The sequence below is a fragment of the Acipenser ruthenus genome, unplaced genomic scaffold (assembly GCF_902713425.1).
Source record: "Acipenser ruthenus unplaced genomic scaffold, fAciRut3.2 maternal haplotype, whole genome shotgun sequence".
Classification (NCBI taxonomy): Eukaryota; Metazoa; Chordata; class Actinopteri; order Acipenseriformes; family Acipenseridae; genus Acipenser; species Acipenser ruthenus.
Genome location: NW_026708273.1, coordinates 1 through 72,089, shown reverse-complemented (window position 1 = coordinate 72,089; position 72,089 = coordinate 1). Strand labels below are relative to the sequence as shown.

Here is a 72,089-nt window from a genome sequence, read left to right as displayed (position 1 = left end):
TAGGTAACCTATTTACCATGGTATCTCTCCCCTGGGTGCCTTTTGTTTTGCGCCGGCTGCTCTTGATCTCCGTGAACGCACCCGCTGTCTCCAAACCTTGCAGAGCAGCACATTGAAGCGCTTGAAAACACAGCACAACATTCCCTAATAACACTTGCAATGCATTATTATTCCTGAGTAACATCCGAAGAATCCGACCCTTCCTCACCAACTATGCTACCCAGCTCCTGGTCCAGGCCCTGGTACTCTCCCGCCTAGACTACTGCAACTCCCTCCTGGCTGGCCTCCCTGCGTCCGCCACCCGTCCGCTCCAGCTCATCCAGAACTCTGCTGCTCGCCTGGTGTTCTCTCTACCTCGCTTCGCCCACGCTACTCCACTACTCCGCTCGCTCCACTGGCTCCCGATCACCGCTCGCATCCAGTTCAAGACTCTTGTACTAGCCTACAGATGCCTTGATCAGACTGCACCCAGCTACCTCCAGACCCTCATCTCTCCCTACACCCCCACTCGACCTCTCCGCTCCGCCTGCACTAGAAGACTGGCTCTACCTCCGCTACGCTCCCCTGCCTGCCGAGCCCACTCCTTCTCCACCCTTGCTCCGCAATGGTGGAACGACCTTCCTACAGATGTCAGGACTGCCCAGTCCCTGACCACATTCCGGCGCCTCCTTAAGACTCACCTCTTCAAACAGCACCTGTAGAACTCCTCTGTTGTATCCTGGGACACTATCACCCTTCATTTAAATATGCTTTATTTTGCTCTTATCTGCCCCCTATTTTACTGCATTTAATCCTGTACCTCAGAATATTGTAATCTGCCAAGTGTTTAATCTGTAGTATTTTGTACTTAATCATATCCTGATGTAACTATCACTATTTAAACATATCCTGATGTAACTTTCACTATTATCTGCTGTATTATTGAATTGTGGTTTGTCACACTTGAGAATTATTGTATTTCTTGTTCTTATTGTATGACTTATATTGTAACACTTGAATGTATTTGTATTTGCTTGCGATTGTAAGTCGCCCTGGATAAGGGCGTCTGCTAAGAAATAAATAATAAATAATAATAATAATAATTATGACTTCAAAGGTATGGCTTTAGGTCTATGACATTATTATTTATTGATTTTATTTTGTTTTATTTCTTTGATCACCAACTGCCACGACAACACACTCGTTTTTTTATGCAGTACTCCTGACGAACTTCACCCATTGCCCGCATCGTACCGGCTCTTAAGGTAGCTTGTGTTGGAGCAGCAGGACAAGCTCACCATCCCGCCCGCTGCTTTCCTGCATTATTGCTCACCAAAACACAACGCACCCAGGGGAGAGATACCATGGTAATAGGTAACCTATTTACCATGGTATCCCTCCCCTGCGGCGGCTGCTCTTGATCTCCGGCTGCTCTTGATCTCCGTGAACGCACGCGCTGTCTCCAAACCTTGCAGAGCAGCACATTGAAGCGCTTGAAAACACAGCACAACATTCCATAATAACACTTGCAATGCATTATGACTTCAAAGGTATGACTTTAAGTCTATGACATTATTATTTATTGATTTTATTTTGTTTTTTTTTCTTTGATCACCAACTGCCACGACAACACACTCGTTTTTTTATGCAGTACTCCTGACGAACTTCACCCATTGCCCGCATCGTACCGGCTCTTAAGGTAGCTTGTGTTGGAGCAGCAGGACAAGCTCGCCATCCCGCCCGCTGCTTTCCTGCATTATTGCTCACCAAAACACAACGCACCCAGGGGAGACATACCATGGTAAATAGGTAACCTATTTACCATGGTATCCCTCCCCTGCGGCGGCTGCTCTTGATCTCCGGCTGCTCTTGATCTCCGTGAACGCACGCGCTGTCTCCAAACCTTGCAGAGCAGCACATTGAAGCGCTTGAAAACACAGCACAACATTCCCTAATAACACTTGCAATGCATTATGACTTCAAAGGTATGGCTTTAAGTCTATGACATTATTATTTATTGATTTTATTTTGTTTTATTTCTTTGATCACCAACTGCCACGACAACACACTCGTTTTTTTATGCAGTACTCCTGACGAACTTCACCCATTGCCCGCATCGTACCGGCTCTTAAGGTAGCTTGTGTTGGAGCAGCAGGACAAGCTCGCCATCCCGCCCGCTGCTTTCCTGCATTACTGCTAACCAAAACCGTTCGCCGAAACAAAAATAGGTAAATAGGTAACCTATTTACCATGGTATCTCTCCCCTGGGTGCCTTGTGTTTTGCGCCGGCTGCTCTTGATCTCCGTGAACGCACCCGCTGTCTCCAAACCTTGCAGAGCAGCACATTGAAGTGCTTGAAAACACAGCACAACATTCCCTAATAACACTTGCAATGCATTATGACTTCAAAGGTATGACTTTAAGTCTATGACATTATTATTTATTGATTTTATTTTGTTTTATTTCTTTGATCACCAACTGCCACGACAACACACTCGTTTTTTTATGCAGTACTCCTGACGAACTTCACCCATTGCCCGCATCGTACCGGCTTTTAAGGTAGCTTGTGTTGGAGCAGCAGGACAAGCTCGCCATCCCGCCCGCTGCTTTCCTGCATTACTGCTAACCAAAACCGTTCGCCGAAACAAAAATAGGTAAATAGGTAACCTATTTACCATGGTATCTCTCCCCTGGGTGCCTTGTGTTTTGCGCCGGCTGCTCTTGATCTCCGTGAACGCACCCGCTGTCTCCAAACCTTGCAGAGCAGCACATTGAAGTGCTTGAAAACACAGCACAACATTCCCTAATAACACTTGCAATGCATTATGACTTCAAAGGTATGACTTTAAGTCTATGACATTATTATTTATTGATTTTATTTTGTTTTATTTCTTTGATCACCAACTGCCACGACAACACACTCGTTTTTTTATGCAGTACTCCTGACGAACTTCACCCATTGCCCGCATCGTACCGGCTTTTAAGGTAGCTTGTGTTGGAGCAGCAGGACAAGCTCGCCATCCCGCCCGCTGCTTTCCTGCATTATTGCTCACCAAAACACAACGCACCCAGGGGAGAGATACCATGGTAAATAGGTAACCTATTTACCATGGTATCCCTCCCCTGCGGCGGCTGCTCTTGATCTCCGGCTGCTCTTGATCTCCGTGAACGCACGCGCTGTCTCCAAACCTTGCAGAGCAGCACATTGAAGCGCTTGAAAACACAGCACAACATTCCATAATAACACTTGCAATGCATTATGACTTCAAAGGTATGACTTTAAGTCTATGACATTATTATTTATTGATTTTATTTTGTTTTATTTCTTTGATCACCAACTGCCACGACAACACACTCGTTTTTTTATGCAGTACTCCTGACGAACTTCACCCATTGCCTGCATCGTACCGGCTCATAAGGTAGCTTGTGTTGGAGCAGCAGGACAAGCTCGCCATCCCGCCTGCTGCTTTCCTGCATTATTGCTCACCAAAACACAACGCACCCAGGGGAGAGATACCATGGTAAATAGGTAACCTATTTACCATGGTATCCCTCCCCTGCGGCGGCTGCTCTTGATCACCGGTTGCTCTTGATCTCCGTGAACGCACGCGCTGTCTCCAAGCATTGCAGAGCAGCACATTGAAGCGCTTGAAAACACAGCACAACATTCCCTAATAACACTTGCAATGCATTATGACTTCAAAGGTATGACTTTAAGTCTATGACATTATTATTTATTGATTTTATTTTGTTTTATTTCTTTGATCACCAACTGCCACGACAACACACTCGTTTTTTTATGCAGTACTCCTGACGAACTTCACCCATTGCCCGCATCGTACCGGCTCTTAAGGTAGCTTGTGTTGGAGCAGCAGGACAAGCTCGCCATCCCGCCCGCTGCTTTCCTGCATTATTGCTCACCAAAACCGTTCGCCGAAACAAAAATAGGTAAATAGGTAACCTATTTACCATGGTATCTCTCCCCTGAGTGCCTTGTGTTTTGCGCCGGCTGCTCTTGATCTCCGTGAACGCACCCGCTGTCTCCAAACCTTGCAGAGCAGCACATTGAAGCGCTTGAAAACACAGCACAACATTCCCTAATAACACTTGAAATGCATTATCCCTTCAAAGGTATGACTTTAAGTCTATGACATTATTATTTATTGATTTTATTTTGTTTTTTTTCTTTGATCACCAACTGCCATGACAACACACTCGTTTTTTATGCAGTACTCCTGACGAACTTCACCCATTTCCCGCATCGTACAGGCTCTTAAGGTAGCTTGTGATGGAGCAGCAGGAGAAGCTCGCCATCCCGCCCGCTGCTTTCCTGCATTATTGCTCACCAAAACACAACGCACCCAGGGGAGAGATACCATGGTAAATAGGTAACCTATTTACCATGGTATCCCTCCCCTGCGGCGGCTGCTCTTGATCTCCGGCTGCTCTTGATCTCCGTGAACGCACCCGCTGTCTCCAAACCTTGCAGAGCAGCACATTGAAGCGCTTGAAAACACAGCACAACATTCCCTAATAACACTTGCAATGCATTATGACTTCAAAGGTATGACTTTAGGTCTATGACATTATTATTTATTGATTTTATTTTGTTTTATTTCTTTGATCACCAACTGCCACGACAACACACTCGTTTTTTTATGCAGTACTCCTGACGAACTTCACCCATTGCCCGCATCGTACCGGCTCTTAAGGTAGCTTGTGTTGGAGCAGCAGGACAAGCTCGCCATCCCGCCCGCTGCTTTCCTGCATTACTGCTAACCAAAACCGTTCGCCGAAACAAAAATAGGTAAATAGGTAACCTATTTACCATGGTATCTCTCCCCTGGGTGCCTTGTGTTTTGCGCCGGCTGCTCTTGATCTCCGTGAACGCACCCGCTGTCTCCAAACCTTGCAGAGCAGCACATTGAAGCGCTTGAAAACACAGCACAACATTCCCTAATAACACTTGCAATGCATTATTATTCCTGAGTAACATCCGAAGAATCCGACCCTTCCTCACCAACTATGCTACCCAGCTCCTGGTCCAGGCCCTGGTACTCTCCCGCCTAGACTACTGCAACTCCCTCCTGGCTGGCCTCCCTGCGTCCGCCACCCGTCCGCTCCAGCTCATCCAGAACTCTGCTGCTCGCCTGGTGTTCTCTCTACCTCGCTTCGCCCACGCTACTCCACTACTCCGCTCGCTCCACTGGCTCCCGATCACCGCTCGCATCCAGTTCAAGACTCTTGTACTAGCCTACAGATGCCTTGATCAGACTGCACCCAGCTACCTCCAGACCCTCATCTCTCCCTACACCCCCACTCGACCTCTCCGCTCCGCCTGCACTAGAAGACTGGCTCTACCTCCGCTACGCTCCCCTGCCTGCCGAGCCCACTCCTTCTCCACCCTTGCTCCGCAATGGTGGAACGACCTTCCTACAGATGTCAGGACTGCCCAGTCCCTGACCACATTCCGGCGCCTCCTTAAGACTCACCTCTTCAAACAGCACCTGTAGAACTCCTCTGTTGTATCCTGGGACACTATCACCCTTCATTTAAATATGCTTTATTTTGCTCTTATCTGCCCCCTATTTTACTGCATTTAATCCTGTACCTCAGAATATTGTAATCTGCCAAGTGTTTAATCTGTAGTATTTTGTACTTAATCATATCCTGATGTAACTATCACTATTTAATCATATCCTGATGTAACTTTCACTATTATCTGCTGTATTATTGAATTGTGGTTTGTCACACTTGAGAATTATTGTATTTCTTGTTCTTATTGTATGACTTATATTGTAACACTTGAATGTATTTGTATTTGCTTGCGATTGTAAGTCGCCCTGGATAAGGGCGTCTGCTAAGAAATAAATAATAAATAATAATAATAATAATTATGACTTCAAAGGTATGGCTTTAGGTCTATGACATTATTATTTATTGATTTTATTTTGTTTTATTTCTTTGATCACCAACTGCCACGACAACACACTCGTTTTTTTATGCAGTACTCCTGACGAACTTCACCCATTGCCCGCATCGTACCGGCTCTTAAGGTAGCTTGTGTTGGAGCAGCAGGACAAGCTCACCATCCCGCCCGCTGCTTTCCTGCATTATTGCTCACCAAAACACAACGCACCCAGGGGAGAGATACCATGGTAATAGGTAACCTATTTACCATGGTATCCCTCCCCTGCGGCGGCTGCTCTTGATCTCCGGCTGCTCTTGATCTCCGTGAACGCACGCGCTGTCTCCAAACCTTGCAGAGCAGCACATTGAAGCGCTTGAAAACACAGCACAACATTCCATAATAACACTTGCAATGCATTATGACTTCAAAGGTATGACTTTAAGTCTATGACATTATTATTTATTGATTTTATTTTGTTTTTTTTTCTTTGATCACCAACTGCCACGACAACACACTCGTTTTTTTATGCAGTACTCCTGACGAACTTCACCCATTGCCCGCATCGTACCGGCTCTTAAGGTAGCTTGTGTTGGAGCAGCAGGACAAGCTCGCCATCCCGCCCGCTGCTTTCCTGCATTATTGCTCACCAAAACACAACGCACCCAGGGGAGACATACCATGGTAAATAGGTAACCTATTTACCATGGTATCCCTCCCCTGCGGCGGCTGCTCTTGATCTCCGGCTGCTCTTGATCTCCGTGAACGCACGCGCTGTCTCCAAACCTTGCAGAGCAGCACATTGAAGCGCTTGAAAACACAGCACAACATTCCCTAATAACACTTGCAATGCATTATGACTTCAAAGGTATGGCTTTAAGTCTATGACATTATTATTTATTGATTTTATTTTGTTTTATTTCTTTGATCACCAACTGCCACGACAACACACTCGTTTTTTTATGCAGTACTCCTGACGAACTTCACCCATTGCCCGCATCGTACCGGCTCTTAAGGTAGCTTGTGTTGGAGCAGCAGGACAAGCTCGCCATCCCGCCCGCTGCTTTCCTGCATTACTGCTAACCAAAACCGTTCGCCGAAACAAAAATAGGTAAATAGGTAACCTATTTACCATGGTATCTCTCCCCTGGGTGCCTTGTGTTTTGCGCCGGCTGCTCTTGATCTCCGTGAACGCACCCGCTGTCTCCAAACCTTGCAGAGCAGCACATTGAAGTGCTTGAAAACACAGCACAACATTCCCTAATAACACTTGCAATGCATTATGACTTCAAAGGTATGACTTTAAGTCTATGACATTATTATTTATTGATTTTATTTTGTTTTATTTCTTTGATCACCAACTGCCACGACAACACACTCGTTTTTTTATGCAGTACTCCTGACGAACTTCACCCATTGCCCGCATCGTACCGGCTTTTAAGGTAGCTTGTGTTGGAGCAGCAGGACAAGCTCGCCATCCCGCCCGCTGCTTTCCTGCATTACTGCTAACCAAAACCGTTCGCCGAAACAAAAATAGGTAAATAGGTAACCTATTTACCATGGTATCTCTCCCCTGGGTGCCTTGTGTTTTGCGCCGGCTGCTCTTGATCTCCGTGAACGCACCCGCTGTCTCCAAACCTTGCAGAGCAGCACATTGAAGTGCTTGAAAACACAGCACAACATTCCCTAATAACACTTGCAATGCATTATGACTTCAAAGGTATGACTTTAAGTCTATGACATTATTATTTATTGATTTTATTTTGTTTTATTTCTTTGATCACCAACTGCCACGACAACACACTCGTTTTTTTATGCAGTACTCCTGACGAACTTCACCCATTGCCCGCATCGTACCGGCTTTTAAGGTAGCTTGTGTTGGAGCAGCAGGACAAGCTCGCCATCCCGCCCGCTGCTTTCCTGCATTATTGCTCACCAAAACACAACGCACCCAGGGGAGAGATACCATGGTAAATAGGTAACCTATTTACCATGGTATCCCTCCCCTGCGGCGGCTGCTCTTGATCTCCGGCTGCTCTTGATCTCCGTGAACGCACGCGCTGTCTCCAAACCTTGCAGAGCAGCACATTGAAGCGCTTGAAAACACAGCACAACATTCCATAATAACACTTGCAATGCATTATGACTTCAAAGGTATGACTTTAAGTCTATGACATTATTATTTATTGATTTTATTTTGTTTTATTTCTTTGATCACCAACTGCCACGACAACACACTCGTTTTTTTATGCAGTACTCCTGACGAACTTCACCCATTGCCTGCATCGTACCGGCTCATAAGGTAGCTTGTGTTGGAGCAGCAGGACAAGCTCGCCATCCCGCCTGCTGCTTTCCTGCATTATTGCTCACCAAAACACAACGCACCCAGGGGAGAGATACCATGGTAAATAGGTAACCTATTTACCATGGTATCCCTCCCCTGCGGCGGCTGCTCTTGATCACCGGTTGCTCTTGATCTCCGTGAACGCACGCGCTGTCTCCAAGCATTGCAGAGCAGCACATTGAAGCGCTTGAAAACACAGCACAACATTCCCTAATAACACTTGCAATGCATTATGACTTCAAAGGTATGACTTTAAGTCTATGACATTATTATTTATTGATTTTATTTTGTTTTATTTCTTTGATCACCAACTGCCACGACAACACACTCGTTTTTTTATGCAGTACTCCTGACGAACTTCACCCATTGCCCGCATCGTACCGGCTCTTAAGGTAGCTTGTGTTGGAGCAGCAGGACAAGCTCGCCATCCCGCCCGCTGCTTTCCTGCATTATTGCTCACCAAAACCGTTCGCCGAAACAAAAATAGGTAAATAGGTAACCTATTTACCATGGTATCTCTCCCCTGAGTGCCTTGTGTTTTGCGCCGGCTGCTCTTGATCTCCGTGAACGCACCCGCTGTCTCCAAACCTTGCAGAGCAGCACATTGAAGCGCTTGAAAACACAGCACAACATTCCCTAATAACACTTGAAATGCATTATCCCTTCAAAGGTATGACTTTAAGTCTATGACATTATTATTTATTGATTTTATTTTGTTTTTTTTCTTTGATCACCAACTGCCATGACAACACACTCGTTTTTTATGCAGTACTCCTGACGAACTTCACCCATTTCCCGCATCGTACAGGCTCTTAAGGTAGCTTGTGATGGAGCAGCAGGAGAAGCTCGCCATCCCGCCCGCTGCTTTCCTGCATTATTGCTCACCAAAACACAACGCACCCAGGGGAGAGATACCATGGTAAATAGGTAACCTATTTACCATGGTATCCCTCCCCTGCGGCGGCTGCTCTTGATCTCCGGCTGCTCTTGATCTCCGTGAACGCACCCGCTGTCTCCAAACCTTGCAGAGCAGCACATTGAAGCGCTTGAAAACACAGCACAACATTCCCTAATAACACTTGCAATGCATTATGACTTCAAAGGTATGACTTTAAGTCTATGACATTATTATTTATTGATTTTATTTTGTTTTATTTCTTTGATCACCAACTGCCACGACAACACACTCGTTTTTTTATGCAGTACTCCTGACGAACTTCAACCATTGCCCGCATCGTACTGGCTTTTAAGGTAGCTTGTGTTGGAGCAGCAGGACAAGCTCGCCATCCCGCCCGCTGCTTTCCTGCATTATTGCTCACCAAAACACAACGCACCCAGGGGAGAGATACCATGGTAAATAGGTAACCTATTTACCATGGTATCCCTCCCCTGCAGCGGCTGCTCTTGATATCCGGCTGCTCTTGATCTCCGTGAACGCACCCGCTGTCTCCAAACCTTGCAGAGCAGCACATTGAAGCGCTTGAAAACACAGCACAACATTCCATAATAACACTTGCAATGCATTATGACTTCAAAGGTATGACTTTAAGTCTATGACATTATAATTTATTGATTTTATTTTGTTTTATTTCTTTGATCACCAACTGCCACGACAACACACTCGTTTTTTTATGCAGTACTCCTGACGAACTTCACCCATTGCCTGCATCGTACCGGCTCATAAGGTAGCTTGTGTTGGAGCAGCAGGACAAGCTCGCCATCCCGCCCGCTGCTTTCCTGCATTATTGCTCACCAAAACACAACGCACCCAGGGGAGAGATACCATGGTAAATAGGTAACCTATTTACCATGGTATCCCTCCCCTGCGGCGGCTGCTCTTGATCACCGGTTGCTCTTGATCTCCGTGAACGCACGCGCTGTCTCCAAGCCTTGCAGAGCAGCACATTGAAGCGCTTGAAAACACAGCACAACATACCCTAATAACACTTGCAATGCATTATCCCTTCAAAGGTATGACTTTAAGTCTATGACATTATTATTTATTGATTTTATTTAGTTTTTTTTCTTTGATCACCAACTGCCATGACAACACACTCGTTTTTTTATGCAGTACTCCTGACGAACTTCACCCATTTCCCGCATCGTACAGGCTCTTAAGGTAGCTTGTGATGGAGCAGCAGGAGAAACTCGCCATCCCGCACGCTGCTTTCCTGCATTATTGCTCACCAAAACACAACGCACCCAGGGGAGAGATACCATGGTAAATAGGTAACCTATTTACCATGGTATCCCTCCCCTGCGGCGGCTGCTCTTGATCTCCGGCTGCTCTTGATCTCCGTGAACGCACCCGCTGTCTCCAAACCTTGCAGAGCAGCACATTGAAGCGCTTGAAAACACAGCACAACATTCCCTAATAACACTTGCAATGCATTATGACTTCAAAGGTATGACTTTAAGTCTATGACATTATTATTTATTGATTTTATTTTGTTTTATTTCTTTGATCACCAACTGCCACGACAACACACTCGTTTTTTTATGCAGTACTCCTGACGAACTTCAACCATTGCCCGCATCGTACCGGCTTTTAAGGTAGCTTGTGTTGGAGCAGCAGGACAAGCTCGCCATCCCGCCCGCTGCTTTCCTGCATTATTGCTCACCAAAACACAACGCACCCAGGGGAGAGATACCATGGTAAATAGGTAACCTATTTACCATGGTATCCCTCCCCTGCGGCGGCTGCTCTTGATATCCGGCTGCTCTTGATCTCCGTGAACGCACCCGCTGTCTCCAAACCTTGCAGAGCAGCACATTGAAGCGCTTGAAAACACAGCACAACATTCCATAATAACACTTGCAATGCATTATGACTTCAAAGGTATGACTTTAAGTCTATGACATTATTATTTATTGATTTTATTTTGTTTTATTTCTTTGATCACCAACTGCCACGACAACACACTCGTTTTTTTATGCAGTACTCCTGACGAACTTCACCCATTGCCTGCATCGTACCGGCTCATAAGGTAGCTTGTGTTGGAGCAGCAGGACAAGCTCGCCATCCCGCCCGCTGCTTTCCTGCATTATTGCTCACCAAAACACAACGCACCCAGGGGAGAGATACCATGGTAAATAGGTAACCTATTTACCATTGTATCCCTCCCCTGCGGCGGCTGCTCTTGATCACCGGTTGCTCTTGATCTCCGTGAACGCACGCGCTGTCTCCAAGCCTTGCAGAGCAGCACATTGAAGCGCTTGAAAACACAGCACAACATTCCCTAATAACACTTGCAATGCATTATGACTTCAAAGGTATGACTTTAAGTCTATGACATTATTATTTATTGATTTTATTTTGTTTTATTTCTTTGATCACCAACTGCCACGACAACACACTCGTTTTTTTATGCAGTACTCCTGACGAACTTCACCCATTGCCCGCATCGTACCGGCTCTTAAGGTAGCTTGTGTTGGAGCAGCAGGACAAGCTCGCCATCCCGCCCGCTGCTTTCCTGCATTATTGCTCACCAAAACCGTTCGCCGAAACAAAAATAGGTAAATAGGTAACCTATTTATCATGGTATCTCTCCCCTGGGTGCCTTGTGTTTTGCGCCGGCTGCTCTTGATCTCCGTGAACGCACCCGCTGTCTCCAAACCTTGCAGAGCAGCACATTGAAGCCCTTGAAAACACAGCACAACATTCCCTAATAACACTTGCAATGCATTATGACTTCAAAGGTATGACTTTAAGTATATGACATTATTATTTATTGATTTTATTTTGTTTTATTTCTTTGATCACCAACTGCCACGACAACACACTCGTTTTTTTATGCAGTACTCCTGACGAACTTCACCCATTGCCCGCATCGTACCGGCTCTTAAGGTAGCTTGTGTTGGAGCAGCAGGACAAGCTCGCCATCCCGCCCGCTGCTTTCCTGCATTATTGCTCACCAAAACACAACGCACCCAGGGGAGAGATACCATGGTAAATAGGTAACCTATTTACCATTGTATCCCTCCCCTGCGGCGGCTGCTCTTGATCACCGGTTGCTCTTGATCTCCGTGAACGCACGCGCTGTCTCCAAGCCTTGCAGAGCAGCACATTGAAGCGCTTGAAAACACAGCACAACATTCCCTAATAACACTTGCAATGCATTATGACTTCAAAGGTATGACTTTAAGTCTATGACATTATTATTTATTGATTTTATTTTGTTTTATTTCTTTGATCACCAACTGCCACGACAACACACTCGTTTTTTTATGCAGTACTCCTGACGAACTTCACCCATTGCCCGCATCGTACCGGCTCTTAAGGTAGCTTGTGTTGGAGCAGCAGGACAAGCTCGCCATCCCGCCCGCTGCTTTCCTGCATTATTGCTCACCAAAACCGTTCGCCGAAACAAAAATAGGTAAATAGGTAACCTATTTATCATGGTATCTCTCCCCTGGGTGCCTTGTGTTTTGCGCCGGCTGCTCTTGATCTCCGTGAACGCACCCGCTGTCTCCAAACCTTGCAGAGCAGCACATTGAAGCGCTTGAAAACACAGCACAACATTCCCTAATAACACTTGAAATGCATTATCCCTTCAAAGGTATGACTTTAAGTCTATGACATTATTATTTATTGATTTTATTTTGTTTTATTTCCTTGATCACCAACTGCCACGACAACACACTCGTTTTTTTATGCAGTACTCCTGACGAACTTCACCCATTGCCCGCATCGTACCGGCTCTTAAGGTAGCTTGTGTTGGAGCAGCAGGACAAGCTCGCCATCCTGCCCGCTGCTTTCCTGCATTACTGCTCACCAAAACCGTTCGCCGAAACAAAAATAGGTAAATAGGTAACCTATTTACCATGGTATCTCTCCCCTGGGTGCCTTGTGTTTTGCGCCGGCTGCTCTTGATCTCCGTGAACGCACCCGCTGTCTCCAAACCTTGCAGAGCAGCACATTGAAGCCCTTGAAAACACAGCACAACATTCCCTAATAACACTTGCAATGCATTATGACTTCAAAGGTATGACTTTAAGTATATGACATTATTATTTATTGATTTTATTTTGTTTTATTTCTTTGATCACCAACTGCCACGACAACACACTCGTTTTTTTATGCAGTACTCCTGACGAACTTCACCCATTGCCCGCATCGTACCGGCTCTTAAGGTAGCTTGTGTTGGAGCAGCAGGACAAGCTCGCCATCCCGCCCGCTGCTTTCCTGCATTATTGCTCACCAAAACACAACGCACCCAGGGGAGAGATACCATGGTAAATAGGTAACCTATTTACCATGGTATCCCTCCCCTGCGGCGGCTGCTCTTGATCTCCGGCTGCTCTTGATCTCCGTGAACGCACCCGCTGTCTCCAAACCTTGCAGAGCAGAACATTGAAGCGCTTGAAAACACAGCACAACATTCCCTAATAACACTTGCAATGCATTATGACTTCAAAGGTATGGCTTTAGGTCTATGACATTATTATTTATTGATTTTATTTTGTTTTATTTCTTTGATCACCAACTGCCACGACAACACTCTCGTTTTTTTATGCAGTACTCCTGACGAACTTCACCCATTGCCCGCATCGTACCGGCTCTTAAGGTAGCTTGTGTTGGAGCAGCAGGACAAGCTCGCCATCCCGCCCGCTGCTTTCCTGCATTATTGCTCACCAAAACACAACGCATCCAGGGGAGAGATACCATGGTAAATAGGTAACATATTTACCATGGTATACCTGCCCTGCGGCGGCTGCTCTTGATCTCCGGCTGCTCTTGATCTCCGTGAACGCACCCGCTGTCTCCAAACCTTGCAGAGCAGCACATTGAAGCGCTTGAAAACACAGCACAACATTCCCTAATAACACTTGCAATGCATTATGACTTCAAAGGTATGACTTTAAGTATATGACATTATTATTTATTGATTTTATTTTGTTTTATTTCTTTGATCACCAACTGCCACGACAACACACTCGTTTTTTTATGCAGTACTCCTGACGAACTTCACCCATTGCCCGCATCGTACCGGCTCTTAAGGTAGCTTGTGTTGCAGCAGCAGGACAAGCTCGCCATCCCGACCGCTGCTTTCCTGCATTATTGCTCACCAAAACACAACGCACCCAGGGGAGAGATACCATGGTAAATAGGTAACCTATTTACCATCGTATCCCTCCCCTGCGGCGGCTGCTATTGATCTCCGGCTGCTCGTGATCTCCGTGAACGCACCCGCTGTCTCCAAACCTTGCAGAGCAGCACATTGAAGCGCTTGAAAACACAGCACAACATTCCCTAATAACACTTGCAATGCATTATGACTTCAAAGGTATGACTTTAAGTCTATGACATTATTATTTATTGATTTTATTTTGTTTTATTTCTTTGATCACCAACTGCCACGACAACACACTCGTTTTTTTATGCAGTATTCCTGACGAACTTCACCCATTGCCCGCATCGTACCGGCTCTTAAGGTAGCTTGTGATGGAGCAGCAGGACAAGCTCGCCATCCCGCCCGCTGCTTTCCTGCATTACTGCTCACCAAAACACAACGCACCCAGGGGAGAGATACCATGGTAAATAGGTAACCTATTTACCATGGTATCCCTCCCCTGCGGCAGCTGCTCTTGATCTCCGGCTGCTCTTGATCTCCGTGAACGCACGCGCTGTCTCCAAACCTTGCAGAGCAGCACATTGAAGCGCTTGAAAACACAGCACAACATTCCATAATAACACTTGCAATGCATCATGACTTCAAAGGTATGACTTTAAGTCTATGACATTATTATTTATTGATTTTATTTTGTTTTATTTCTTTGATCACCAACTGCCACGACAACACACTCGTTTTTTTTTGCAGTACTCCTGACGAACTTCACCCATTGCCCGCATCGTACCGGCTCTTAAGGTAGCTTGTGTTGGAGCAGCAGGACAAGCTCGCCATCCCTCCCGCTGCTTTCCTGCATTACTGCTCACCAAAACCTTTCGCCGAAACAAAAATAGGTAAATAGGTAACCTATTTACCATGGTATCTCTCCCCTGGGTGCCTTGTGTTTTGCGCCGACTGCTCTTGATCTCCGTGAACACACCCGCTGTCTCCAAACCTTGCAGAGCAGCACATTGAAGCGCTTGAAAACACAGCACAACATTCCCTAATAACACTTGTAATGCATTATGACTTCAAAGGTATGACTTTAAGTCTATGACATTATTATTTATTGATTTTATTTTGTTGTATTTCTTTGATCACCAACTGCCACGACAACACACTCGTTTTTTTATGCAGTACTACTGACGAACTTCACCCATTGCCCGCATCGTACCGGCTCTTAAGGTAGCTTGTGTTGGAGCAGCAGGACAAGCTCGCCATCCCGCCCGCTGCTTTCCTGCATTATTGCTCACCAAAACACAACGCACCCAGGGGAGAGATCCCTCCCCTGCGGCGGCTGCTCTTGATCTCCGGCTGCTCTTGATCTCCGTGAACGCACGCGCTGTCTCCAAACCTTGCAGAGCAGCACATTGAAGCGCTTGAAAACACAGCACAACATTCCCTAATAACACTTGCAATGCATTTTGACTTCAAAGGTATGACTTTAAGTCTATGACATTATTATTTATTGATTTTATTTTGTTTTATTTCTTTGATCACCAACTGCCACGACAACACACTCGTTTTTTTTATGCAGTACACTCTTAGAAAAAAGGGTACAATATAGAACCCTAAAAGGTTCTATCTGCTGGTATAGATTTGGAACCATTTTGAAGTGCTATATGGAACCTTTTAAAATGGTTCTTTGGAAGAACCCTGCATTAGAGGTTTAATAAAGAACCACCATGGTTCTTATATTAATGGTATAATACAGAACCATATTGGTTCCTCTGAAGAACCTTCTATTGAGGTTTAATATAGAACCATAAGAGTTACACTATTGAACCTTACAATTAACATTCTATGGAGGGTTGTTTGGTTCATCTGGGAAAAAACAAATGTATACCTTTAAGAGCTCTTCACATCCTTTAGAATCCCCCAACCTCAGAAGTGTAAGTGCTTTGATAAATCACTCAATTCAGGATGCCAACAATTTATTTATTAAACATTTATATAACAATTTATTGTTTTTACAGGTTAAACCATTAGAGCAGTTTCAGTTTCAGGTTTAGTTATATACAGTTTTACACAGTTTTATTCAACCTGTGTGTTTTTAATAATTAAACCATATTATTTACACAGTGAAAAAAAGGGTCTCGCAGCAAACTGGAAAATAAATCTATGCATCCCACAGATTTTCCTGAAACTTACACAAAATACATTTTCAAGAACATGTAATAGACCTTGAAAAAGCTGAGATAAAATGTATATTGAAACTGATGAACGTGGGTTTCTTTTTTCTTATTCATTTTTTGGTGGCACAAATTAGAAGAGCTACAGTACAGTATTTAGATCAGAGCTTATTATGAGTTTATGATATCTATAAATTAAGACTGAATGTTTATTAGTTTTTTGAGATCAAAACTTCTATTAAAAACAATTTACATTTGTTATAAACAATTAATTTTCTAATCAGCCATTTACATTTAAAATAAATACTTTTTTTGATATGTACAATTACATTTTTATATCAAACATTCTGTTTTTGTAATCAAATTAAATAGTTGACACAATAAATTCATTTAATTTCAGATTAAATGTTAAAATGGCATTCCATCAGATCAATATAATTATTCCCCAAGTAAAAGTGCAGTTATTTGACTGTACATCTTTAACACTGGCAAAGGTACTTTGTCAGAGGTACTCAGCTTCATGAAGTACCTTTCCATGAAAGTCAGAAAATTTTTTAGAGCTTTAGGATACTCAATGCCCAAGGAAAAATAAAGAGAAAAAATACATTCAACAGCAAGGGTGATATCTATTCCTGGATAATCACTGAGTATCTCAATTCCATCAACACAAACAGAGATGTCATCTGCTGCCAATGGGCTTGTTGTTCCCTTGAAAACGATAGTTGGCGTAGGTGATGGTGGTACCTGTATAGATTTTAAAATAATAATAATTAATAACTTCATTCAACAATAAATTATGTGAAATTGTACTTCAGCAGCATCTCACCATACCTACAAGCAGTGGCGGCTCGTGTGGTGGGGCTGCGGCTACTTTAAAGGGATTTCGTAATATTCCTCCCTTTAAAAACATTTAAACTGTCGGATCTCACTTAAAACAGCGAGGAACGTCTTAAACTCCTGTTAATTGCCTACAAGTCTCCCTCATAATTCATTAAGTACACATTTATGGCAAGCCAAATTAAGAGATACCTTTAAATATTTAACAGATATCTTTAAATATTTCAAAATATCCTTAAATCAGTTGAATATATCTTAAAATATTTTGAAATAATTAGAGATATCTTAACATATTTTAAGATATCTCAAAATGGTTTACAGATATCAGGAATTAATTTGGAGATATCTCAAACTCATTTTGAGATATCTCTAAATGATAATTTGACTTTGTATTTAACATTGAAAACATCAATTCAGTTAAGCTACATTTAGAAAGTAGAGCTCAATTAACTTACTTGGTCAACAACAAACAACAGATTTTCCCTCTCTCGAAACAAAGCTGGCAACAGCAACAATGCAGCATTCATTCTCAGTCCTAAAAAAACAAATAGGGTATCAGATCATATACAAAGTACAAAGCAAACGGAAGAATGTTGAGCAACCCTGGTCTGAGAGGTACAGGATCTTTGGCTTTGCATTCCACCAGTGCTCTCAGTTACATTCATGAATTCATTATTTGCTAAACTGCACAGATAAAGAATAGTTTAAATGATTTAAAGGTACCTAAAAAAACACACACAAGACTGTAGCTCTCCAGGACCAGGACTGACCACCACTGATACAAACGTTATTGTGGATTGGAGCAAAAAAATGTTAAGAACAGTATCAACAAAGTTTCTAAAAATCTGTTCATGCAGGTTTTTCGCATTGGTTTTTATGCCCCTGTGAGAGTTAAATACCAGCTATCTTCCCCATGAAATATTATGCTCTAAGTGTATGAAATGAAGTTGCATCATTTTCTGTTTAATAGTTATTTATAGATCCTATTCTGAGATAGGTCAAAACAATTTGATGTACAATAAATATTTCTTATACATTACCATTTTCCTGTGTCTTATCTGAAGCATCTTCAATGTAGGACATCACAGTAGTTAGAAGATGCCCACTAGAAAGTCTGAAAATAGGATCTACCATTCTGGATAGGCCACTCATTAGGTTCCGTTCCAAGTTTACTCCAAAACGTAGTTCTACTTCGTGCAACAGCTAAAATACAGATGCTAAAGTTATTATTATATTTATTTATTTATCATATGCCTTTATCCAAGGCGATATACACAGCTGTAAAAAAGAGTTGAATACTTACAAATAATGTAGTAGTTAAAAAAATCAATAAATAAAACAAAATCAAACTAAACTGAATGCGAGCAGAAAGAAGTTGCATGGGAAAAACCAGGAGCAGTGGAGTTTTGTAAAAGCTGGAGCAGGTGGATTGCTGATGCAGAAAGGTCACCTAGGAGGACTAATTAAAGTGATTATACATGCTTATAACTAAAAATATTAATTTCTGATCAATCACCATAGTAGAGTAAAAACTAGTACCTACCAGTTTAGGATGCTTTAGGAATGGAAACAGACCAAGGACTTCTTCAGTGGACTTCTTCTCCATCATTCTTTCCCGAGTGTGTACAGTACTATGCTCGTCTTCTCCTGGGAACTCCTCACTTTGCATCTGCAATATGTATCATAACGTTAAGTAATTCAATACTTATGATCAGGCATTTACTGCATGTATTCTCTGTGCTTTTCTTTACTCTGGAAAAATGCTAAAGATCAAGTACTCTCCATGAAAGCCAATTAGCTAATAAACTACACAATCGCATGTATGTACATATATAAAGTATGTAATTCTATTTCAATCTATTTCTGTCAATGCAGATCCAAGAGTTAGGCTTACAGATTCTCTTCTCTTTTCCATGAGCGGTTGCTGTTGCTCTGGTGCACGCTTCCTTCCTCGACCCACAGCACCAAACTTTTTTTTCATGTCTTCTACAGTCTCCACTGAAATAAGTGTCTTTCTCTCTTTTTTGAATTAATTTCTCAGTATTTCAAGTAGAGTAGCCTGAAACAATGATAGAAAGTTAAACCTATGTCCATTATCTGGCTATAAAAAATACATATCAACTAGTAAAAATATATTTAACGCTGCATAATTTTGACAAATTAATGTTTATTCGACTATTTCTTTTATGAATATAACTACCAAATGTATACTCACATATCCAGTTTGGCTGTCATCCCTTAGAAATCTGTACTTACAGCACAAAGTACTTAGCACAGTACTGTACATTATGTGGTCTGGATACCTAAATATACAGATTAGAAAATAATATAGGCAAATGAATTGTAAGTGAATTGTAAGAAAAATATATATTTGAGAAATAATGTCATGAAATACAGTTGCATTTTACAATTGCTTTAATTTACAAAAAAACATGCTGAAAAGCATTATCAAAATGAATTTAATAAAACTTTTTCTCTTGAATAAAATATTGCTGTTATGATAGATTTTAAAAAAAATAGTAATCCTTTTAAAAATGAATATGCTATTTTATGTTATGTAATTATTCTAAAATTGGTTGCCTATGTATCTAAAACAAACACCGAAATCTCAGTTCTTACAGCGTATATTTGCTGAGGTCATCAAACAGAGTCTGTATTAGAGCTGCACGAAGGGCAGATTTGTCTTTTGATTTGAAACCAATGTCCTTTCTATCAAGGGCCATCTGTACAACTGGAGGAAATATAGGCAATGTATAACATGCGGTCCAAACATGAACACTTGTTGAGGTTTGTGGCACTTCTCTGCATTCTACTGGTAGCACCTTCTCTGAAACAATATGCTCATTTGCTTTTGTTCTATGAAAATACAAAAAACAACAAAAAAAACAATATTTCATAATTTTAATCACCTGAAAATATCTAAAGACTTGATATTTAAACAGAGCCTTATAATATAACAGCCATATTAATTTTCTACACAGAAGTTTAAAACCATACATTCCCAGTCCTCATTTTCAGGAATTAAACTAGTGAAAATACCTCTCTCTCTCTCTCTCTCTCTCTCTCTCTCTCTCTCTCTCTCTCTCTCTCTCTCTCTGTGTTTCCATAAAAAAATGTACTCCCATAATATACATCTTTCTTACAATACAACATTACAATACAAAAAGCGTACTGGTAGTAGTAATTTATACTTTTCAAAGTGATTCCTGTATAGTATGTGGTATTTAAATGTAAATACTAAAACACAACAATAGACTAACATAATGTATAATATATTTGTCATTACATACCTTTTAAGGTTCTCGAGAGCCTTTAAAAATTTGACTTGGTCCTTCATAGTTCGGAAGATTTTTCCAATCATATGTTCTGTCAGACCTAAAAGAGTCTCACCATCTATTTCTTCACCTAATGAACAAAAAAACATAACATTAATCAGAAAAATAAGCACCAATGTTAACCTGCCATTGTAATTAATTTCACAGTTTTAAATGCAAGCAGTACCTTATACACAGTATGATGAGGTGCAATATATAAACATCCATCACTGTCTTCATAAGCATCGAGTGCATGGTAGTCAACTTCATTGCCAGCTGTTAATGTACACCACTCATGCAAAGCCTCTATTTTGAAGGCATGAAGGTGAGAATTAAATTCCAGACCAAAATACAGTTTCCCACACAAAATCCATGTACACCTAAACTGAATGATATGCAAGATTTTGAAAAAAATGGGTAAATCCTCATGGACTACATCGACAATGAAGTAATCCTTGACTTCGTATTTCACGTGATCCACAGTTAGTTTCTTTACTTTCAGTATGGTTTCATCAGCTTCAAGTTCACTGGCTTGAATATTGCATTTTTCAAGAATAATGTCTTTCAAAGATGTAGATGATAGCTGAACAACACAAGACCCTTCTTGCTCATATGACTGATGCAAAGCATCTGCACAACAAAAATCCCAACACTGTCTTTGTTGATGTCTTTTTGCTAAAGTAAAGCAGATGTTCCGGAAGTTGCACACATTTCTTGCAAGCCGCTTAAAGTACTGGTGCTTTCCTTCAAAACGTAAGCACCAAAGTGATCGAAGTGGTCCAAATTCAGCTAGCAATCTGGGGTAGTGTACCAAGTAATGCAATTTTGGTATAAAATTACCAGGATACAGTCTATTAAATTCACTGAGAAATTCTCCAATTAAAATCTGCAAATGTGAAAGTGATGACTTTTTCACAACAGGAGACATTACAAAGTCTACTATTTCACGAAACAGAAGGTAGTGCTGCCAGTGTTCATCTTCTGTTGGGACAAAATGGCCAATTAGAAATGGAAGAAATTTAAACATGCACCATTTTTGAATGGCAGTGCCAGGAAAAGTACCAGCATTTAAATGCTTTGATGACAATTTAACTGGCTTTCCTTTCTTGTCATTTTGTCCAAAGGAAAATAAATCAAGTTCAGTGTTAATGTTTTGAACAGAAACAATCTGTCTTGAATGCAACGTGAGCAAAAGTTGTCGTAAAAGTAATGGAATAACTCCTTCAAGGATATCATGCATAACATCTGGAGGGAAAGAAGTTGTAGTGTCAAAATACGGTAGCTGTTCAAACGTACATTCAGCAACAACTCCATACGCTATACTGGCAACTTCTGCATTAACCTCCCGTGAATGCAAATGTGATCTGTGAGCATCAGATGCTCGAATTATCAAATCATCCTCAGAGTACTTGTCTGAAATCTCTTCATGCAATATCATGCAAAATCTGCATATACGCCCACAGTTAAATGAACGTTTAAATCCTGCCAAAGCATGAGATGAAAGGTTGTCCCCTGATATTGTTACTACAGCTCCACAAAAATGTCTAGTTTCACCATTTACTGTTACTTGAATACCATCTGTGAACAACACTTTTAGGTCATTTATTAAAGGTTGTAGTATGTCACTATAACTGTATTTGGTCTGCAAAAGTTTGTATTTTACTAGAACACACAAATAAATGTGACTTAGTTGTGATCTGTATTTCACAGATGCATTTCCTAAAGTAAAATAGAAAGCACAAACTTTATGAATTGTTTTTTTGGAGCCCAAGGGGTTAACAACCTCAAATTCATCTGTATATAGGTGAATCCCAAGAAAGTGAGAATTTCGGGGAAATTGTTTCTGAAAAATGTCACTGTCACAGAAGTCACGTAAGTAATCGCCAGGTTTTGATTCAGTTTCTCTGTTTACACATTCCCAGATGTCTTCCTGTTTAAGAAGGTCCAAGATCGGTACATAATAAAAGGAAAATGTGATACAGGTTCAACAAGTCCTAGAGTTTCTTTGCAAAACTCAACCAATTTATAGTCTGTGGCAACAAAGTCTACTGCTTTGTTCAGGACATTTTCTTCAGCTAATAGTTTGCTAAGCTGTTCATAACCTGGCGTGGAGCAACCTCCACACCTCACCCTCTCTTAACTGGAGTCCCCCAAGGGTCAGTCTTGGGTCCTCTCCTGTTCTCTCTCTACACCCGCTCCCTGGGCCCCCTCATAGCATCCTATGGTTTCTCATACCATTTCTATGCTGATGATGCTCAGATTTTCCTCTCCTTCCCCACCTCTGACTCCACCATCTCCTCCCGTATCTCTACCTGTCTGTCTGCTATTTCCTCCTGGATGCACTCGCATCACCTCAAACTCAACCTCTCTAAAGCTGACCTCCTTTTCTTTCCCTCCTCCTCCCCCTCCTTTGATCTCTCTATCTCTGTTCCTCTGGAATCTACCACACTCTCTCCCTCTTCCTCAGCTAAGAACCTTGGAGTCACCCTGGACCCCTGCCTCTCTTATTCCCAGCACATCTCCACTCTGGCACGCACTTTCTTCCTGAGCAACATCCGAAGAATCCGACCCTTCCTCACAAACTATGCTACCCAGCTCCTGGTCCAGGCCCTGGTACTCTCCCGCCTAGACTACTGCAACTCCCTCCTGGCTGGCCTCCCTGCATCCGCCACCCGTCCACTCCAGCTCATCCAGAACTCTGCTGCCCGCCTGGTGTTCTCTCTGCCTCGCTTCGCCCACGCTACTCCACTACTCCGCTCGCTCCACTGGCTCCCGATCACCGCTCGCATCCAGTTCAAGACTCTTGTACTAGCCTACAGATGCCTTGATCAGACTGCACCCAGCTACCTCCAGACCCTCATCTCTCCCTACACCCCCACTCGACCTCTCCGCTCCGCCTGCACTAGAAGACTGGCTCTACCTCCGCTACGCTCCCCTGCCTCCCGAGCCCGCTCCTTCTCCACCCTTGCTCCGCAGTGGTGGAACGACCTTCCTACAGATGTCAGGACTGCCCAGTCCCTGACCACATTCCGGCGCCTCCTTAAGACTCACCTCTTCAAACAGCACCTGTAGAACTCCTCTGTTGTATCCTGGGACACTATCACCCTTCATTTAAATATGCTTTATTTTGCTCTTATCTGCCCCCCTATTTTACTGCATTTAATCCTGTACCTCAGAATATTGTAATCTGCCAAGTGTTTAATCTGTAGTATTTTGTACTTAATCATATCCTGATGTAACTATCACTATTTAATCATATCCTGATGTAACTTTCACTATTATCTGCTGTATTATTGAATTGTGGTTTGTCACACTTGAAAAAATTATTGTATTTCTTGTTCTTATTGTATGACTTGTATTGTAACACTTGAATGTATTTGTATTTGCTTGCGATTGTAAGTCGCCCTGGATAAGGGCGTCTGCTAAGAAATAAATAATAATAATAATAATAATAATTCTCTTCAACATTGAAGCCTGCTTCATTTAAACACTGTCTAATTAGTTGTGAATAATTTTCATGAAAATAATCTAGAATGAATTGTAAATTATGAACCAAGCTGTCCTGGACTACTTTAGGTAGTAAATGCTTTTCTTGGATTTTTAAAATAAATGTGGCAATATTTTTTGTTAGCTCAAACTGGAAGTCATGCACAGACACCTGACTGAAATTTTCACTACAGACAGAAAGCAAAGCAGTGTCAGAGTCTCTATTACTTTCTGGATCTGCATAATCATTGTTACAATCCAAGGATGTTGACTGCTGTCCTCTGATGTAATTTGTGTGATGTTTATAATTATGCTTTCTCAAAGAATTGACGGTTCCAAACTGTTTTCTGCAGTTTTCCACACTACATCTGATAGTGAAATGAGGAATGTGTTGGTGAGCAAGCTCTAAATGAGACAAATATTTTTCAACTGTGTACTTTATGACACTACAATAAGTACATTTGTAGACTGGCATATCAATTTTGCACCTGTAAATGTTGCCGTGAAGTTGCCCAGACCTAAGCCAGAAATCCACTCCACTACATTTTCAACAGTCCATTCCTCCACAGCTGACTTTTCCATATTGTGCTACCAGGCATTCACCTTTGAATCTGAAAAAAATGACAAGACCGTTTACATGAGTATTATGTTGGAAAGATACATCTTATAAGTTTTCAATTAAAAGTTTTTTCAAATTTGGAAATACAGTTTTATTGTAAGCTTACATTCTGTGTTATTATTAACTATGATCATTATGCAGTTTAATGGCTTTTTTGAGACCGATATAACCGATTTTCTATATTATTATTATTATTATTATTTATTTCTTAGCAGACGCCCTTATCCAGGGCGACTTACAATCGCAAGCAAATACAAATACATTCAAGTGTTACAATATAAGTCATACAATAAGAACAAGAAATACAATAATTCTCAAGTGTGACAAACCACAATTCAATAATACAGCAGATAATAGTGAAAGTTACATCAGGATATGATTAAATAGTGATAGTTACATCAGGATATGATTAAGTACAAAATACTACAGATTAAACACTTGGCAGATTACAATATTCTGAGGTACAGGATTAAATGCAGTAAAATAGGGGGCAGATAAGAGCAAAATAAAGCATATTTAAATGAAGGGTGATAGTGTCCCAGGATACAACAGAGGAGTTCTACAGGTGCTGTTTGAAGAGGTGAGTCTTAAGGAGGCGCCGGAATGTGGTCAGGGACTGGGCAGTCCTGACATCTGTAGGAAGGTCGTTCCACCACTGCGGAGCAAGGGTGGATAAGGAGCGGGCTCGGCAGGCAGGGGAGCGTAGCGGAGGTAGAGCCAGTCTTCTAGTGCAGGCGGAGCGGAGAGGTCGAGTGGGGGTGTAGGGAGAGATGAGGGTCTGGAGGTAGCTGGGTGCAGTCTGATCAAGGCATCTGTAGGCTAGTACAAGAGTCTTGAACTGGATGCGAGCGGTGATCGGGAGCCAGTGGAGCGAGCGGAGTAGTGGAGTAGCGTGGGCGAAGCGAGGTAGAGAGAACACCAGGCGAGCAGCAGAGTTCTGGATGAGCTGGAGCGGACGGGTGGCGGACGCAGGGAGGCCAGCCAGGAGGGAGTTGCAGTAGTCTAGGCGGGAGAGTACCAGGGCCTGGACCAGGAGCTGGGTAGCATAGTTGGTGAGGAAGGGTCGGATTCTTCGGATGTTGCTCATATGAGTTTTCAACTCTTAAGTCTAATAATAATACTGTAATTATTACTGCTGCTCTTCAGTTTGAGATTATATATATATATATATATATATATATATATATATATATATATATATATATATATATAAACTACTCATTGCTAATTGGTGTTGAACAAGGCTAGCCTACATACGACTCCTCCCCTTCAGTCGCTTCAAAATGTAAAACCCGGACTTAAAATATGTGAATTTTTTTTCTCTCAAAAAACATTAACATGACAAATATGAAATAAATAATAAAAATAGGTTTAGAATATACCCGCATCCACCACAGCGAGCCGTTAGCCTTTTTGAAAGTGAACGTTCTCCAGCTCTGAAACTGGAGCGGCCATTGTGCTCGAGCGCTCCGAAATTCAACGGTTTTAGGAACGGTTAGACTGCGCTCTGGCACAGATTGAGTTTACCAACGCATATATATATATATATATAATATTTTTTTAAAGAAACGGGCTAGTCCTAACTAATGAATGTCTTATATATATATATATATATATATATACATTACATCACTACCACAAATTAAGCCACACTCTACAGTACAGTATTTTAACGTTATTATTTTACAATATTACAAAGTAAATACAAGTAATGGGAAGCTATCGAAGATTGCTTCAGATTGTATGGGTGACAAATTAAACAGTGTAGCTTTAAAAATACATCATTAAAAAGTATATTTTCCCCCTAAAAAACACAGTAATTTGTGTGTGCCTCACTGACTTTGTAACAGAGGTTGAATCTTTAATCGTAGTCTACTTACAGTGAAGCCATTAAAGTTACTAAATGTATCTCAAATGTAATAGTTACATAATCTAGAATTCGGCGTTAATCAATAAAACATACGAACAATAGTAATAATAACAATTATGACACGACTATATTTGATCGGCTTTCGGAGCTGCGTCTTGAAAAAAAAAAGAAACTTCCAGAAGTATTTTTTTTTCTTCAATTCTGACTATTTGATTATCGTTTTCAGTCATTGGTAAAATTACCTCAAAATATAAAATTGACCCACATAATTAATAAAAGCAAAACCTTTTTTGTTTGCTCATGAATGTTTTACAGTTATCTTTTTTAAAAGTTTTCATCGATTAACCATTTCAAAAATCAAGTATAATATAAATTAACATTATTAGGATTATTAATAGACCTTACCCACCTCAACACTTGTCGCTGTGAGGAAAGGCATTCTGTGCTGTGAAGAAAATACCCGCCTCGAGCGGTGTGGGTTCCTTGGCAGCGATTGGTTGAGGAGGCACTCTCTGTTGCTGGGGCAGCTCCAAAGGGAAAGCTCACTGTTCGTGGACCTCTGTGGACTTTTTCTGCTTTAGTGACGTATCTATAGCTTGAAAGTCTCAAACAGATTCTCCTCAGCGATGTATGACAAATATTATGTAGTGTGATGCATGTAAATGTTACATATTAATTTGTTATATGTATATTTTTAATTAGCTAAAGATAATGTCGTTATCCAAGCCGTTACACGACTGGAATCAATAAAACGAATGTTATATTATTCAGTATGATTAAAGGGGCTTAAGAACCGTTAAACCTTAAAGAAAGAATAAGTGTGAATGAGTACAATGACACACTAACATATTGTTTAAATTTTTTTCTAAGAGTGTATACAATATTTTACTCTATGCATTCTTTTCTGTTGAGCACTCCTGACACCGTTGAAACGGTGAGTCTCAGGTCGCCTGCGGATACATAAATCCAATCATTGCGTCTGAACCTGGTGTGTAATCCCAAGGTAACTGCTCACTTTTAACACGATTTAAGACGTTAATTCACGTTTTAAGTAATACAGTGTCCCCTTCAAACATGTTAAAGGAGAGATTCGGAAATAACATTCAAAACTATGCGCGAGTAAAAACCATCCTAACACCAAACATCCCCCCCCCAAAAAAAGAAAAAAAAATAACAATTATATATATATATATATATATATATATATATAATTGCTTGCCCCGCTAGCTACGATATGGAGTCTTTCCATCAACCTCCGGTTGCTTCATTCCGGAGGTGCATGCAATTTATATTATATATATAATATATATATATATATATATATATATATATATATATATTATTGTTATTTTTTTTTCTTTTTTGGGGGGGGGGGGGGGGGGGGGGGTGTTAGGTGTTAGGATGGTTTTTACTCGCGCATAGTTTTGAATGTTATTTCCGAATCTCTCCTTTAACATGTTTGAAGGGGACACTGTATTACTTAAAACGTGAATTAACGTCTTAAATCGTGTTAAAAGTGAGCAGTTACCTTGGGATTACACACCAGGTTCAGACGCAATGATTGGCCAGTATACAATATTTTTCTCTATGTATTCTTTTCTGTTGAGCACTACTGACACCGTTGAAACGGTGAGTCTCAGGTCGCCTGCGGATACATAAATCCAATCATTGCGTCTGAACCTGGTGTGTAATCCCAAGGTAACTGCTCACTTTTAACACGATTTAAGACGTTAATTCACGTTTTAAGTAATACAGTGTCCCCTTCAAACTTTTTAAAGGAAAGATTCGGAAATAACATTCAAAACTATGCGCGAGTAAATACCATCCTAACTCCTAACATCCCCCCCCAAAAAAAGAAGAAAAAAAATAACAAATATATATATATATATAATTGCATGCCCCGGTTTCTACGATATGGAGGCTTTCCATCCACCTTCGGTTGCTTCATTCCGGAGGTGCATGCAATTTATATATATATATATATATATATATATATATATATATATATATATATATATATATATATATATATATATATATATATGCCCCGGTAGCTAAATGCTTAGTTACGGCTCTGGGCAAAACCAAAGCCCATGGCCAGTATACAATATTTTTCTCTATGCATTCTTTTCTGTTGAGCACTCCTGACACCGTTGAAACGGTGAGTCTTAGGTCGCCTGCGGATACATTAGTCCAATCAATGCGTCTGAACCTGGCGTGTGTAATCCCAAAGTAACTGCTCACTGTTGTAATTGTTTGCCACAAAGGTCAGTGGTGTGTGGGATTACGCAAGCACGGAAGACGTGACATTGCTAAAATTCCCAAAACACTATCAGCAAGGAACGAAGAAACAGGTTTGTAATAAGGAAGACCCTTTAAATAACCCCTCCCAAAGGAAATGCATATACAAAACCATCGTCAAAGAGGAGATAAAACAAGTCCATTGACCTAAACTGTCACCATAGCACGGGGAACAAGTTTAAACTGTCGTTGTGAAACATTGAGGAGCACAAAGTTCATACGAAGTTTCTAGTATTACGACAACACGAAGCTTCTAGTATTACGACAATGAAGAAGTCGTTTCTGTAAGTGAATGAGGTAAGAACCAAGAGAAGTGTTATTCATTTATAAGTGCTCTCTCAAGTTACGGGATTCAGAGGTTGTTTACTGAAGAAAAAAACGAAAGTTGAATATATTGAAGCTGCAGTTGATAGTAAATGTGTACTTGCAATGAAGAATGATCGTGGTTAAGACGTGAGCTGTTGTATTACTGTACATGAAGGGTGTGTGTTCTTGTTAGGAGTATGTATCGTAATTGCACAAGTGGAACTGTACTGTGTCTTGTAATTAGTGAAACTAAAACATTATTCCCAACACTCTGATACGTCTAACCACGGTCAGTTTACCAAATAAGTCTAGGAAATGCCAATTGTTTTCACAATATTTCAGTTTTAGATCTCAAATTCATTTTCTGAAGGAGTCTAATAATAGCTGGGATGAAAGCCTACTCCAGTAAAGTATTAGGGCAAGGGCGTTTATGCTGAAGTATCCAATGCGTACAGTTCACATTGTAAGGCAGCTTTAAACCCTTTTTTTGATAACAGGACAGTAGCCTGCTACACATTAATACGCCTTGTTCCTTGTCATTGGGCTTTGGTGTTTTTTCCTTATGGAGGCCACCTTCAGTCTTAACTACATCAGAACACTCCAATTGTCTATTGCTGATTCAAGATTTGGTTTATTTATTTAATAAAATGAACTGTGCTACTGCAGCATTTTACTCCAGTATTTTGCTGTAAACACTATACTTTAAAGTGGTAATTTGCTGTAAATGCATTTTTATTATACAGCAGTAAACTATAGTGGCCATACTTAGTACTGTAGTCTACTATAACCTCCTTGAATAATGCATACTTCAAAGTGGTTATAGAAATTTTCAGAATTTACTATAGCATACTTTCAAGGAGGTGTAATTGCCAGTAGTATTTACTACAGTGCCTGTATGTTATACAGTATTAAAAAAAAAAAGCATTTACAGCAAATGTGCTCATTAACAATAGAATCCTGTATTAAAATATGTGTTTTAAAAAAGTTGCAATAATTTAAAGTTGTGTGAAGTTTAGATTTTATTTTTCATAGAACATAATCCTGAATAAGGGACACTGCAATCACCACAGAGAGCATAGGGAAACTAGTACCTCTTCTGCAGACCTTCATAGCTGATAGCTTCTTTTTTTTGTACTAATTGTTACTCACATGGGACTGTAAGGATGTAACATTTTATTTACAAATTCGTCCCTCGCTGAAGCTGGTGTTTGTGAAAGTTTAACTAACTGACAAGGGGCAGGGAAAAGCCAATAAAGGGAATGAAAATTGATTATACCATACTACACCTCTTTTTAATAGCCAAAGACAAACCAGTTAACATCTTTTCTTTGAAATCTGGTGAGGACACATGGTGAGGACTGTAAAGATGGAGCAGGACTGTCAAGTCGGAAAACCCATGCCTCCAGCTGATCCCAATCTGACAAGCCCAGACAATCATCATGACCTCACTGCCAGTGCAAGAGAGGAAGTGGGAAGCACCAAGGAGAACGAGGGTGATTCCACACACACGGACCAGAGCAATGCCCAAGAGAAGCCAGTCATGAAAACTAAGATGGAACCCTCCTCCACAAAACTGTGTGGGTACCTGAACAAACTGGGGGGGCCCTTGATGGCCTGGAAAGCCCGCTGGTTTGTTTTCGAAGAGAAGAAGTGCCAGCTGTACTACTACAGAACGTCACAGGATGTCAATCCCTTGGGAAGCATTGACCTGGCTAACGCTACCTTTGACTATCCAGCTCAAGCTCAGGAAGGGACCTTTCAAATTCAAATCCCAGGACGGGTTGTTGTGCTGAAGGTATGTCTTTTTAAAATTAAAGCAATAGGAAATCCCCTAATCTGTGAAGGTACGTGAAGCAGTAACAAGCCAGCCAATAAAACTTAATCATATACATCTTGCACTTCAATTCGTTGAGTAGAACACACAAGTGCAGTTCTGAGTTGAAACAAACACAAGTTACAGCAAACATGTATTTTCATTAACAAAAAAAAAAAAAAAAACACTGTTTGTGCCTATACTGATGTCTTAATTAAGTTATTTTGTTAGATACAACCGCTTTGGTTGAGGATACACTAATCAGTTTGGACTTCCACTTACTGTCATTTTTTTTCAAATAACCTTAAAAAACGATGTATCATTTTAAAAAAGTGCCCTTGTGCAATACCAAGGGTTCCCTTATAAATCTAACCACAGTAAATTTAATGCAGGAATTTAGCATTTTTCCCATGGTTCTACAATGCATTTACTGTAGTTTACCATGGTATATTAATGTTCTTTACCATACCTCTGTGTTCCAGGGATGGAAATATGACTTCCATTGCATAGCAGTTTGATCCATTCCTGGTTTTACTTTGAGTTTAATATGACACATCGGAACTTGTTACTAATACACTGTGGCTAATCAGGCTAATTTTAACTGCAATGCAATAGGGGTTTGAATGTCTGTCATTTGGTGCAGGGTGTAAAATTAGCTTTTGAGCACTGGGAACCTGAAAGTTATATATATATATATATATATTGTGAACAATCTGTTCTGTATTTTTGTGTGGTAGCCAACTGGCAGCATGAGAGGTGACACCAAGGCACTTGGTAGGGTTGAAGAATAGGCATTTTTATTATTTTCTTAAACAAAAGTTCAAAGTCTCAACAGAACGTTTATGAAAATAAACAAAACAAAAGAAACCCTGCCCACTAATCTCACTTCTTCAACCCTCTCTACTGATTGCATGAGCTGTCCTCATTGCAAGGAAAAACATGTTGCTTTTGCATAGAGACCAGTCCAAGTTCCATCCCGACGCTGCTGGTAACAGTAAACCTGGTCTCGGAACAAAAGTCTTGCCAGGTAAGTGTCAATGGTTCACTTTCTTTATAATCCACAAGGGCTGTTGGGAAATGTAGTTTGTAATCCTTTTCCAGGGGAACAGGTAAGTCTTCCAAGTAATCGAACCCTTGGTCGCCCTCTGCTGGTGAACACTGACATTGACAGCCTGCTGCTTGGCTGGATCCTGACGAACTAAAACAAACAAATAAAACACAACTACCACCGTCCGTGTGGTTTGTTTCCTTCCTGGGATTAAGCAACCAGCCTCACTCAAATAAAACACAGTCCATGAAAAGAATGTAGTTGCTTAAAAGAACACGTAAACTAACAGTCCACAAAGCACAGGCTTTTATTAACTCAGCGCGTGCACACTATAGCGCTGGTATAAAACTTTGCCTGTTTAAACTTATTCAGTTTGGCAACAATTAATACAGCTGTAGAAAACGGGTTGAACACTGCATACAGCAGGCGAGTAAGCAGGTGAGTAAAGGTCCATTTAATACGGTGACTTTCTTTTAAAACAGGTACCCACAGAACGCTGTCTTTCTTTTCAAAGAAACCAAGCACAAATGGATCCCGCAAGTCTGCGGTCTCAGTTACTCACTGAAGAGATCTGTTTGGCGAGTGCACCAGCTCCACTTCATTCCAGGCTGCAGACGCGTTGCAGCTTCCTCCGGCCAGACCACAATATAAGCCCTACTCGCTTTTTATTTTGCAGTCACTCCACACAGGTACCTTCGGTTCTGGAATAAAGTAATCCTTTCTGGTCACCAACTCTGTCGCCCTTTTTATTCTCTGTTCCCGTACTTCTGCACAACGAAGCACGCTGCTCTTGTCTCTGTTCCACACCACTTAAACAGTTGCTGTACAATCTGTACCCAGCTAATGAAACGGACCGACAACACCACTCGGTCTTTCAAAGTTGCTGCTATACAAAAAGTACCTTTCACAATTACCTTCCTCCTTTCCAATTGCTGACCTGCCTTTTAAACCCCCCCGGATTCCCGCGGACATGTCACCTGACTACTGATCTTTGGAATCATGGGAGTTGAAGTTTCTTTATTTATTATTCCGTTCTGCCAACGTAACGCCCGTCTCTCTAGTTTTGAGCTTTGGGGGAAGATATCAGCATCCCCACGTTCCTGATACCTTCCTCGTGTGCTCAACACTGACGGTCTGTTACAATATATATATATATATATATATATATATATATATATATATATATATATATATATATATATACAGACGTGCTCAAATTTGTTGTTACCCTTACAGCTCTTTGAAATAATGCTTCATTCCTCCTGAAAAGTGATGAAATTAAAAGCTATTTTATCATGTATACTTGCATGCCTTTGGTATGTCATAGAATAAAGCAAAGAAGTTGTGAAAAGAGATGAATTATTGCTTATTCTACAAAGATATTCTAAAATGGCCTGGACACATTTGTTGGAACCCCTTAGAAAAGATAATAAATAATTGGATTATAGTGATATTTCAAACTAATTAGTTTCTTTAATTAGTATCACACATGTCTCCAATCTTGTAATCAGTCATTCAGCCTATTTAAATGGAGAAAAGTAGTCACTGTGCTGTTTGGTATCATTGTGTGCACCACACTGAACATGGACCAGAGAAAGCAAAGGAGAGAGTTGCCTGAGGAGATTCAGAAAGAAAATAATAGACAAGCATGGTAAAGGTAAAGGCTACAAGACCATCTCCAAGCAGCTTGATGTTCCTGTGACAACAGTTGCAAATATTATTAAGAAGTTTAAGGTCCATGGAACTGTTGCCAACCTCCCTGGGCGCGGCCGCAAGAGGAAAATCGACCCCAGATTGAACAGAAGGATAGTGCGAATGGTAGAAAAAGAACCAAGGATAACTGCCAAAGAGATACAAGCTGAACTCCAAGGTGAAGGTACGTCAGTTTGTGATCGCACCATCCGTCGCTTTTTGTGTCAAAGTGGGCTCCATGGAAGAACACCCAGGAGGACTCCACTTTTGAAAGAAAAACATAAAAAAGCCAGACTGGAATTTGCTAAAATGCATATTGACAAGCCACAATCCTTCTGGGAAAATGTCCTTTGGACAGATGAGTTAAAATTTGAGCTTTTTGGCAAGTCACATCAGCTCGATGTTCACAGACGAAAAAATGAAGCTTTCAAAGGAAAGAACACTGTACCTACAGTGAAACATGGAGGAGGCTCGGTTATGTTTTGGGGCTGCTTTGCTGCGCCTGGCACAGGGTGCCTTGAATCTGTGCAGGGCACAATGAAATCTCAAGACTATCAAGTCATTCTGGAGCGAAATGTACTGCCCAGTGTCAGAAAGCTCTGTCTCAGTCGCAGATCATGGGTCCTCCAACAGGATAATGACCCAAAACACACAACTAAAAGCACCCAAGAATGAGTCCTGATCTGAATCCTATCGAACATCAATGGAAAGAGCTGAAACTTGCAGTCTGGAGAAGGCACCCATCAAACCTGAGACAGCTGGAGCAGTTTGCTCAGGAAGAGTGGGCCAAACTACCTGTTAACAGGTGCAGAAGTCTCATTGAGAGCTACAGAAAACATTTGATTGCAGCGATTGCCTCTAAAGGTTGTGCAACAAAATATTAGGTTAGCGGTCCCATCATTTTTGTCCATGCCATTTTCATTTGTTTTATTATTTACAATATTATGTTGAATACAAAATCAAAAGCAAAGTCTGATTTCTATTAAATGTGGAATAAACAATAGTGGATGCCAAATACTTTTGTCAGTTTCAAGTTATTTCAGAGAAAATTGTGCATTCTTCGTTTTTTGTGGAGGGGTACCAGCAAATTTGAGCACGTCTGTATATAAATGTAATTTACACACGCATACAATTCCATTAAATTAGCCATTGTATGGTCTCATGTTATGCTTTACCTAAAATAAATACATTCATCCTAAACTGGTATAGAAATGTATTCCCTGTATCTACTGGCATACATTTTATCAAATGGGCAGCAGTGTGGAGTAGTGGTTAGGGCTCTTGACTCTTGACCAGAGGGTTGTGGGTTCAATCCCCAGTAGGGGACACTGCTGTTGTACCCTTGAGCAACTACTTTACCTAGATTGCTCCAGTAAAAACCCAACTGTATAAATGGGTAATTGTATGTAAAAATGATGTGATATCTGTATAATGTGAAATAATGTATAATGTGATATCTTGTAACAATTGTAAGTTGCCCTGGATAAGGGCGTCTGCTAAGAAATAAATAATAATAATAATAATAATCAAATGCTCTTGTCAAATGCTCTTGGTTGTGAACACAAAAATAAGCATTACTCTTCTAGCTTTGTTGTTCTCAGTCTTTAAAATGTATATTAACAATCTAACAGCTTGCAGCTAACATGCTTAACACTGTGCGTAATAATGATCTACGGATAAGCTTGATCAATTATGAAAGAGATTGTTGAATTAATTTGAAGCAGTAGCAATTTTATATATATAATGTATGTTCCGTTCTAATATCCCAATATATAGTCACTTATAAGTTACGTTGCAGCACTCCACACCATTCATCCCATGGCCTGAACTCAGAATAAACTGTCCAGCTAACAAGTTATAAATTGTTCATTGGCTATGAAAGAAGGGGTTCTTACTAACTTTTCACTTGTAATCTTACATGAGCATCATCCAGCCAGATGTGCAAGAAAAGGCTTTGATTGTTGTATGATAATGTGGGAGAGGAATGTATCCAAAGAAAAGACAAAAACTTAGTGTATGGTGTATTGAGGGTTTAGTAAGTTGAAGGTAAAAGATTAAACTTCATAGTATATTGAATTTGGTATTTGACTGCATTGTGACCACTTTAAAATCCACAGCCTTCCTTTATAGTTTGAGTTAAGCGAACAGAGCAAGGCTATCATTTTAATCTTTTTTTTTTCTTATAAAGCTATAAAATAGCAGCTCTGTAAGTGTTTGCTGTAAAAAGGTTGTCAGTATAACAAAGGGAATCCTTTTCAGATGCTGCTTTGATAATACACAATAGCATTCCCAAAGCAGGTTTCCCTACATCTAAAATTTGTGCAATGATAAAAATGGATTACTGTGAAGGAATGGTTTGCAGTGTGCAGGTGTAGTGATGATGCAGTGCTCCAGAACAAACACACACAAGACAGTTCACAATTAACAGCTCTTTATTTTCAGCTGGGTTGCGTGCCAACAACACTTTAAATAATAAGCATGGGCTCTACACATCAATGTGTATTGCGGCATGCAAAAGGAGGGTTACAGTCCCGAAATAATAAAAACACTTTTTAAACACACGATACACAGACACAGACATGTCTCCTGACAGTGGGTGCTCTAGTGCAAGTGAATGGTGAAAGACAAACACAGAGGTAACAGTAGGTCAGTGTAGTCCGGGGTTTGGTGCTGGTGTGCAGTGACAGCTCCCAGTTCGTGTTAGCCGTCTAGCCAAACAAACAATGACAGTTAGCTGACAAACAAACAGAACACAAAACACTCACAGTACTTTTAATTCTCCTGTGCATACGGTCCTTATAGTTTAACCATCAAAACTAAGGAACAGATCACTGGGGCCACTTCCCCTTAAAACCCTCCGTCATGCCCTCTTTCGGTGGCGCGGCCAATCATGTCTCCTCCAATCCGTGACTGACGCTAAGGCGCTGACTTCAGGTATCGTGGCCCCACCCCCTTCCTGAATGTCCGGCTTCCGACTGACCCTGGAATGAACTGCAAAAACATCCATTCTGGGGCACTCTGTTCTGGTTATACAGCGCCCTCAGAGATTGAGAGGGAGATTGTTGACGAGGATTCATTCATTCTCTGTCACAATTACTAACCATTTTTATTAGTGGGGCTTGCGAAGCAAGAGTCCCCACTTTAAATCTTCAATGTACTTCTTCTTCTTATTATTCTTTGGCACGCTACTCCTCTTACACCGTTTAAGCTAGAAACGCCGTTCAAACTTTAAAACGTGTAGACCGGTCTGGAATAGTGTGCTTGTATACAACTTTTTGATATCTTTTATACTTTTTAAACTATTAAGCTTTTTATCCTTTTTTTGTCCATCTTCATTCACTTTAATGGGACTTTTTTCAACATTCTAAAGCTCCCCATTGTTTAAAAACTCCCAGATTTCCAACATTCTATTTACTGTAAACGATGTAACTTTTGACACAAATCAGCTACTTTGACCACTTTCCCAACAAGTAAGACAAAAAGTTAGAGCATATGGAATCTTCCTCTACTTCTCTGCTATTCAAAACAGAAATAACTTTTACCAATCAAGAGATACAGCTGTTTTAGTAACCGCATCAACTAAAATTTTCTCTAACTTTTTATAAACAACTGAAATTTTGACCACTTTCCCAACAAGCTAGACAAAAAGTTAGAGGGTATGACATCTTTCTCTACTTCTCTGCTATTCAAATCTGAAATCAAAACATAAATAACTTTTACCAATCAAGAGGTACACCTGTTTTAGTAACTGCACCAACTAAAATTTTCTCTAACTTTTTATAAACTGCCATTTTCACCACTTTCCGAACAAGTTAGACAACTACTTAGAGCAAATGAAATCTTCCTCTACTTCTCAGCTATTCAAATATGAAATCAAAACAGGAATGGCGTCTACCAATCAAGAGGTACAGCTGTTTTAGTAACCGCATCAACTTCTTTCAGTAGGCTACTTCCCACTGTTGAATTAACTGTCATAGAACTTTGAGAAATATCAAATTCTAGCACATTCTAAGCATGAGACAATTAATAAACAATGTGACTTTTGACACAAATCAGCTACTTTGACCACTTTCCCAATAAAGCAAGCCCCACAACTTGTAAAGTTACCATCTAGTTTGTTTTGTTTTTGTTTTACAGGCATTAAACAGCCAAGCCATGCTGTATTGGTTGCAGCAGCTGCAAATAAAACGGTGGCAGCACAATACCAGCCTGGTGAAAATACCTGCAGAGCCCTCCACTACCTCCACACAGCTCTGCCAGCTGCCTTCTGCACCTTGGGAAGGTAAGCTCACTGACAGCCCAGTTTTAATTCTAGCTCAAGTCGACCAAATTGTGTGTGGGGTGTGGTTCTTCAGTTTGTGATCTGATGGAGAAAAGGGTTCCAGGGTAGGTGTTGTGTGCATGCAAAACAAAACAGCTGAACCGGAATAACCCAATTTAAATTATTTATTCTAAACGCTTACAAAGTGTTGCTATACTCTTGTAACCACCACATATTTTTTCATGTTTTGCCCTTTATTGTAATTATATCTAAGATATTTTCATGAGGTGTAATGTGAAGCAAGAAATGCAATGCTTTAATTAGGTGAGGTAACAAAAGTACCAGGACTTTGTTTATTGTGTCTGGTGTCAGATATCTTAATGAATTCAAACAATCAAAAATGATGATCATACAGGAGAATGTTGGTGCTGTGTGGTGGAAAGAACTCAAAATAACAAAAGGGTGATTTCAATTCTGCCCCATACCCATGCTGAGAATGTTCACAGTGAGAAAGTCTCATTTCTGCCGATGACTCACCGGCTCTGTTGTGCTTGAAGCCTTGAAGCAGGCTTAGTTGCTGAGAACACAAACATGGTAACTAGACAGGGATTCACTTTGTGATGTTATCTTCTGCCTTGTTTCCATTTTTATAAAAACAGCGTTGTGTGGAGGTGACTCTGGCTGTTCATCTGTCCATCTGTATGTCACACCTGTCTAATTTTGGTTAAACTAGGTGTACACATTCTGTGGTAATATTTATTGTGCGTCCATTCATGTCTTGGGACTTTTCAGGAAACTGCATTGCCATTTCATAATGCTTATGTCATGGTCATGAATTTACAGTCATGGTGGGGAATGTATGTTAATGAAATACTTGGTTCATACTTGGATTCAGGTTAACCAAATTGGGTTAATATTGCTCCCTCCCAATGCTGTTTTATTTATTTTTTTCTCAATTTACTGCTGTGATAATAAAATTGTCAATTTTTATATTTTACAGTCCTTTTGCCTGTCCAAAACTACTCAAAATTTACAGAAGTTATTCAAACCTGATATGTAAACTAGTCAGCCCTATCCAAGAGAAGCAACCAGTTGAGCTTTGGATTTTGTTATTTGTTGTGTACTACTTTAGTTTGTGTGTGTGTGTGTGTGTTTGTTTCTATGCATTTAGTTTCGTTTTCTCTGTACTTTGCCTTCAGAAGTCAGTTTGTGTTTCCTCTGCCTTGCCCTTACAGGAACACAGTCCTCAATATCTGTGGAAACAAGCCAGCTCAGGAGCTGAGGCGGAGTGTGTTCAACTTTGACAAGATTCAGCAGTCGGAAGACTGTCCCTGTGAGGATCCTGTGACACAGATACTGGGGGAAACAACAGGTGCGTCCTTCAGTTGACAGGAAACTGCCCTGCAAAGTCTGTGTCTCTGCTTAGTTCATGTCTGGATCAGTTCAATGCGGGGACCACCACAGTGGCTCTGAAACTATTACATTCTTCTCATGCAGGGTAAGAACTCTTTCTGCTGTTATAAATGTGCAGAGGTTTCCTGTTCCTAAAAGGTGAACCATGCAGGAGTAAAGCTTGTTAATAAGATAAAGAATGAGTGTCAATAAAGCCTTTTTTTAAGAAATTTCTAGAAAACTCACTAGATAGCTCACAATTTCACCTTTCATTGAAAACAACAGCTCTTTTTAACAACTTTTGCAGCAAATTGTAGTTTTGGCTAGGCACCCTAGAATTAACATCGGTACTATGGGTTCTATGATGATTTTTGTGTGTATAACAAATTTGAATTCCAGAAATAATCATTATTTTCTTTTTTTTGTTTAATGATTATGAAGGGTATATTGTCAGGTAGGTGGCTCCAGAATAAAATATAGAACCAGCAAGTTTAAGAACAATATATATATATATATATATATAAAAATAAATAAATATTCATGCATTTCAAATGCTTTCTTTGCTTGCTCTCTTTCCTGGCACCTCCAGCACCGCCTGTACCTCTGACACCCCCAGCACCTACAGTCCTTTCAGCTCCTTCAGTTTCTTCAGTTACAAACGAGTCTGCGCAGGAAGCAAAGACTGGAGGAAAGAGTTCTCCATCAAGCAGCATGAACAAGAGGGAGAAGAAAATGACCAGTTCTCTTCAGCCTTCTGGGGAGAAGGTGTCAGGAAAGGAGGGGAGCCCCGTGGACAAACAATCCAGACTCCAGCACGAGGTGTTCACGCTCACTGAGGAGCTCAAGTCACAAAAGGTATATGTTTGGTTTGGGTGACTGAAGTATATTTAAGCACATAACAACTGATAACTGAGTTATTAAATAATATGTCTTGTGAGGCACTTGTACAATGAATGATTGAACCTTATAAATGTTTCCCATAGTAAAATCATAAAGCATAGTGGTACAGCATAGGTCAGCATTGTAAAGACCAGCTAGGTATGGTAAAGCATATTAATAAACATGGAAAGCCAGGGTACACTGTGGGAACATAACAGTCTAATCACGGGGAAAGCATGGGAAAACTGTAAAAAATACTGTGCAAAAACACAGTGGTAAACCTTTATAAAGTTGTATGATAGTATTTAAATATGATGTTGTATCTATAATAAGCATGGTATGAACGAACATAAGACAGAAACAGTGGATTTAGTCAAGCAGTTACACAAAGTAATACAAACTCAAATCCAAGACCAGCAATAATTTTGCCTAAACTAATTAAAGTACTGATCTACTGTATTTACTGTGTGATGTCTTAACTCTTTTTCTATGCAAGTCAGAAACCTGCATGCTGACCACAAATTGGTTACTTTACTGTGCATTTTCTTTCCTCTTTGGCTAAGGTGTCACTGGGTGTGAAGGCAAACACATTTAGCAGAATAACTCATGCATTACCTAACAGGATAGCTTTTTAAAAGTGTGATAACTGTATTGCTGATAATCCAAATTGTTATAAACATGGTGGTATGATGTTCTATAGTAGCTGTGTATGTAAAATAGGGTTGAAGGGCACTTCTGAAACAGTGAAGAGAGTCTGTTGTTGCTTCATTGTCTGTAACTGAAACTCTTGTGCTGTACTACTGTTCCTATGAATCCATAAAGGTTACAATGTAGAATTTTTTTATTATTTTGTCATCAACACATGCAGTACAAGTGTATTAAAATACAAAATCTCTGGGACCCCAGAGGGGCTCAGCTGGTAAAGGCATGAGTGCATGGTGTGCAGGGTGAGTCAGGAAGTCAAGGGTAATTTTGTGCCCTGTGCATGGACAGTTTCTGCAGGGCTAGATCTAAACAGTCACAATAGAGCTCCTGAATGCAATTCTGGGTTTTCGCTCATGACTCCTCTGTATCTTATGATGATAAAAAGACAGCTTACATTTTTGCCTGTATGGTCACAAAACTTCCTTTTACATTTTTATGAGCTTCAATAAGCATATTTGATTGTTTCCCAAACATAAACTTTAATCTTGCATCGCCGCCTTCTTGTTTCCTGTTAGTAACCCATACGACTTTTAACGCGGTGCTCAAATGCACCTGATCTGCAACATGCAAGATGCATGCTAATTGTATATTTGATCTAAAATTAGACCAACAGACACAATCTTTATTTGTGCACAGAATTTATTCTGCATGTGCATTTTGACTTATTTTATCATTAGTTTTTGTGTCTTGATTAAAGACACGGTTATCCTGGACCTTATGAAACCACTTTACAAGACACCATTGCTCATTATTATTGTAATACTGGGACAGTATTTCCAGTGTTTGGTACTTTTATTGCATTATCATTGTTTTCTTCTTTCAGAGTACAAAGAACAGAGCTGCAAAAACAAGGTCTTTTTTGAGCCTGTTAAAAACACACAAGTTAAGCTGATCTCCTGAATGGTTTGAAAAATGACCACCAGCAGGCAGTGTGCAGAATTTTCAGTCATTTTGCTGGTCTTTTCTAAAAACACTTCACTGAATTCATCTTTTATAATTGGTTAAAAAAAGGACATTGTTATTGAAATAGTAGGCTGTGTGGTCCAGTGGTTAAAGAAAAGGGCTTGTAATCAGGAGGTCCCCGGCTCAGATTCCAGTTCAGCCACTGAGTCACTGTGTGACCCTGAGCAAGTCACTTAACCTCCTTGTGGTCCGTCTTTCAGGTGAGACGTTGTTGTAAGTGACTCTGCAGCTGATGTATAGTTCACACACCCTAGTCTCTGTAAGTCGCCTTGGATAAAGGTGTCTGCAAAATAAACAAAATAGTAATAAGAATAATGTCTGATAATTGGTTTTAAGGCCACTGACGTATAATATAGGGCAGAGCTTCAGAGCCTTTTCTCATATGCACTACTAATAAATACTGCAACAGGCTGTTTTTTAGGGAAAATTGCATTGTACAGTAGACTATTGCATTGTACAGTAGACTATTTGAATTTACCTGTAGCTATAACTGTAATTAAATGCATGATGTTAATAGCTGTTCTTATATGAGAAGTAAAACAGTATTTTTTTATTCAAAGGGATATTACAGATTTTTCAGGAAATGCAAGAATCAAAAACCTATAACAAATACTATACCAGGCATTTTTAGTATGGTACAGTTTATTATCATTACTCCAAACAAATCACTAATCTGAACAGGTCTGATCCCACCTGGTTCAGATTACAAAGAAAGTACAGGTGCATTATTCAGGGACCACCTACAGTATAATTTATTTACAGGACCTCCAACACAGCTCATGAAGCTTCACCTTTAAGAGTAAATGACCATAGTGTTTTTGTTTTGAAATCAGGAGCTGGTGCTTCACAAGGCCCTGGAGGCAGCACAGCAGGAGAAGAGGACAAGCAAACAGTTCCTGGCAGCAGCAGGGGAGCAGGAGCGGCTGGAGCTGGTGCGGCACAGAGAGAGGTGTATCGCTGACCTGGACGGCCGCCTGGAGGCCCTGCTCAAAGACAAGGAGGAGCTGGAGCAGCGGCTGGCCATGCAGGACTGCCAAGTGAATGAGCTGCAGCAGCACGTGCAGCTCATGATGGAGAAGAACAATGCCAAGCAGGAAGTCATCCTCAAGCTCTCCGAGCAGGTGGCCGCCTGCATGGCTGACCCCCAGCGTACCGTAGCCAACTCCATGGGCACAGAGACCTCCTGCAGGCTGCAGGAGAAGATTGAGCACCTCAAGGTTATTTTAAAAGTTACTTTTACATTACAGCCATGGGAAGTACGTCAACTCTTGTTTCAAGAAACACGGATAAAACCACACTCTTTTTTTTGGTTTTGTTTGACCACCATGTAATCCTGCATGATGTGAAAAAGCAGTAAATTAACTGATCCATGTTTTCACTGCTGGGGTGTCACATATGGTATTCTGCACCTTCTCTGCATCCAATAAGCATTACAAACATGACATCTTAACTAGCTTTTATTAGCATTGGAGCAGACACACAATTACTGTTTGCCACTCCAGTCTAAGAATGATTCATTTATAGTAGAACCGGTCCAGGGGTCCAGCGAATATATACTAATATTGTATCTCAGAGGAAGTCGTTTTAGTATATTGTAGTTTCTTTATTAACGTCGGGGCATTATAAATGAACAACATCAGGTACATCAGTGTGCCTAAAACACCAAAGTACGACACAGCATGTATTCTATACAAAAAAAATCTGTGAAAATGACTGCACAAGCACTGAAGTACAGTATTTCTCAGTTTACAAAACAGCATTCCAAACAGTTCTTAACATGCTTTCTCAGTGTATGCCAAAGTAATCTGACAGTTTTTTTTTTACATTGTGTGTGTGTTAACCTGAGACATAAACAACAACAAGGATGCACGCTTTTTAACAGTACAGTAATTTTATGAATCCTTTACTTTTCTTTTATTTACTATGGTTAAACTGGGCAGTTATGTGAAGTGACAGCGTGTACAAATTCTGACCTGCTAAGAGGTGAATTTACTGTTTTAGACCCATAATAAAATGTGCATTGGTCAGTTTCCATCAGTACCATTCAGTTGGTAGCAGCATATGTAAGTCACACATGGCACAGGTCAATTGGGTAATGATGGTGTCATATCTTACAGGATCAGATACGACAAGTTCGACCGTACTTTGTATCACGTTACTGTGATTTTGTACTCTATAGGTCAGGCTTGCACAGTGTTGATGTGATGTTACAATGAACAGCAAAAATTATTATAATAACATAAACATACTGTATGAAAAAAAAAAAATCCCTGTGTAACCCCAGGCTACTAGGCATGAGGGGGTACACTGCTCTCTGATAAAAGTTAGGAGACCAGTTATCTGCTTATTAGCAAAACTTAAATCCACTAATATAAAGTCAAATAATAATTCCAGACACGTGATCAGTTGGCCAACTATTTTTTTCTTCTATTTCTTTGTTATTAGAACAAAACAAGTATATTGTTTTTGTACAGTGTATTAATTGACATTAGTTAGCCACACTTTTTTTTTACGTATCCCAGCGATTTTCAAACAGTGTTTTATAGGGTACAAATGAGTACAATTATGAAAGCAAAGAAAAGCAGTGATCAGTCAGGACTAGGTCAAACCTGTGCTCTTAATAAGTAGAGCTCACAGTACAAATGTTTTAAGTACAACCACAGATTGTGTTATGATTTCATTCGTTTACTGTGTTTACTAGGACGATATAGAGGCGCACAAGATGCAAAACAAGTTCCTCAACTCTGAAATCTACCAGCTTACTAAGCTGTGGAGGAACAGTTCAGAAGAGGAGAAGGGCCTCCTGATGAAGGTATGTGCTTTACAGCTTGCTGTGTGACAGATCTGTACCCATTTAACCATTGTGAAAAAACATATATGTTCAAAAAATATATTATCCTTACCTACAAGTCTTTAATGCAGTATCGTCACTGTGTAAGGCTAATATATAAGTGACTTTATTTAATACTAAACATCTCATTTTCAGCTTTTATAGCCTAGGCCCCAGATTAATAGTAATAGTAATGAGTTTCATTTATTTCTTTTTTCTTATAGCTTTAACCACAAAACCACAATGAGATCTGTGATTTCGCCTGGAGACATCTCTGTCTGCACTAAGAAGCCAAAGTAAATTAAAGAACAACTAGCATGCTGGTACATTATGATAAAGCAAACTGCTTAGTGACACATGGATCGCAAGTGGTTCTAATGTAGTGACGCAAGCTGGTGACCTACTGGGCACTATTCTTACACAGTCTAACGCAAAAAACAAAACAAAATAAAAAAAACAACTTTAGATTCACTTTGTATCATTTTCACATCCTGGTAACTTTTTAAAAGTTTAAAGCATTCCTTTGGCCTCCTGTTTAACCACAGTATTTCTGCAGTTTTACCCATGCTTTTCCCATGGTTATACAATGCATTTATAATAATTTACCTGGGTTTACCATGTTTATTAATATACTTTTATTATTATTATTATTATTATTATTATTATTATTTATTTCTTAGCAGACACCCTTATCTAAGGCGACTTACAATTGTTACAAGATATCACATTATTTTTACATACAATTACCCATTTATACAGTTGGGTTTTTACTGGAGCAATCTAGGTAAAGTACCTTGCTCAAGGGTACAGCAGCAGTGTCCCCCAGCTGGGATTGAACCCACGACCCTCGGGTCAAGAGCCCTAACCACTCCTCCACATACCTTCTTACCTTGTTATTGTAGTCTAGTATCTGCATAAATAAAGACATAGGCAGTCAGTATTTTTGGTCAATTATTTGCTTTTTTTGCAGAGATACTTCCTCTGTTATGTTTCTCTTTAGTAATTTGTGGTTTTTCTTTTTTCATTTTATACTGTACTTCCCTTATTTTTATAATTTTCTTTGTACTCCTACTTGGTTTCACTCCTTGTTTCTTCTTCTTAGTTGACTGTCATAGTAGTTCTGACTGGCTGGCTGTTAGCCTGGTCAGCAACCTCGGGTGTGTTCATGCATTACTAATTAAAACCACAGAGAAGTTAGCAACTGAGCCAGCTCCAGTCTCCCAGAATGAACAGATCAGACTGACTGGGATGTTTCCCTTTCATCTCCAAATCTAGGTCTTGTGTAGATGCAGAAAGCAAATTGGAAAAATATGTAGTGAATTCTAAATACAAATGTTAACCTATAGGTAGGGTTCAGGGGGCGGAGCTAGGCACCATCATCTGCCGTCATCAATTAAACCTACCTTATTTAAACATTAGTCACCTCTACTTCGCTGTCTTGTGTTTTTTCGTTTTTGGCTTAAACCTAAGCGATTTCAAGACCCATCTACATTTGCGTACCTCAATAATGGAGTACTTACAGCAGTTGTCATCGGATTCTGAGGATTCCCAGGATTTTCTGTCATTAACAGATCATTCTCCTTCAGCTTCAATCCAGGGTCCATCCAGTCTCCGTTTTTTCTCCCCTTCTGCTATTTCAGTTACATCTGATCAGGCTCCTGATCAGGCTCTCGACCAGGTTCCAGTACAAATGTTGCCTACCGTTCCTGCCACCCAAACATCGAATCTGCGACAATCCAAGCGTCTTCGGCCTCAGGACGCCCCTCCGGATCGATTGTTTTGGAAGGACTGGCCCATGAATAAATTGATAAAAACCCTCCTTAAAAATGGTAATGCGATTCCGGCAGGGAGTGATAGAGAGTCTCTTTTCATTCTCTATTGCAATTCAGTCTCAGCAGAACCAGTCTTTCCTCCGAAAAAACATAATCAGCCGCGCCCAGCCATTCAGCGTCCTAAAACAGACAGCAGGCAGTCTATTCCGAATCTAACTACCCCCACAACTAGCACCGCTAACCAGCAGCCAGCCATCGAAATCCAACATTCGCAAATATTCAACGAGATAAAATAATTTATGCAGCCTTTTTCCGATACTCTATCTTCGGTCAGTTCTCAACTGTCGTATCTAGAACAGGGAAAACAATCTACAGCGCAGTCATTAATTTCAGCATCAAATGCTGCAGCGCCGCCTACAGCTTTTCCCGGTCCAGCCCTAATTTCAGCCAGCAAAGCAGATCCTCCAATATACAACCTCGCTACTGCATCTACATACGGATCCTCCTCTCCAACTGCAGCGAGACGTCACACTATATCTCCACAAATCAGACGTGTCATTCTCGAAGGTAAGGACATTAATCTTGTTTCACTATTAATGACGACTTCGGAATTCTTGGACCATAAAGTAGTCGATTGTGGAGAATTGGCGGTAACTCTAAAATCCAGAGATCCCAGACTGCTTAAAAATCTTACATTAGGGGAGTTTGTCCTTGCTTTCTCCATATTCAGAGATGTGTTATGCTCGGTATATCCTAACCGCAGAGCTGAATTGGAATCTTACATCGTGGAGCTGTCTGTCAGATACGGAGGGACTATGTTTTATGAGTATCATAAAGCATTCTCTGCAAAAGCAGCAGCGATATTGGCAGCAGATAATCACATCATCAATTGGGCAAAACCTGATCCAGATCTATTTAATAGAATTTTTGGTGGTTTAAGGGCTAATGCATGTGGGGTGTGCGCTTCAACAGCTCATTCAACAGCCCTCTGCCCTAAAGCTGCAATTGCATCAACTTCTAAAGCACCCAGTTTCGCCGCTAATTCATACAGATCTTCAGTAACTAATCCTATACATTCTTCAGCTCCCCTCGATCAATCTACAAGGAAAGACAAATACGGGCGTAGTATTAGATTTTCAGGAGGAAGACAAATCTGCAACAATTTCAATACTGGCTTCTGTTCGAATAGGCAATGCAATTTTATCAACATGTGCAGCAATTGCGGTGACGCTCACGTTAATACAATCTGCCTTTTAAAACGCAAGTGACTTTCCCCGATGCTCACCGTCTACAAACATCCTGGCATTATCAAGTAAATTACAGAATCATCCCGACAGTAACTTAATTAATTACCTGATCGACAGATTAAAAAATGTTTTTTCAACCGGTCTTACTCAAATTCCTACTTCCTCGTTCCAAAGCAAAAATCTTTATTCAGCGACTCAAGATCCACAATCAGTGTAGTCTCTCATCGAAAAAGAAATTAAAAAAGGATTTATAGTCGGTCCATTTTTAGCTTCTCCTTTTCCAATATATAGAATTAATCCTATCGGCATTGCCACGAGGAAAATGTCAGGAAAAAAACATCTCATTATTGATTTATCAGCACCACGGGGGTCAAGCACCAGCAGCATTAACTCATTAATTCCCCGAGATCAATTTTTCCTGCATTACATCACTATTGCAGACGCAATACATTCAATTAAATTAGCAGGTCGTGGTTCCTGGTTAGCAAAAGCAGACATATCAGACGCATTTAAAGTAATGCCAATCCATCCTTCTCTCCGTCACCTGTTTGGTATATGCTGGGAAGGGAAGTTTTATTTTGCCACTCAATTGACTTTCGGCTGCCGTAGCAGCCCGAAGATATTTGATACACTGTCGGAAGCATTATGCTGGATCCTTCTTAATGTCTATCATGTCCCGTTCTTGCTCCACTTGTTGGACGATTTTTTAGTAATTTCTCCTCCTTCAGATGCACCAGCAGAAGCGATTTCCAATCTTAAAAGCTTATTTTCTGAAGTTGGCGTTCCGCTTTCAGAAGAAAAAATTCTTTGGAATTCCTTGGAATCATTCTAGATACAGAAAAGTTTGAAGCCCGCCTGCCTGAGTCTAAACTTAACCATTTTCGTTTGCTCATTCAGGATTTTCAGATCAGTAAAACAATTAAAAAACGGGCACAGCTTTCATTGCTGGGTTACTTTAATTTTGCAATACGTATCATTCCACAAGGGAGGACGTTTATATCTCGGCTGCTAGCGCTGGCATCAACAGCAAAAAATCTGGACTCCTATTTAAATATCTCTTCAGAAGCTAGGAAAGATATTAAAATGTGGTCTGCGCTTATTCAGCACTGGAACGGTCTCTCTATGTTTTATGATGATTTCATTTCAGCTCCTCACGATATGGCTTTATTTACTGATGCCTCATCTCTGGGATTCGGAGGTCTATTTAATAGTCAATGGTTTTGCAGTACATGGCCTGAGGAAATCGAGAACATATCTCCTCATCTAAAATCCACAGCTCTGCTAGAGATATACCCAATAGTAGCAGCTGCCCAGCTATGGGGTCATCTCTGGTCTGAGAAATCAATACTATTTTACTGTGATAATTCAACTACAGTGCATATTATAAATAAAGGACGTTCCTCCTCTGCTCTTATAATGCAATTGCTGTGGCGGCTAGTATGGATTTCAGTCTCTAATAACTTCCTAATACAAGCTCGCCACCTACCGGGCATTTTTAATAATGCAGCTGATGCTCTTTCCCGTTTACAGATTTCCAAATTCCACAGTTTGCTGCCCTCAGCTCTGCAATATCCAGCAGCAACGCCACAGTTCAATCAGCTGATTTTCAACTAAATCCAACTATTAATAAACTTCTTAATTCAGCTCAAGATTACATGGCATCAGCACTTGCCCCATCTACCAGATCCTCGTACTCTACAGGTTGGGCATGTTATGTAACTTTTTGTTTACAAAGCAGGACTAATCCTACTCCATTCAACCAGGACTGGATCATGGCGTTCATAGTGCACGCAAAGGACTCTCTACATCTGGCACCAGCTACAATCAGACTATATTTGTCAGGAATTCAGCATCAATTTCGCTTGATGTCCATCAATTTCCCAACTCTATTATCAATTCCAGCGGTTCGTCTCCTTTTACGAGGAATTTCCAAGTGCTCTCTGGCTCCTTCTTCTGCTCGCCTGCCTATTTCTATAGACATTCTCAGTAAATTGATTTCAATTCTCTGCCACGGCTGTTTTTCTCCATTTGATGATTTAACTATGGAAGTCATATGTCTAGCTGCATTTTTTGGATTTTTGAGATGTTCTGAATATACAGTTCCTTCTATTGCCAGCTTTCCTACCCTAGGTATCCGCTGCAGTGACCTCAAGCTCATCCCAGATTCTCATTTCATCTTATTTCTTCGCATTTCAAAAACAGATCAACTGCGGCAAGGACAATGTATTCAGCTTTCTAAGATCAACTCTCCTCTGTGTCCCTTCACTTCCATGTTGAAGTACATTGCAGAACGCAAAGCCATTTCATCCTCAGACCCTTTGTTTATCAATTCAAGCCAGTCCATTGTATCAAGGCATTGGTTTTCAACACACCTTTCCACTGTGGTATCCAGAGCAGGTCTTCCTTCGCAATTCTACACTCCTCATTCTTTTAGAATAGGGGCAGCCACTTCAGCCGCAAAAGCCAACATTAACCAGCATTTAATTAAAAATATGGGGCGCTGGACTTCATCAGCAGTTGAAAGTTATATTCATTCTTCATCATCTGAAATATCCTCCGCACATCAGTCCATTGCTAGTATGTCCGGAGTGGGGACGACCTTTCTGCCTGAGCCACCAAAGATTTCCCCCTAAGAAATAAAATTAAAGAAAGGGGGGGGGGGTTTCTTTCCACTGTGCAGAGGGTCTTCACATAGTCATTAGGGTACAGTCTACTAACCCCTTTGTCACGTTAAGTGTTTGTTTTCTTTCGTCTAAATGTTTTCTCTTTTTCTTCTTTCTTATGCATTGGCGGTTCTCTCTTTTTCTTCCTGTTGCGTCAGCGGGGAGCCGGGGGTCCATTTTTGGGGGGTTAGTGATTCCACTTTCTCCAACCCTTTGTTAAGCTCCGCTTCATTTACCTCATAGAGGAGGGTTCTCCATGAGTCAGAGGGGACCCCCGGCCAAACCCTTCCATCTGCATGTATGTTTCTTTTGGGATTCTTCTTTCAGGTCTGATGCCTCTATGTGAGGGTCCCCAAGCGGTGGCATCCCTCGTGTTTGTCGGGTCTCCTCAAAGACGATGGCCCCCCTCCTGTTTGTCGGGTCTCCTCAGCGACGGAACCCCCCTTCTATTATGTTGGGCTTTGAAGAGGCGGAACACCTCGCATTATATGTTTTAACAAATACTAACTTTATGTTTTCTTTCCGGTTCGCGAGCCTCTTCGTATGTCGGGTAACCTCAGAGACGGTGCCCCTCTTGGTATGTCGGGTCACCTCAAAGACGGTGGCCCCCCTCCTGTTTGTCGGGTCTCTTTAGCGACGGAACCCCCCTACTGTATATGTTTGGTCAGGAAGAGCCGGAACCTCTTTTGTGTTAACAATACTAATTCATGTTTTCTTTCCGGTTTGCGAGCCTCTTCGTATGTCGGGTAACCTCAGAGACGATGCCCCTCTCGTATGTCGGGTCACCTCAAAGACGGTGGCCCCCCTCCTGTTTATCGTGTCTATCGATCAAGTAAATGTTGGGCCTGGAAGAGGCGGAGCCCCTCTCTCCATGTGTGTATGTTTACTAACTCTGTCAATAAACACTATCAGGTGGCATAGCTCCGCCCCGTGAAGTACAGTGCTGTGAATGTAGGGCACTGTTCACAAAAACACAAATGCCTGGTTTGCAAATTAAATTAATGTTTAATCTTGTTGACCCCAATGTGTTCTTTGGGGTGGGTCAAGTTGTAGCTGTTTCTGTATCAGTGCTTGATCTGTCCTAGCGCCTGTGTCATGGCTCCATATAGTGATATCCCCTGAGTGCACTGTGCAATGAAACAGCTACTGGCTGGTATGATTGCAGCAAATTAGATGTTTTATCTATCTGGTCTGATTGGCAATGGTTTTAAATTATTTTAGATATATTTAGGATCAGACCATTTTTGTGACATGAAAAACTATTGTACTACAGTAGAGATGTTTCAGGATTTCTGGGAGCACTTGAATTAATAGGTATCACATTTGATACCAGAGTGACTCTGGTTTAAAGAAGAACCAAATAGCAAAAATTGTAAAAATAAATAAATAAATAAATATAATTTCAGTTGCAGGTTATGCTAAAACTGCTAAAATTGCCAAAAACATAAACGCTTTGATTTCCGAATCGTAATCGAAAAAAAACATGTATTGTACACAACAGTTTAACTTTCAAAGAAATGACCCTTCACAGCCACAGTGTCCATAAGCACTCGGGTGACACACATATTGCACTGTAGGAAATAGCAGTCTTGTAATTAATATAAGCAGCACAAGGGAACAAGTGAATACTGCAGCGAAGAGGATTATTAAATCAAATTAATTTAAGGAGCAGAAGCAAGATTATAATTGGAATGGCTCCATCAGAACTGTAAAATTAGTTATTTGGAAATGTACTAGGTTCATTTTTACATTTTAATAAACAAGTTCAACCCAGTTAAAAAGTAACAGGGTGTAGAAACCCTCTGCCTTTGGACTGCCCTGCCTTGGAAATGAGTGGGAGGTTGTGGGAGGGTTACTGCTTTCACCAGCTGCTGTGTTTTGTTTTAATCCTAACCCTAAACCTCTCTTTTGTGTTGCAGTGTGCCTACCTGGAGGCCAAAAACTGCCAGATTGAGAGCAAGTACCTGGTCGTGCTGCGCAGGCTGCAGGAGAGCAAAGGGCTGGACAGCAGTCAGCAGGAGATGGTGAAAAGGCTCATTGAGGACTCACTGCAGGGAGACAAGAAGGATGTCTTTAAACTCAACCCTGTCAGGTAAGACAGTACTGACATTTCCATACCGGGGTTTCACAGCGAAAACTTTTTTCCCCCCGGTTACTTTCTTGTTTTTTTGTTACTAAGTATATTCAGATATTTAAAATGCAATTCTATTGCTAAACTGATGATGTGATTGCAAGCTTCACCAGTTCCATTTTCATATAATACCCTCATATCCCGAACTGAAATACCAAAACAAGCAAAGGATCAAAATGTTAATGTTGGTTTGTTGCAATTGTGATCTAATAGGTGCGCAAATGAAAAGCCAAAAAAGAGCTGGAACTTACAGTAGTTTCTGGGCTTTGCTGTCTATGATTTTCTATGTCATGTGCCCTGCTCTTTTAATGTGATAATTTAATAATTGAAAAACATATATATTTTGTTTGTCACTTCTTTAAAACAAAACAAAACAAAAACTATTTTTGTTTTGTTGCATGGTCTGTTTAGAACAGAAGTGCAAATTATATGCATTTCCTATTTTTCATGATTATTTTCTCAGTTTGTTTTTGTCAATATTATAGAAATTCCTTTCGTAGAGTTTACTGTAGTCTTAACAGCTGCACAGGAACTCAGATTGAATAGTATTGATTGTAAATTGAACAGAAAATGTTTGTTCTGCTGTTCGAGCGATTGATGCAAGCAGCTGAAATGAGCTTGCTGTTAACTGTATAGTAATCCACATCACAATACCACTGCACACCTTAGCAGGCAAAAAGAAAGGTCAAAGATTGGATTGACATTGAACTGCTCCCTAACCAACCACATAAAGAGCAATGTGCGTCAATAAACACTGCAATTCCAGGACCATATATAAGAAGTCAGAGGCTGCAGCAAGTCTACAGTTTATTTAGAAAACTCCAGGATCCTTTGTTCATACATAAGGCCCTGTGAAAATAGTGTGTGTTTTTTTTTTTTTTTTTTTTTTTAATTCAAGGCAGTATCACGGGTAAAGTGTCTTATTTTGCAGATTGTGCTCAGAACTATTTTATAAATTATGTGTACAGATTATTATTATTATTTTTTTATACAGCAAATAGATTGATAAATGCACTGACATCTTCAAAATCAACGTCAAAGTTATTCAAGCACTTTACAATAGCTTGTGAAACGGTGTTGTCATTAACAGCCTGTAGGTAAAGTGTATCTGCAAGGACAGCTTTCAGTTCTATGTCAGATGCATGTTCACCATTTAGGCCCTGCAAAACAAATACAATGTGAAACACATATTGCTGGGCATCAGTCGACTCGTCAGTGACCATTGACAAGCAACCAGACTGTTTTACTAATTCCATAATCTCCTGCTTGTGATAGTCGGCAACTTTAGGTAAGTATTCACGTCTCAGCTGGGCTGATGAAGGAATCACTCCACCATTTGCTACACTCAGTATGAAGAAATTACGTAACTTTTGGTTGTCCAGTTTTTCAAGAGGGATATTTGCGCAAACAAACATCCCTGTCAGGTCAAAATTTAATGTGTTTCGTGCTTCACGGTTTTCAGTGGACTTTTGGAACATGGAAGTTCATGTTTTTGGTTTCTTGGATTTCCGCCTTTCTCTTTCAGTGAATACTTGAATCTAAATGCCTGTCAAGAGATGATTTGCAGTAACATTGCAGGACATACAGAATAGCTTACCTCCATCGTATGAAATACAAATAATAATTATAAGAATATTGAAAAAATCACGGTATTTGGCTAAGTTCGCAATTTCTGCGCAGTTCGTGAAATCTCGATTTACACAGGGCCTTATACATAACCCTAGGCAGGTTAGTTTCAGGCACATATACCATTTACACATAACCCTTTCCTGGTTCTTGTACTGGCTTCCAAACATATTTACCTCCTCCTAACCGTCAAACTTCAGCCCACTCCCTTCTCTCCCTTTGTCTCTCTCCGCCAACTGTTCCAACTCAACTAACTAACTCAATGCTCTCCTGCAGCGATGGGGAGGAATACGCTGGCAGAGGGGACTGTTTAGAAATATAACAGTACAACTTAACATAGAGGTTCATTACACATAACTAAATCACAAAAACCTGGAGCCATGCACCTACTATACAATGTTGTATGATAATTTAGGGAATATGTGAATACTGCATGTTACCAACATCCTTGTTTAACTTTCTGTTCCTTCCCAGTGAGTACGACGACTATGGATTCAAGACCATTCCTGATTATGAAGTAGAGGATGTGAAGCTCCTGGCCAAAATCCAGGACCTGGAGATCCGTTCCAACAACCTGCGCAACAATGAGATGGTGGACAAGCCTTTGCGGACCAGGTGGGCTAACTACCTGGCCAGCCGTCCCTTGGACCAGCTGGCTCCCTCCCCGGAGCTGAAGGGCCTGATCCGGTGTGGGATCCCTGTGGAGTACCGGGAGCAGGTGTGGCGCTGGATCGTGAGGACACGGACGCAGGTCTATAGGAAGCGGAATCCCAATCGCTACCAGGAGCTGAGGAAGCACTGCGAGGTGTCGGAGCACCCGGCCTCGCGGCAGATCAGGCTGGAGCTGCACCGCACCCTCACCAGCAATAAGCACTTCTCCTCGCCCACCTCCGACGCAGTCCAAAAGCTACAGCGCATTCTGCTAGCCTTCTCCTGGCAAAACCCCACCATCGGCTACTGCAGGGCCTCAACCGGTACTGTACCTTTTGTATTGAAAGTTCTTAATGCCATTCGCTCATTTTAAGTAGTAAAAGGTGTTGCCAAAAAAGACAAAACACTTTCTTGTACTTCTTGGACGTGGACTAGCATAACTTATCATTTTCTAAAACAGAGAATAATGCCTATTACCGGTAAGCAGTGCCACAGGTAATGGCAGCATTACCGGTGTTTAACATTTTAGAACATTTCGTTGGAGGTAGCTATGCCAGGACACTATATTAGAGCAATGTGTTGTTGTATTATAAATAGCAATAAGAATACACATGCAAACAGTGTTTATTTATTGATTTGAGAAATTATGACACCTAGTGGTTGTTAACTGTGTTGTGTATTCTTAGCTACTCATCCCTCCCCTGTACAATATATATTTTTCTGGAATCACAAATATACTGGCCCAGATATGTTCTTTAATATTCTACACAACTGTAAAGACAACTGTGGTGGAAAGCACGAGTGGCCATATTCAGGCAGATTAAAAATAATTCCGGCGCCTCCTCAAGACTCACCTCTTCAGACAGCACCTGTAGAAACTCCTCTTTTCCATCTGGACACTTATCACTCTTCCTTAAATGCACTTTACTTGCTCTTATCTGCTCCCTATTTTACTGCATTTAACCCTGTACTTTAGAGTACTGTAATCTGTCGAGTGTCATTTAATCTGTAGTATTTTGTATTTAATTATATCCTGATGTAACTATCACTGACACTGTTATCTGTTCCGTTATTGAATCGTAATCGTATTAATACTTATACTGATTCTTGAAATGTATTTTTGTCTACGACTGTAAGTCACCCTGGGTAAGGGTGTCTGCTAAGAAATAAAATAATAATAAATACAAATAAGTGTATAATTTACATAATTTCTTGCTAGTTTCATACATCAAATTCCTCTGAATTTATTTCAAAATAGGGACTAAAATGTGTAAAAATGTGGCTTGGCACACCTATGTGTCCCCCTTTTCTTCTGAATATTAGCAGCACACTTCCAGTGGAGTCATGTGTTGTGTGTGTTTCCTCTTGCAGGTTGGCAGCTATTGCACTTTTAGTTCTGAAGGATGAAGAGGATGCCTTCTGGTGTCTGGTGGCTGTTGTTGAAATCATAATGCCACAAGACTACTACAGCAAAACCCTCACTGCCTCTCAGGTACAGTATGTACAACAACTGATTTTAAATCAGTGAACCCTCTTCTTCCCTCCAGGGACACAAGGACGCAACAAGCCCTTGCCACCTCTCGATCTTAGGCAACTTTCTCTGCCTCATTTTCTTTTCCCTTGTGGTATCCCTTGTAGAGCTACCTTCTGGATATGGGTTTGTTCCATCCCGAGTACGTGGCCTATACACCTCAGTCTTCTTCTTTTTGTATCTGTGATGATTTGGTCTTCTCGTGGAGGTCTTTATTTGAGATTTTGTTTGACCAGTTTTTGCCTATTTTCCAAAGGCACCTGTTATGGAAATTGGCTAATTTGTCTATGTCTCTCCGTTATTACTAAGAAAATGTTAAAATATTTGTGACATTGCTCGTCAGCCTATAGCTGAGTTTTAATGCTATCCCCTTTGCTTCACCAGTAAGTACTGTGGATGTGCTAATTCAGGCAGTCATAGTCCCTATTTGTTCTAACAGCTGAGCAACTCCTGCTGCTCTAAGCAGAGCTCTTTGTTCCTTGCAGGCTGATCAGAGGGTGTTCCGTGACTTTCTTGCTGAGAAGATGCCTCGCCTGACGGCCCACTTCAAGGAGCACAGCATCGATCATTCCCTCATCACCTTCAACTGGTTCCTGGTGGTCTTCGTGGAAAGTCTGGTCAGCGACATCCTGCTCAGAGTGTGGGACGCTTTCCTCTATGAGGGCACAAAGGTACAGCGCCGGCTGTGTTAGTAATTGATCCTTTAATACCCCCCCCCCCCCCCCCCACCACCCACACCACCCACACCACCCACACCACCCACACTTACCCAACTGTGTTGAAACGTGCTTAATACATTTTTCAGCACAAATTGTTGAGAAAAATTGTCTTAACTTGCAAACATGTGCACAGTATGTCACACTTACATTGTAGCAGCTTATCCAATTATTTTAAATTATAGTAATGACATTTTAGAGAGTTATAGAGAGTAAAAATGAAAAACATGGAAATAAGTAAAATATAATTAATTATAAAAGGGCTCAGTCCAGTGACGACTTGATGAGCGAAAGTATCCTTCTTTTTTAACCTGAACAGTATTTCCTTCTTTCTGTTTCCATGTGATATTTCGCTGTGCACTGGCCCTCTTTAAGTACAATGAAGAGGACATTCTAAAAATTCACGACAATCTGGAAATCTACCAATACCTCAGTTTTTTCACCAAAACTATCTCTGATGGCAAGTGAGGCAGAATGAGGATGATGATAATGTACAGCAGACGCATCAGACCAGTTGCTGTCAATCACAGACTGTATAAACAGTTCACACTCATCTCACTCACTCCAGTGGCCATGCTTTTAACCACTAGTAAAGTTAGTGATTTCAGTAAACTGTCTTGTACCATTTTGATGATGGTAAATGTGAACAGTGATTTTGCAGTTTACTGAGCTTTACCATGCATCCACTATGAAACCGTAAGTCTTTCTTTACCATTCACTTCCTACAGGTAATGGAGCCCCCACCTCACAGACCCACATAATGTCCTCTTTACAGCTTAGAAAACAGATGTAATGTATTGTGGCAATGTGCCCCGTCCCTGTGTGCATTTGTGTGTTGCGTGCGTGTGTTAATGTTGGTGTATAGTCATTGGTACACGGGATATAAACGGGTCTGTGTTTCACGTGTATTTAAAAAGTGTATATTTGTATTTAGGCACGGGATTGCACATCACGCACGTGCATTTAAAATATAATATGTGAACACGGGGTTTCACGTAATGAATTCACGTGCTGGGATTCAAGTGAATAATTAATTAGTAATTGAATCCCAGCACAAACAGTATAAATAGATGCACGTTTAGTCACTCGTGGTTAGGTGTTCGGTGAGTGGAGAACGAGTGTGGAGAAGGAGGTAAAAAGAATAATAATAATAATAATAATAATAATAATAATAATAATAATAATAATAATAATAATAATAATAATAATAAGGAAAGAACTGTCTCTCTCACCCGTTCTCCACTCCCTGAACACCTAACCCTGACTGAGTGCTACGTGTCTCTATATATACTGTTGTGCTGGGATTCAATTACTAATTAATTATTCACTTGAATCCCAGCACGTGAATTAATTCTGTGCAACCCCGTGTTCACATATTATATTTTAAATGCACGTGCGTGATGTGCAATCCCGTGCCTAAATACAAATATACACTTTTTAAATACACGTGAAACACAGACCCGTTTATATCCCGTGTACCAATGACTATACACCAACATTAACACACGCACGCAACACACAAATGCACACAGGGACGGGGCACATTGCCACATGTATGTATAGCTGTTTAATGAACAGTTTGCAAGCAGATTATTAAAGTGTTGAACAATTTAACTGGTAGGTCAATTGGCTGGTTTCACAGGCCCTGATTAGCACTAATCCTGGACTACCTATTGTTATCTTAGGTAAGGTAGTCCAAAATTAGTGCTAATTGTAGTTTGTGAAACCAGCCGTTTAAGATCCTATTAAAAACAGAATTTTCTTGCCATTAGGTCTTAGTAGTAAAAATAAGTTATCCTAAGGATGAATAATTCCAAGGTTATGTTGCCTTTTATTTACTGAAAACATGTATTTTCTGTTATACTGTAGCACGGAACTGGATCAATCAGTCTGCTTTCTCTTGATTTTCAGTGTAATAACTGGGATTATATGATAATAATTTGGCAGAGCTTTCTCACAATGACTGTAAAGCAGCAGAAATATGTTTCCATTTAGTTCTCAAAGCCTTTTCATTGGAATTATTGATTCAATCACCATGTTTCTCCTCTGCCCAGCCACTAAACCTCAAATACAAACACATTCATTTAGATGCAGCCATTCATGCTTCAGTATTAGACAAGAATCCAAGCAGTGCCGGCTGTGCAGAGACGGGGCCATTGACTGATTTGGACCACCTGAAGATTGATACACTGTAGAAGTTAATGGGTTCAATATCTAAACAATTATGTTATAAAATTAGCAAGTAACAACTTTGTATGTCAGACTTAAATTTTTTGTTCCTGTTAGAACTGTGTGGGGCTCCCGAGTGGCGCATCCAGTAAAGGCGCTCCACGTGGAGTGCAGGATGTGCCCTATAGTCTGGACGTCGCAAGTTCGAGTCCAGGCTATTCCTTTGCCGACCGAGGACAGGAGCTTCCAGGTGGCGACGCTCAATTGGCCGAGCGCCGCCCGGGGGGAGGGAGGGTTAGGTCGGCCAGGGCGTCATCGGCTCACCCCGCACCAGCGACCCCTGTAGTCTGGCTGGGTGCCTGCAGGCTTGCCTGTAAGCTCCCCAAGAGCTGCGTTGTCCTCCGACGCTGTACCTCTTGGGTGGCTGCATGGCAAGTCCGCAGTGTGAAAAAAAGGGGTCGGCTGACGGCACACACTTCGGCCATTCCAAATTGGGGAGATAATAATAAAAAATTGGCAATGACTAAATTAAAAAAAAAAAAAACTGCATTGTTTCTCAAGTGTGTATGTTTGTCTTTTTGTGTCTTTTTATGAATTTAATTTTGGCAGGCCCATACTTTATTGTTTATTTATTTGTGTGTTTTTTGAAAGGGGGAAAAATGCAGAGTTCCCAGGTCCTTTAACTTTGCAGTTGTTTCATCAGTGGCATTTTGTTTTCTCTGTATCTTCTGTCTTTAGGAAACTAATGAACATAGCATTTAATGATATGAATCCCTTCCCTATGAAGCTGCTGAAGAACAGACGAGAGTTTCACATGTAGAGGCTGACAGCCGAGCTGCAGGAGCTGGAGAGGATACAGGAGGAGTTTGTGAAAGAACAACAAGTGGAGCGCAAAGACAAGGACCTGGACACTGCTGTCAGCGAAGACGAAGAAGTAATACAGACTGCAGTTAGCTTGCATCACACGTCCTGACGTTATTGAAAAATTACACATCACTGATACTATTTAAACTAATTTGTTTGCCTTATTATTTCCTGCTGTGGAATATAGTGGGGCTTACATATTGTGTATGTCACACATACATCTAACTGTTATCCTTTATCTGTTGATGAGTATATAGGTATGTCAGACTTACATTTTTACATGTACAGTTCGGCTCTTATTTTGTAATGGCGCGTGATGTACCGACATACTTGTTTTAGAGTCAACAAATTAAGTTTACCAAACCTGTCAAAATGCAGAATATTAATGGAAATAGGTGTGTTGGTAATACACACACACTACATCTCTGAATGCTTGACTTCAAATCCAGTTTAAGTCACATGAAAGGAGTATGGTGGTCCTAAGCCCTCGGCTTCCACAAACACAAAACCAACACACAGTGCAGCACAATTGGCACAAAGGATAAACCTGTTTCTTATCTCATAAAACAGCCTTTTACTATAATTATCATCTGTCAGTCTCTGAATTTCTTCAATCAGCAGTTCCATTCCACTCAGATCAGTTCAGTAAATTAATTATTTTGTAGTTTCCCAAGAAAACAAACTCATTGGAGATCTTGAAAATTAATGTCTTGAAATGTGATTAATTTAGGCCAGGCTAATGTGAACAAGTACAGAGATTCCAGTTACTTTTCAGACCGGCAACCAGGTTCCAGATTTTCTAAACGAGACTATCTCTGAAATAAACTTATTTTTTATGCATTGGTTGTTTGTTTATATTCCTGTAAATTGCATAGTTCAGTTACTGCTAAGTTAAGAGGAAGACGTTGCTTTGTTTAATTATGTTAAATTGTATGGCAATCCTTCATGATTTGCATGAATTCACTTAGGTTTAGAGGTACAGTTTTAATTCATGTACCTCTGATAAACCTAAACTAAGTGACGAAAGCAAAAACACAAACGTTTTTTACTTGAGCTTGAAAAGGAAAAAATAGGATGAATACAGTGCTATATATACTGTGTGTGTATATATATATATATATATATATATATATATATATATATATATATATATATATATATATATATAATTGATCGCTACATATAGATTTTTCAACGCTGGTAAAATGTTTAATTCAGTAATGATTTTAAAAATGTTTACTTTTTAATTTTTTAGGGATGCAAGACATGTAACAACTACGTGTCTAAAGTTTTTAAATGCCAACTGTTAAATAAATAGAATTATGGATATTAATGTGTTGATAGTAGGGATAGCTTTTGTGACTGGAGCATGGCTGCATTGTCTATTGCGCTGAATTTTAACTAATTTTAACAAATTGTTCCCATTATTCTTATTTTTTATTTTAGCTTTTCTCTTCAAATATTTTTTAGAAAACAAAAAAGCACAAACAAAATCTCAGCGCGTTTCGTCTTATTCATGAGTAGACTTAATTTGATACAGAGGAACACCCCTTTTTTATACACTCAATTTTCCACAGGTGATTAATCACCTTTTAAGAGATGGCTCAGTTGACAAACAACTCTTGAGAAGGGAAACTTTTGTGATATTTTTTTTTAATTCTGTTCCACCACATGGCCTTAATGAAGACTTTAAATATGGGTATTTTTTGTAGAATGTATGTTTGTATGTATACAGTATATACCTCTGTTCATTATTCAAGTTGCAGAGTAAAAAGAAAAAAGTAACTTAGTAAAAGAATATTTAGTGGTATGAAAAGTTTTGTGTTGACGTACAGATTGAGTGTTTAAAATAATATAAAAAGTATGGTCTTCTGCCTTCTGTTGTCATTTCTGTACCTAATTACTTATTAATTTCAGTTGTTTTTGATTGTTCTGATTGTCAATTGAAGGTTTGTGACGTAAAGGTGATTAATCGCCTGTGGAGAATTGAGTGTAAAAAAAAAAAAAGGGGTGTTCCTCTGTATCAAATTAAGTTTACTCATGATTAAGACTCTGTCGAAACACGTTGAGATTTTGTTTGTGCTTTTTTTGTTTACTAAAAAATGTGAAGAGAAAAGCTAAAATAAAAAATAAGAATAATGGAAAAATGTGTTAAAATAAATTATTTTTGTGAAGAATGGGTTGTCTTTTTCACTCGAATCAATGTATAAGGGCCTGTTGGCAACCAATACAAGCTGCCTTTATTTTCTCAGGTGTTGCCAGGTTGATTACCTGGTCAAAGACTAAACACATACATGTAAAACATTTAGAACATATTTGTATTCTGTATTTGTATATTATGATATTTAATTGGATTTTTTATGTACGTATTATTGCACAATAGGGAGAATTAACGAGAACATTTCTAATATTTAGGCGTTCATTTTTGTATTGCTGTTTTATAATGTGATGGCAATCTGAACTATAGTCAAAGTCTCTCAAAGTGAATTATTATTTTAGGAAAGTATTACGGCATAAGCACTTATATATTACCAGTGTCACTCTCCTCACAAGGTTAAACTGTGAAACCCAGAACATACTTTAACTGGCTGAGATGAGCCCTTTTCAAGGCATTTTCTCTGCTGTATAATATAACAGAACTTGTTTTTTGATGAAATGGTGTGCATTTTTTGCATCCTTTGTGTAAGGTATTTGAACTGAATAAACATCAAATACTGGTATTATCATTGTGTTTTAGATTTGTTAAACAAAATCTTATTCTACTGAAAATATTTCTCTTTTGTTTCTATAAAGGTTTATATAAATACAGTAATAACATTTGCAGTGGAGAAACACTTCATTTATTAATTTGTCCCACAGCAAATTCAGAAAAGATTGTTCTACAACAGTGTTAATACCTCCCTTTAGTTTACTGATAATAAATGTTAATAAAAAACATTAACTAATATTAAACTGCTGAAACGTCTGTATCTCTTTTCCCCAATATATTTCTGTTTTACTCAATGACATTCCAGTTAATTATTCAACAGCCAAGCTTTTATGTTGTATATCCTGATGCAGTCAACATTTTAAAATCATAATTTTTTCATCTATGTTTGGAAAAGGAGACCGTATAGAAAAAAGGTAGTCGAGGATCAAATGATGATATATGAGCCTCTAATACAATCACTAATAATATATATTGTAACAAAAGGCTGTCACTGGGACTTTGTGCATTCGTCTGTGCTTGAAGTGCTTTGCAGAGCAAAGTTGCATGGTCTGCGACCGTGCTTCCCATGCGTAGGAGCGCTTACCCTGCTGCAGACACTGTTCCCCTATACTGGATTATTGGTGCAACCTTGCAGGATCATTATATGTACCTTGCAGGAGCCAGGGGGAGTGGGGCTGATAGTGGCCACTGATTGGTCGTGGTTAACCTGCAATGTTGTACGGGTTGTGGGCTGTAAGAGCGTGTCTCCTGTTTTCTGCCTCCTGTTGAAACGCTACAGTGGTGTCAGAGCGGGATTTGAGATGGAACCCCCGAGCGTCAAGCAGGAGAGGTTAAGAGATGGAGAGATGTACCATGAGCTGGAGCGGCTGCTCCAGTGCAAGAAGGAGCTCGGCCTGATGGAGGAACAGGCCAGGTTCAGTGAGGAGAGACGAGTCTTGGCCAGCCCTGAAAGACGGTGGTCACCAGCTGTAGAGCACATGGGGCCCAGCTGGGTCCCGCAGAGTGCTGCGCCTGATACCCGGAGCCAGGAGAGATGAGTCTTGACCCGCTCTAGAGAATGGCGTTCACCAGCGGCAGAGAGCATGGGATCACGCCGGATACCTGGAGCCAGGAGAGACCGCAGGCTGATCAACCTGAAGGCGGCGACAGTACAGCAGGACGGCAGAGCGCAAAGTTGCCCAGCTTTGATGGCACCACGAACTGAGAGGCCTTCCACGCTCAACTAACTGTGCTGGGTAAGCTGTGCAAGAGGAGCGAGGGTGACAAGGCAAAGCAACTGACGGCGGCACTGAGAGGGGATGCCCAGATGGTGCTGTTGAACCTGGCCAAGGAAGAGATGGGCAGCTACCATAACCTTGGTGAGACCGCCTTCGACCAGGAGGTCTGGGTCCAGGATCAGTGCGTCCTGGGACTCAACTTCCTTCAACGGGCGAGAGGGACAGTGACCGGGGCGGGGCCGGGACAGCGCCAGCCCTTTTCTGAGTCACTGCGGTGTCTAACCAAACCCACCTTGCTGGCTGCTCTATTTTTTTACTCATCCACTCTGCCTCAGAAAACCCTGTCATGACTTATGAATGAATAGTACACCCCTGACACCTAATACCCCCATTGGATAATTTAGCCACCCAAGGAAACATCACGTTCGTTTAACACGTCTTCCACTTGAGAGTGTTACTATTCACTCTCTGCGGCAGATTGTACTTTTCACGAGAAACGCTGATTTTCACCTGGACACATCCTTTATGATCATCAAAGGTAGGAAAAACAAACAACAAAGTCAATGTCAGTGGCTGTGCGTTTCAGAAGTGAGCACTTCTAAGGTAGCATCGTATTAAAACTGTTTTTGCATCATGTTCCTGGGGAAGCTACAGTTAAATCTGTAAGTTCCTATTACAAATAATTATGCTTGCCTGACGTTCAAAGCAAAAACTACCCTTTCTAAGTATTAGTGTTTTCCGCGTTTGTAACCCGTACGTTATGTATACCTCAGATAAAATGACTTGTTTAAACTGTTTTTAAGTCCTTTTTATTTGTGTTTATTTTCTGTTTACTTTTTGGAGTCAGACTACCTGCTGTTTTATTGGTTTAAAACACCTTTGTTATGACGTTTTCCAACATAAATTAGAAGCCTACCAAGACTACATTTTAACGACGTATTCATTAAAAAGTATTGATATAGTAGTGCCTGGCGGCTATGGTTTAACTGTTTGTTGTATGTGAACAAAGTTGTGAGAAGTACTTTTCCGGTCACTTTCTGTTTAAGACCGGGGACCAAGTAACCAACATTTTTGTCACACTAGTGAAGCATGCGTTTGTGATGTATTTTCAAACTCGTGGTGCTGTCAGTACTGTTTGCAGCCACCGGTGTATTTTTAAAATACCCTGTTCTCATCTAAAGCTTTTTGTTTCCTTGGAGTTCTGAGGTATCACTTTCACAGTCTTGTTGCTCAGCCCCGCTAATTGTACGTTATGTGGCTTGTGTCAGAACAAACGGTTTGTGTAGACGGTATGGCGATTGGAATCGGAGCGGCCGTGCTGCTGCCGTTGCCTTTCATGCATAGATTTCAGTAATTATACGCACAGGAGAGAAGTTTGCCCCTAACTTCGACTGGCAAGCAGGTCAGATAATAAAACACCTCTCTGCGAAAACCCGCCTCCTCAGTTACATCACAAAGGAAACACGCCTTCTAAGGGCAAAAGCTGCCTGTTTCCACGCCCTCACATTCAAACTGAAAACTGCGCGCCAAGGTTTTGCAGCAGAACAGATTTGGAATGAAAAAGGTAGGATTTTTTATTCATCTTCTCAAAATACACCGTTTTTAGCAGAACGTGTGCACACAAAGGCATTAAAAAATGTTGAGTTACGCCTTAAATATGAATATGAATATCTTCTTCTGTTAAGATGTATTATATAACGTTGTTTTTTTAAGTGTAGCTATCATTTCAAATTTTAGTGATGCTTAATCTCTACCTTTGTCTCGTTTTGTTGTTCAAACGTATATTTTAATTATTCACTTTATGTGCAGCATAGTATTTATGCTGTACTGTGTGTGCAAGTTGTTCACAGTGATCCACAACATTCAGTTACACATAATTTATAATTGATTTGCTGTTAAAAATGATAATACAAAATATAATAAACTTACCAGGCATGCCAGCTGAAGTTATGCTAATGTCCTATGTCTTAAGCAAATATTGGTAACAGAATAACAAGGTTGGTTACTCTAAACTAAATTATTAATTTACCAGCTGGTAAGACTACTGTAGTTAAAACACAGAGGCCTGGAAGGCAGGTTTATATTGGCTGGTTTATATTGGGCACATGCCTGGCAGGCTGGTTTATATTGGGCACATGCCTGGCAGGCTGGTTTATATTGGGCACATGCCTGGCAGGCTGGGTTTATATTGGGCACATGCCTGGCAGGCTGGTTTATATTGGGCACATGCCTGGCAGGCTGGTTTATATTGGGTACATGCCTGGCAGGCTGGTTTATAATGGGCACATGCCTGGCAGGCTTGTTTATATTGGGCACATGCCTGGCAGGCTGGTTTATAATGGACACTTGCCTGGCAGGCTGGTTTATAATGGGCACTTGCCTGGCAGGCTGGTTTATAATAGGCACATGCCTGGCAGGCTGGTTTATATTGGGCACATGCTTGGCAGGCTGGTTTATATTGGGCACATGCCTGGCAGGCTGGTTTATATTGGGCACATGCCTGGCAGGCTTGTTTATATTGGGCACATGCCTGGCAGGCTGGTTTATAATGGGCACATGCCTGGCAGGCTGGTTTATAATGGGCACTTGCCTGGCAGGCTGGTTTATAATGGGCACATGCCTGGCAGGCTGGTTTATAATGGGCACATGCCTGGTAGGCTGGTTTATATTGGGTGTTTAAATTGGGCACATGCCTGGCAGGCTGGTTTATAATGGGCACATATGTCTGGTGGCATTTGATGGGCACTGTGTTAATGTTTGCATAAGGCTGTTCTCTATGTTTTATTCTTAGGAGGTGAATTGATGATGTACGTCAGAAGGTTCCTTTAAATGTGGGTCGAAATCCAACTTTTCTGAGTGATTTGTTACATCACTGAGAAATTGTTTAACGTTTTTTTTTCTTCCTTTTTAGTGAGATAATGGAACGTTTCTGGATCTCATCACTTGAAGACTCTCTGCGCAAGGAGTCTGACGCACGTGTGCAGAGAACGATACATATTGTAAAACGAGATTCAAGAGAGGATTTTATGCAAAATCACTTGACATGTCTTAAGGAGAATGGAACTGGCACATTTGTAGCTATCAAAAAAAGAGGGGAAAATCACTTTCAGTGGCAATGTGAAAGGTCCAATAAACCAAAAGGTAAATCCTCAGGAGCACCTTCAATAACTCGTGCCAATAGATGTGGAGCGTATGTTTCTTTTACATTTGTGAGCAACAATTCTACACATGGGCGCAACTCAGTATGGTTTTGCATTTTATGCTGTGCTAGTGAAGAGCAACCAAGGCCGAGGAAAACCTGTAGCATTTTTTATTGTGAGTGAGGAATCCAGTGACATCTTGTCACTGTCTGAAAAAAGTTCAGGAAGCTGTTGGAGAGTTTCAGCCAAGATATGTTTTAAAATTCATAGTTGAAGTTTATGTATGAAATGCAAAGGATAAACAGATTAAGATGAGTAACTTACATGGCAATGGTATTTCATGATTGCATAATTTACAGCTTATACTGTAGAATGTTTGGGGTGGTAATGTGTCATTTGATATAAAAATTATTATGAACATAAAATGTGATATTTGAAACAACATAATGCCAATATAGGGTTTAATTTAAAACCGAGTTTAATCTGGTTTATATAGTTATCTTATTATGTAGAATTTTGTTTAAAAAAAAAAAAAATTAAAAAAATTAGCAGCCCATCCAGTAAAACTACAAGTATGGCAGCAATCAACCACTCCCCCCATCTCACGCTACCCGATTTGGCAGCCTTGTAGCGGTACAATCAGCTTTGTATGCAGCTCTCTTAATTTACGAAGTGATAGACAGATTAAGTATTACTTCCTTTTTATATTTCCCATAAAGTTGTTGTGTACATTTATTTCAGTATCTGTACAAATAAGGAGATAGTGTACCACAGGTAAATGCATTTTTGTCATGTATATAATTTACACAACCCATAACTTTTTTTAGCATGTGAATAATAGAATACTGCTCTACTAATTGTATTCTGTCTTGTATTGGTGCAGGTATCTGGAAGGTCTTCATGGTGCTCAGAGGATTTCTGATTCCAAAACAGGATACTGCAGAATCTGCATTACGTATGAAGAACAAAGGCCTTCAAAATAATTTTGTTTACAAATCAGGTGGCCATTGCACAGTGCCTTCAGAAGCAGATAAAGCAAAATGTTATGCTGTGGATTTAATTAGCATGAAATGTGAATGCGCCGTTTCTGAAAGGGGTAATTTGTGCAAGCATATTGAGTTTGCAAAAATGATGTGCAAAGAACAGGGGATTGATATTGATGGAATTCGAAAAGAATTAGCCAGTTCACTAACTGAACAGCATTGCTATGAGTGGGATGGAAAACATTTAATTGTACATTGTGCTGGTAGTTTTGGAGTAGTACATGTGCAAAACCAACAGTGTACCTGTCTTGCCAATAGTCTTGGAGAAATATGTGTCTGTCTAAGACTTTCTGAGTTAATTGGTACACAGAACCCTAACCAAGAGGTAACGGACTGCTTTGTGAATACCACAGCAAATTGTCAATCACACAATAAACAGTTGTGTGTAAAGAAGATGATTTCAGACTTAAAGGAGTGGTGTGACAGCAGTGATTATAAGGAATCTCCAGAGTTGAATGCTGTAGTAAAACGTGCACACCAACTAGCATTTGGACAGTATAGCATGGCCAGCAATAAAATAAAAATTATAAGGCTGCATGCTTACAGAAAACGCATTGAAAGAGCAAGAAGCCATGCTATAGACATGCATTCATATCAGCTCAAAGAACCCCTTAATCGAGCTTTATATACCCATAGACCTGATTCCAAATTCAAAGTCTGTTCCTTTAGAAAAAGAATAATTGGTAGCAGAGCAAAGAATTAGATACTAAAATCGAGCTGAACGTGTGTTGTTATGAGCCCACGCCTTTATTTTTGAATTACAGAATGCACACAAAACTGGACAAAGTATAGAGGTTAATTACAACTGTTAAGGACCTCAAAGGTCTCTTCAAGTAAGAGTGAAATAGCTATTTATATGTATAGTGGCAGCATGTTATCAAAAATAAAATATATGTTGCATAGTTCTAATTGCTGATGATTGTATTCTGGCCAAGTTGGTCGATATTTGATATGGTATGTCTCCCTTTTCTCTCTTAATCAGATTACTTAAATAACACTTAAATGTGCATTATTGTAACACTTTGTAAAGAAGTTGTAAAAATATGATTTGTAGTAAATAGAAAGTGCAATCTTTAAGTAGCGAGTAGTGTAAAAGCAAATTGTTAACAGAAAAATCTAAGCCTGAACTGAATTTCTTTCAAAGGGGGAACATGTCAGGGGGTCATTAGAGCTGAGAAGTGGGGAGGAGGGTTCTTCTGTACAGCACTTTTTTCCACAATTGGGTCCAGTACTTTGTATTGCTCTGTATCAGTCTGTTGAAGCATGTATGTGCAGTTTTACATTTTAATACTGCTAATATTTAAATCATAAACAAATAAAACAAGAAACTATAAATATGAGATGTTGTACAGTACCTTTATTTATGTATGTTTATGGTACATTTTAAATATATATTTAAGAGGTTGTATAGAAAAGAAAATGCCTTACATAAAATGCTATTTTAGGTTTTCTTTGCTTAGAAATGTTCTTAATGTTTTGAACAAGCCCTTTTTAAAAATAATGAACATATATGCAAAGGATGCCTTATTTTCAGTGTCATCTAAAACTACACATTCTGCAGTTTTTTCTATCTGGGAAGCGGCACATTTTTGAAGTACAGAACTGTAAACATCAAGCATTTGAAAGCCCAGTCCATGAGTAGCCATGTCAAAGTCCGTAGCACTTTCTTTAATTTGGTCTGTTGTATTCTTGATGTCATCGAGAAATAAATAAAATAATGAATAATACAATTTGTACTGCAATACTCAATAAACCAGGCATGTGGTTTTATGTAAGCTGCTTTTAGCCTCAGACACTGATTTTACCCAATATTTAATGAGGATTGTTTTTAGCTCCTAACATTTTATCTTGTAATGGTATGTAAATAAAAACAAAAAAATATTGAGATGCCCAGCGGAAAAAATCACCCTGAGAAAATCTGCAAGTCTATTTAGAAGTTTTAATGTGTACCTTTACACTTTAAAAATAATAATTTGTGGCTCACAAGTGGCATAGCGGGTAAAGGCATAGTGCAAATCCTGCCTTCTATATTTAATATGATATAATTGTGCTTCCACAAAATGAGTGCCATGCATAAAAAACTGGAGAGGTAAAATATATAGTTTAATTAAGTCTTCTGTTGACTTTATTTTTACAATTTCGCACATGTGATTGCAATCATATCTTTCTCTGGTTGACCCCTCTTTCTACTTTATTGTTTTGTACATAGGAAATATTTTGGTCTGATTTTACTTTTTCTATATTTCATATTCATAGTGTATTTTTTGTTACAGATTTGATGTAATTTAACGTTTTGGTTACAGTACACCTGCGTTTTTCATCACTAGTGTAAAACAGTAAAGAAACATACTTACATTCATGAAGCTTTCCAATGGCAACATCTTTGGTTGTGATCGAGCCCTCCAAAACTGCGATCCTGTCAAAAGGAATCATCCTTACTGCCAACTTGCCGATGCCCACACCTAAATCGCAGGCTTCTCCTGAAGACAGAAAAGTGTTACTATTATTGTAACAATCAACATTTAACTTACAATAAGACTGACATCACATTTTCTATATTCACAAATAATGGATTTATTTAATGATAAATATAATGTTTACTGTTTGCATGTTACATTTGACTTAAGCTGATGCCTGAATGCAAGACAACTTAGAATGGAAACATATAATTAGATTGTTAGGTTTTAAAAACAAGGCTACCCACACTACACTATTAAGATAAGGTATTTTGAAGCTGTTGAATGCAGTGGTCTGTATATTGTACCATGTGTTATACTACTAATTGATATGTTTTAGTGTGTTGACATTGCACTGGACATTTACTAATGTACCCTCAGTCAGTTTGGAACACAGGGAAGTTACAGTGGTTGTTGGGCCAGGACTAATGCCAACTGTCTCTTCAATCTTCTTTTTAAGCTCACTCTTTTTATTTTTTATCTACCCTTAGATATGCAACCAGGGAATTGGCTGACACATTCTCAGGTGGACCTATCCTTTTCCTGATCTCCTCTGCTGTCACACTGTATCTTTGGGGGAAAGGTATAAGAATAATAAGATACAAAAATATGGCCAACATTGCAAAATTGATACACAAATGTAAATTTAATGAAACCATAAAAAAGGTATTTACTTAATTCAGAATTAATTTAATTCTGCATTAAGCCTTTGGAATGAACTTGAGAATACTTAAATTATGGAATGTTCCCAATATCACATTAATCTGTTTATTTATGTTATATTACCTTTTCTTTCTCTTGTTGAAAGAAAGAGGGAGAAGGCTCTCGACTTCAGCAAATACTTGTGGTGTAGCCATGCTGTCGGGTATTACAGCTGGGCGAGGCACAGCCAGTGATACAGGTGGATGCTGAAGTGACACAGCGACTGTGCTGGAGGAAGGAGGGCATGCCTGTGGCAGTGGGGAAGCAGTGTCGCTTTCTGAACAAGCAGCAGGGGTTGCTGATGTAGCATGAGCTTTTTCTGCATGATTTTTCACTGAAGGAAAAAAATACAACACCTTACTTGTAAATAACACTACGTTTCTTGTTTTAAGAGCAACTATCATAGGTTGTAGAAAATGTTGGTATATGGTCTAATGTGTTGTTATATGGTCTAATGTGTTGGTATATGGCCTAATGTGTTAGTCCTACTGCATCAGTAAAGTATCTGATTTTTTCTCTTTCATTGTTAACATCCTGACACAGATCCTAATGTGTTGGTATGACTCTCAATAAAGTATCTGATATTTTCACTTTCATTGTTAACATCCTTTCTAACAACTTATAACACTTTAAAATGTATGCTCCAAAGTGCTGTCCATTGC

At 40.1% G+C, this 72,089-nt stretch overlaps 2 long non-coding RNA genes and 1 pseudogene across 4 annotated transcripts; 1 reads left to right on the top strand and 2 right to left on the bottom strand.

Moving 5' to 3' along the window:
• Nucleotides 1-16,322: 16,322 nt before the first annotated feature.
• Nucleotides 16,323-27,346, bottom strand: LOC117435377 (uncharacterized). 3 transcript variants are annotated; one of them, XR_009324079.1, is made up of 10 exons: nt 27,009-27,346; nt 24,599-24,721; nt 20,812-20,930; nt 20,601-20,715; nt 19,930-20,166; nt 19,526-19,613; nt 19,205-19,369; nt 18,854-18,979; nt 17,766-18,513; nt 16,323-17,217 (listed from the first exon to the last, which is right to left on the bottom strand). It is a non-coding gene; the product is annotated as an uncharacterized LOC117435377 (long non-coding RNA). The 3 variants fall into 3 exon arrangements; XR_009324078.1 differs by lacking the exon at nt 20,812-20,930 and having other exon boundaries at nt 17,766-17,845; nt 18,351-18,513; nt 27,009-27,344; XR_009324077.1 differs by lacking the exon at nt 20,812-20,930.
• Nucleotides 27,347-39,182: 11,836 nt separating this feature from the next.
• Nucleotides 39,183-63,120, top strand: LOC117962808 (TBC1 domain family member 2A-like; annotated as a pseudogene).
• Nucleotides 63,121-69,848: 6,728 nt separating this feature from the next.
• On the bottom strand, nt 69,849-71,793 carry LOC131730512 (uncharacterized). The gene is made up of 3 exons (XR_009324080.1): nt 71,512-71,793; nt 70,624-70,749; nt 69,849-69,957 (listed from the first exon to the last, which is right to left on the bottom strand). It is a non-coding gene; the product is annotated as an uncharacterized LOC131730512 (long non-coding RNA).
• Between the last annotated feature and the right edge of the window lie 296 nt (nt 71,794-72,089).